The sequence below is a fragment of the Hemiscyllium ocellatum genome, chromosome 5 (genome assembly GCF_020745735.1).
Source record: "Hemiscyllium ocellatum isolate sHemOce1 chromosome 5, sHemOce1.pat.X.cur, whole genome shotgun sequence".
NCBI classification, from domain to species: Eukaryota; Metazoa; Chordata; class Chondrichthyes; order Orectolobiformes; family Hemiscylliidae; genus Hemiscyllium; species Hemiscyllium ocellatum.
In genome coordinates, this window is record NC_083405.1 from 132,371,811 (window position 1) to 132,443,899 (window position 72,089).

Here is a 72,089-nt window from a genome sequence, read left to right on the forward strand (position 1 = left end):
AACATACAGTGAGACGGCAGGACTTAACCGTGATTAAAGAGTTGCTGGAGGTTTCGTATGCCAATCCCGCTGCTGTATAACTCTATGAATAGCATGAATGAGGGACTTACCCTCCTATTGAAGAGGCCATACCACCTCAGTGAGATGCTAACCAGTTCCAGTAGCACCACCCTGTATAGTGGCCATTGCTGGAATGACAGCTGATCCTGAGAAAGAGGAAGCCACACTCAGAGATAAGGCTGGGCCTCATAAGGACCACTGAGAAAATTGGTGGAGGAAGGAGGCCAGGCTTTAGGGGCAGGGGATTGGGAGGGGGATTACCTTGGAGGGGCCTCCAATGGGCCCAACAGCTCCACAAAACAAGCCCTCCCCCATCTCACTGCCTGACAACAGGACATAGTAACATTGGGATAGGGTAGTTCATTCAGCCTGACAAGCCTGCTCTGCTATTTAATTAGATCGCGGCCAAAGTCCTACCACAATGCCATCTCCATATCCTTGATATCACTACTCTCCAGAAATCTATTGGTTTCTGTCTTGATCATGCCCAATGACTGAGCTTCTACAGTCTCGGGAGAGAGAATGCCAGAGAAATTCTAGCAAAATCTAGAACCAAAGGGCAAGATCTCAGAATAAGGGGTCACACAAATAAGGCAGGGTTAAGTGTTAAGATTAGATTACTTACAGTGTGGAAACAGGCCCTTCGGCCCAACAAGTCCACACCGACCCGCCGAAGCGCAACCCACCCATACCCCTACATTTACCCCTTACCTAACACTACGGGCAATTTAGCATGGCCAATTCACCTGACCCGCACATCTTTGGACTGTGGGAGGAAACCGGAGCACCGGTAGGAATTTCTTCTGTCAAAGGGTAGTGAAATTGTGGAATTCTTTAGCATGGGGCTGTTGAGGCTGGGTCATTCATTCAAGGTTGAGATAAACCAGATTTTTAATCAATAACAGAATTAAGGATATGGGGAAAGTTGAGGATTTTCACCTCAGTTGAGGATTATCAGATCAACATGATCTGATTGAATGGCAGAGCTGAACTCGATGGGCTGAATGGCCTATTTCTGTTCCTCTGTCTTATGGTTCTTTGAATGAAAAAAGTTATTCCCATTTTAGTCTTAAGAAAACCTGCCTCTCATTCTGAGATTATGATTCCTGGGCTTAAATTCAACAGTAAGGGGGAATAATTTTCATATATCCACCTTGTCACACTCTGTAATTCTTGTAAGTTTCAATGAGGTCACACCTCATTCTCAAAATGTTACAGAATACAGGCTCAGTCTCCTCATTCTCTACTGATAAGACAGCCCTGCAGTCCCAGGGATTGATCTGGTGAAGGTCCACTCCCTCTATGACAAGTATATCCCACTTTAGATAGCGGGGGCAAAGCTATTCACAATGCTCACTGGTGCAGTCTCACCAAAATGTTTTACAAGGCAACATTGTTATTTCTTTAACCAAATCTTTTTGTGATAAAGACCAAAATGGCAAAAGGCAAGAGTTTTTTTTTAGATTATATAAAAGATGAGAGGCAAGAGTGGACATTGGACCACTGGAAAATGAGGCTGGAGAAGTAGTGATGGGGAACAAAGAAATGGTGGAGGAACCTACAAAGTATTTTGCATCAGTTTTCACATTGAAAGACCCCAGCAGCATTCCCAGGACTTCAAGAGTCGGGGGCAGAGGTGAGTGTAGTGGCCAACATTAAGGAGAAGGTGCTGGGGAAGCTGAAAGGTCTGAAGGTGAATAAATCACCTGCATCTGCCCCTTGGCAGCACATTCCTGGCATCCATGTAAAAGGCTTTCCCCACACTTTTCCCTTAGACTTTTCCCCTCTCACCTTAAACCTATGCTCCCCCTTATATTTGGCATTTCCACCTTGGAAAGTAGACTCTGACTGTCCACCCCACCCATGCCTTTATGGTTGGTCCCAGCTGCAGGAGTGTGTTCAATCCGAGGCACCTCAATGGCGGAGTACTTTGAGAGGAGATTTAATGGACCAATAACAAAGATGAGGAATTTAGTTATGTGATGGTTAAGGAAGCTGGGATTGTTTTCAGAGCAGAGAAAAGGAGATTTGATTGGTTTGTCCAAAATTATGAAGGAATTTGATGGAGTGAATAAAGATCAAATCTTTCCATTGGCTAAACGACCATTTACTGGAGGACCTCAATTTAAATACTTAGTGAAGGAACCAACTGCAAGATTCATGAGGGCTGTATAACTGTGAAACAGGGAAACAGCCTGTTAGAATGATCTGGAAACAGCCTGACAAGGCAATAGCAGTTGTTTCATTAATAACCTTCACAATCAGGTAGATACTTGGAAGAGGAAGTTCTGCAAGGTATTGGCCGGGGAATATGGATAGCTCTTCCAAAACATCAGCATAGAAATGATGGAATGAATAGCTTCCTTCAGTACACCATCATCTGAAGATTCTGTGGCATGAAGTCAAATTTTGATTAATGGAACTGCATCATTTTGCTACATTACAGGCACCAAATACAAGTGCAAGTTGTTTCATGAGGCTTCTCATTGAGGCTGTTCATTCTTAGCACATTGCCTAGGGTCCCCCAGCATTGCTGCTGTGTCCTCACTGTTGCTGTGACCCACAGTGGCTCCCCATCCTGTGATTTGCTCTAATGTAATGCATCCTCGAACATCAAATTCACTTTTTTAGTTCAACATGTGCTGACCTGTTAACTTGATGTCCTAACCTCCTCTCTCTCTCTCTTTCTTGACACAGAAATCGAAACAGGTCTTCTCTCAGTAAGTTTTTTTCTGTCCCACAGGAAATAACTCCTGATGCTTGGGCAAATGTGTCTTTGTCTGTTGTGTACCTCAAGTTGATAACCAGATTAGTCTTTACAATTTCAGTTCTATTTTCAGACAGAGACAGTCCAGGCTTGCAGCTCCACTAGTGGCTGAGAACCGAAAATCACCACATTAATGAGCAGCATAATAAGACCAACAGTCCCAGGTCCAAATATATATATAGCAGTCCCTTATCCTACATACAGGAAACAGTCCTAGATTAAAGAACTGATAGTCTTTATAGTCTTTATATCGAATTCCAATATAGACATCTTAGTTCAGGTCCAAAGTATGTATGACAATATCAGATCCTACATACAGATTATCTGTACCAGATCCTACAGACGAATATCAGTGCCAGATCCTAAACACGGATATCAGTACAAGATCCTATAGACGGATATCAGTGCCAGATCCAACAGACAGATATCAGTGCCAGATCCTAAACACAGATTTTAGTACCAGATCCTATACAGAGACGTGAGTCTCTGATCCTTCATATATGTCAGTCCCAGATCCAATATACAGCTATGTAAAAACAAGGACTGCAGATGCTGGAAACCAGATTCTGGATTAGTGGCGCTGGAAGAGCACAGCAGTTCAGGCAGCATCCAAGGAGCATCGAAATCGACATTTCGGGCAAAAGCCCTTCATCAGAAATACAGCACCTGCCTATCTCCTTTTCCACCTATCCACTCCACCCTCTCCTCCCTGACCTATCACCTTCATCCCCTCCTCCACTCACCTATTGTACTCTATGCTACTTTCTCCCTACCCCCACCCTCCTCTAGCTTATCTCTCCGCGCTTCAGGCTCTCTGCCTTTATTCCTGATGAAGGGCTTTTGCCCAAAACGTCGATTTCGCTGATCCCAATGTACAGCTGTCAATCCAGAATACGGACATCAGTCACTGATCTTTGTATACATGGATCTGCTCAAGAATCTCTTCAAGTATAAAAGTGGAGGCCATAATGTAGTGATAATATCACTGGTCTATTAAACTAAAACCCCACAGTCTTGTTCCGGGTTCAATTCCCACCATGGGTGATGGAGAAATCTGAATTCAATAAAAAATCTGGAATTTGTAAAAATCTTAGCCCAGCGACCATGCAAACACTGTTGGTTGTCCAAAGACACCCATCTGATTCACTAATATCCTTTCGAGAAGGATATTTGCCATCTTTACCTGGTCTGGCCTACATGTGAATCTAGACCCACAGCAATGTGGTTTACTCATAGCTACCATCTGGGCAAACAGGGAAGGGCTATAAATGCAGGTATGGCCAGCAATACCCTCATCCCATGAATAAATAACAAAACAATCCTCAGTGAGATTGCAGAGTTGAGAAGTGTGGTGCTAGAAAAGCACAGCAGGTCAGGCAGCATCTAAGGAGAAGGAGAGTTGGTGTTTTGGGCACAAGCTCTTCATGAGGAACGTGTGGGGTGGGGGGAAGGTGGCTGGGATGTAAATAGGAGGGTGGTGGTGGGGCTGGGGGGCGCAAAGGAGCTGGGAAGGCAATAGATAGATGCAGGTGAGGGGAAATTGTGATAGGTCGATGGGAAGGGTTGGAGTAGACAGATAAGAAGGAAGATGGACAGGTAGGACAGGTCAAGAGGGCGGTGCTGAGTTAGAAGGTTGGATCTAGGATGAGGTTGGGGAAGAGGAGATTTGGAAACTGGTGAAATCAACATTGATTCGGTACAGTTGAGGGGTCCCAAGGTGGAAGATGAGGCGTTCTTCCTCCAGGCACCTGGTGTCTTGCATTTGGCGGTGGAGGATGCCCAGGACTTGCATGTCCTTGGCGGAATGGGACAGGGTGTTGAAATGGTCTGCTATAAGCCAGTGGGGTTATTAGGTGCATGGGTCCCAGAGATGTTCCCTGAAACATTCTGCGAGTTGGTGTCCTGTTCCCCCCAGTGTAGAGGAGACCTCATCAAGAGCAACAGACTCAGTAGAGGAGGTTTCTCTGAATGTGGTCTCCTCTACTTTGGGGAGACAGGATGCCAACTTGCAGAACGTTTCGGGGAACATCTCTGGGACCCACGCACCTAACAACCCCACTCTCCTATGGCAGACCACTGGAGGAAGAACATCTCATCTTTCACCTTGGGACCCTCCAAGGACATGGCATCCATGTCAACTTTACCAGTTTCCAAATCTCCCCTCCCCCCACCTCATCCCAGATCCAACCCTTCAACTCAGCACCGCCCTCTTGAACTGTCCTACCTGTCCATCTTCCTTCCCACCTATCCGCTCCACCCTGCCGTTGGACTAATCAATTAACCCTCGCTTGCATCCATCTATCACCTCCCCAGCCACCTCCCCCCAGCCTCACCCCAAACACCCAGCCTGCATTTATTTCTCAACACATCCACCCCAGCCCTGCCCCACCCCCCTCTCGCCCTCACCACATTCCTGACGAAGGACTTACACCCAAAACTCCGACTCTCCTGCTCCTCAGATGCTGCCTGACGTGCTGTGCTTTTCCAGCACCACAGGTTTTATCTCTGACTCTCCAGCTTTGGAGTGAGGTATCATTCAGGACGCACTGCATGGAAGGGTGTTTGAAGCAAGTGTAAAACTTCGAAAAGTGACAATGATAAATATTTGAGAGAAGAAAAACTGTTAGGATATTGGAGTAAGGGAGGGGGGTTGGGCTGGCATTGCGAGCTGGGACTAGCCTGTGAGCTCTCTCAAAGTGATTACAATTCAGTGTCAATGCAAATGTGTTGTTCACCAATAGACTGCTGATCTGAATCACTGAAAGGAATTTATTTCCTCCTTTATTGCAGAGTTGCTGACACACAGAATAAACCAGATATAAATATCCCGAAGCTGATCCTGAATCTGTACAATGCACCTGAACTTATCAAGGAGCGGATGAATAATTCTTTCACCTACCAATCAGCCATTCTGGGGACTACAAGTAAGAACAGGCAGTTTTTTTCGAAATACAACAGGCTAGTGACAAAGACCGCACCTGAAGAACTGGCTGCATCATGGTCTCCAAATTTGAGGAACAATTCGGGTGGCAGTTCAGAGAAGGTTTACTAGACCATCACCTGGAAGGAGGAGTTTATTTTCTGAGGGAAGTTTGGACAGGTTGGGCCTCTGGAGATTGGAAGAGTAGGAGGCAACTTGATTGAAACATGTTCTAACGGGTCAGTGAGGAACTGGTACTTCCTCTTCAGGGAGAATCTAGAAAGAGGGGTCACTGTGTAAAAATGGCCCATTTAAATCAGAGATAAGGAGAAACTATTTCTCAAAGAGGGCCATGATTGCTTTGGTTCTGTTCGCCGAGCTGGAAGTTCTTGTTGCAAACGTTTCGTCCCCTGGCTAGGCGACATCATCAGTGCTCTGGAGCCTCCTACGAAGCCAGGAGGCTCCAGAGCACTGATGATGTCGCCTAGCCAGGGGACGAAACGTTTGCAACAAGAACTTCCAGCTCGGCGAACAGAACCACAACAACGAGCACCCGAGTTACAAATCTTCGCACAAACCAGGGCCATGATTCTTAGGAACAGGAGTAGGCCATTCAGCCTCTCAAATCTGTTCCACTATTCAATGAGATAATGGCTGACCTGTCGCCTAACTCCAAGCCTTTGGCCCCTGTCCCTTAATATCTTTGCTTTACAAAAAAAAACTAATTCAGATTTGGAATTGTCTTTTCAAAGGCAGTAGAAGCAGAATCTTTGAATATTTTGATGGCAGAAATGGATAGGTTTAGATGAGTGAAGTTTCCATGGGTGAGTTGGGGGGGGGAATGCAGAGTTGAGATTACAATAAGATCAGACATCAGTTTAATGAATGGGTCAGCCAGTCTGAGGACCTGCTCCTGTTCCTAATCTGTATGTTCGTCTGTAAGATCCGATGTAACCTGAAACAGGAATAGTCTCCAGTCAGTCCCAGAAAGACTGGGGAAATGGGTACAGAATGAGCAGTCAGTCAAAGTTAGGTACAATCTTAAAGAGGATGCAGGAACAGAGAAACCTGATATTTGTAGCTCAGGTTGAGGTTCTGGATGTAAGTTTGCTCACTGAGCTGGAAGGTTCATTTTCAGATGTTTCATCACCCTACTAGGTAACATCGTCAGCGAGCCTCCAAATGAAGCACTAGTGTTAGTGACCCACTTTCTCTTTGTATTTAGGTTTCCTTGGGTTGGTGATGTTATTTCCTGTAGTGATAAAATTTCCTGTTTTTTTTCTCAGAGGGCGGTACATGGGGTTCAAGTCAATGTGTTTTTTTAAAGAGTTCCGGTTGGAATGCCAGGCTTCTAGGAATTCTCATGCATGTCTCTGTTTGGTTTGCCCCATGATGGATGTGTTGTCCAAGTCGAAGTGGTGTCCTTCCTTATCTGTGGAGGACTGTGGTGACCTGGGAGTGTAGCATTGAAAGGTTGAGCAGACCTTTTTAAAAAGAAAGGACATGAAATCCTGAGCTTTATTTAAGTAAGAGTACAAAAGCAAAGAAGTTACGTGAAATCTTTATAAAACACTGGTTAGGCCTCAGCAGAAAAAACATGTTCAGTTCTGGCCAATTTAGATTGGGATTTGATTTACTTATTGTCACATGTATTTTGTTACAAAATACAGTGAAAAATGTTGTATAGTTTCGCCATATCTCCAGCACCACCTTAAAACATGGAAAAATAAACCAAAGCTTAGAATATAAAGATAAAAGGACAAAGAAATGGAGAAAAAGTGATCAGCCTTACCGTCCTTCTTGTTAAGTATTATGATGGCACAGTGGTATTTCAGAGGCTCAGTCTCATGCATTGGGGGCATAGGTTCTAATTCCCACCACGGCAGATGGTACACAGTGTTAGCAGCCAGACTGGAGGTCTTTACCTCTGGGTCACTCACTGGGAGAGGTGGGGAAGGATGAACAGAATGGCAGCTTCTGACCAGTTTGTGTCTCCTCCCCTTTCCCCCCAGATCAGTGGTCACTGCTGACTCTGGATCCGGACTCGGCCTACTGGCTCCTGAACGTCTCCGAGGATGAGAAGACAGTGATGTTCGGCTACATGGGCGAGAACTCGTGGCACAACTCGAACATGTTTGAGAACATGCACCAGATCCTGTGCTCTCAGAGTTTCACGGCTGGCTGCCACTCCTGGGATGTGAAGACCGGTGGCATTGCCTGGGGGGTGGGAGTAGCCTACGGGTCTATAGACCGGGGAGGGCTGGAGTCTTATTTCACCAACAGCACTAAGTCGTGGTGTTTATATTTCTACCGCGGGTTTCTGACAGCTTGTCAAAAGAACCAACAGACTTACCTCCTGAAGTACCCAGCCATTAGCAGGATGCGTGTCCGACTGGATTACGAGGCCGGCACAGTGTCTTTTTACCAGGTCAGTGATCGTCAGAGGCACTTGTACACCTTCAAAACCACCTTCTCTGAACCTGTGTTTCCTGCATTCTCTTGTTCGGGCAGTTCCTCCATAAAACTGTGTTAAAGTCAGGTATAAAATGATGGGCCCAGCCAGTAATTTTAAGCCACTTCTCCACATGGGAAAGGCCAGAGATCAGGTGCAGCATTCCACATCCCAACCCATTCTCCTCCTCTCCATTTATTTTCAATAAAATCAGGGTGGGAGCACAAAGGAGGCTGTGAACCAACATCACATCCCAACCCCACCAATCCCCTCCTCCACAGTGACATTAAAATTGCCCCCAGAATGTTGTTGATGTCTGTCTTGATCTCTGACTGATTCCTGGCCCTAGCACCGATTAAACTTCTGCCCCGAGTGGATAGTTGGCAACAGTCACAGGTCTTGTTGGTGCCACAATGACAACTTGTATTTATATAGTGCCTTTAATATAATACAATGCCCCAAAGTTCCTCACAGGTACATTATACAAAACAAATTGACCCCAGCCACTGGTTAGCTGGCTGACAGCTTTGCCCAAGAGATAGGTTTTGAGAAACATCTTAAAAGAGAAACGTACAGGGGGTATGGGAAGAGAATTCCAGTGTACAGACTTTGACAATTAAGGCATGGCTGCCTGTGGTGAAATATTTAAAATCAGTGATGCTTAAGAGTTTAGAATTAGAGGAGCATATTTAGCTGCAATGATTCTGGAGTTGGAATAGTCGTTTAGATGTGACAAGGGTATGAACAAATCTCTGACAGATGTATTCTTCACAAGGGTCAACACTAGATGACTATTTTGATCTCAGAACCACAGGTTTCCTTCATGATAACTAAACCCAACCAGAAATGGGAGAAAATGCCCACCTTGTTTTCATCCTGATTGACCAGTGAGGATAGAGCCAAGGGCAGTTCTTGAGGGGGAGTGGAGGGCTGGGAAATGGTTGTAGGCTGTGGGTAGGGGGTATGGGTTCTCTCGCGAGTGTGTGACTCGAGCTGGTTCAGTTTTCCAATACTGGTCATTCCAAAGGGAGCAGGACAATCTGCAGGATAGTCGGGTAACAACATGCTATCAGAAATATGTACAAACATTCAGCTGTGTTTTGAGATCTGGCACCAGGAGAGAGGTCATAGGACCCCTTGACAAATGGATTTGAAGTTGTTGATTCACCTTAATCACGAAGTTATTTTTTATATAACATATCCTCAGAACATAGTGCTCACTCTGATTCCACCTTGGACCCAAACTGCTAACAGTTCTTATACATCCTTAATATCCTCTTATAAATTCCAGTAACTACCTGCCAGTGGAACATTCCAACAATTCCCAGTCTCCACAATGAGTAAGAACTCTTATCTGCTTCAACACAATTTGGTCTGACTAGGGATCATGGGGACATTCACACTGGGGTCAAAGGTTATCTTTCACTATACGAAGTTGACAAACCTGAAGAACCACTGTTTGTGATCTATCACTGTGTTGTTAATAATCATGGGACAGAATATCTTTTAATATGTGCAAGATAAAGGTAAGAGTTTCATCTTTATTGATTTCTTCATCATTCCAAAGAATTATCCGAATGAGGTAGGTTTTTATTTTAATGAGTTCCATCACTGTCCCTTTAACTATGTGATTGGCAGTTTCCTCTGCCCCAATATGTTGATTGGTAGCTCCTCAGAGTATTCTCTGTAATATGTTCTGAAATGTTCTGTGTCAGACTTCAAATATCTAGATTTTTGTCAGTAAATAAACTCTCAGTAATTAAACATTACAGAGTTCTCTGTGCCTATAGTAAGTATAAAACATAGATCAGTAATAGTCTTGTTTGGGGTTTCATTTTTTCCTTTGATAATGTTTTAATCTAGCCCTTTCTGAACTGACTCCAAAACATTTATACCTTCTCTTAAATAAGTTGACTAGTAATGTACTCAGTACTCCATGTGGTCAGTGCTCTGTATATCGTCCCTGCTTTTATATTCAATTTCCCTTGTACTAAATAACATTTTATTTGCTTTCCGAAATACTTGCAATATCAACCCTTTGTGATTCATGCACTGAGACACCCAGACCCCTCTGCATCTCAGAGATCTGCAATTTCTCACCATTTATTTATTTTAAAGTCTTTATGCAAAACGGTCGATTTCACATTTTCCCAGTTCCTATCCATTTTGACAGATCTTTTTTCAATCACGCAATCTATTTCCTTCGTAGCATCCTGGTGCCCTTAGTTATAGAGATGTACAGCACAGAAACAGACCCTTCAGTCCAACTCATCCATGTTGACCAGATATCCTAAGTTAATCCAGTCCCATTTGCCAGCACTTGGCCCATATCCCTCTAAACCCTTCCTATTCATATACCCATGTAATTGTACTAGCCTCCACCACTTCCTCTGGTAGATCATTCCATACACCCTCTGTGAAAAAAGTTGCTTTTTAGGTTTCTTTTAAATCTTTCCCCTCTCACCTCAAATCTATGCCCTCAAGTTTTGAACTCTCCTATCCCAGGAAAAGATGCTTGCTATTTGCCCTATCCATGTCTCTGATTTCTAAATTTCTGTAAGGTCAACCCCACCCCACCCCCAAACCAAAGCTCTAGCAGCCTGTTCAGCCACTCCTTTAGCTCAAATCCTCCAATCCTGGAAACATCCTTGTAGATCTTCTCTGAACCCTTTCAAGTTTCACAATGCTTTTTCTATAGCAGGGAGACTAGACTTACACGCAATACTCCAAAAGTGGCCTAACCAATACTCTGTACAGCCACGGCACGACCTCCCAACTCCTATACTCAATGCACTGACCAATACAGGCAAGCGTATGCAATTTACTTTCCTTTCTTTGTCATCAGGAACTCTAGAAAACATTTCTTCAGTTCCTTCATCCAAATCATTTATATAAATTGTAAAAAATTGAGACCCCAGCACCGATTCCTGTGGTACACCATCATTCCCCCACCACCCCTTATCCACAGCATGTGACTTCCTCAAAGAACTTCAACAACTGGACATACAGATTTTCCCTGACACTGACTGCCTGATTCCTTGAAGCTTTCTAAGTGCCTGCTATGTCTTCAAGAATAGTTTCTAACATCTTTCCTAAGACAGATGTTAAAATAACTGGCCTGTAATTTCTTGCTTTTTGTAGTTTTCCATTTTGAATAAAAGAATTATCTTTGCTACTTTCCAAGCTAATACAATTTTGCCTGATTTAAGAGTATTTTGGAAAATTAAAACCAAAGATTTAACTATCTCTCTAGTGACTTATTTGCCAAGTGTGATGTATGTGTCCCCATGAGAAGCTACACATACAAACATGTATGCAAAAAGAATTTGTACAATACATTGCACATTTTACAAAAATCAACAAGGTCATGGAGACAGCCAAACAGTGCTGCATCCCCACATTACCCTGACCAACAGAACCTACACCTGGTCTGAGAATGAAGATCGACAGTTAACTGTTCTTGCTGCATCACCCTGTCAATGGTGGCCCAACCAATCAGCACCAACCCCTTGCTGCATAAAAGTTTATCTTAATTTCCCTAAGTCTGTTTCTTGCGTCCTGGTTCTGGCAAAATGAAAAGCTCCAATTTTTAATCTTTTAGCAATTCATATATCTCCAGCAACTTCATGTTTTTGTCCTTCCCACATTTACGTCTGGCCCATCTCATTCCAAATTGCCTCTTTCAATTCCTACATTCTCTGAAATTTGAGTATTTGAAAATCTGACCAATTTACACGGAGCTTCTCAATGCAGGCCTGTAAGACAATTTGGGAACTCTGGTTGTCTCAGTAGCTTCTCCATGTTAACATGCCTACCCCAGTGACTTCGTGGCTCTCTTTACCCAGTTTTAACATTTAATGAATTGCACTTTTGTCCAACGTTCATGATGGCAACATTTAACCAAGAATTACATGAAGGAGTCCTGGATAACCGAAAGGTTGGGTATAACAAATTCTTGCACTGATTAGATTTGTACAGGTAGTTCTGGGATAACATGCGTTTCAGCAGTGAAATTTGATTAGATTAGATTACGTACAGTGTGGAAACAGGCCCTTCGGCCCAACAAGTCCACACCAACCCGCCGAAGCGCAATCCACCCATACCCCTACATTTATGAGTAAAAAGTGAGGTCTGCAGATGCTGGAGATCAGAGCTGAAAATGTGTTGCTGGTTAAAGCACAGCAGGTTAGGCAGCATCCAAGGAACAGGAAATTCAACGTTTCAGGCCAGAGCCTTCATCAGGCTCTGGCCCAAAACGTCGAATTTCCTGTTCCTTGGATGCTGCCTAACCTGCTGTGCTTTAACCAGCAACACATTCTCACCCCTACATTTACCCCTTACCTAACACTACGGGCAATTTAGCATGGCCAATTCACCTGACCCGCACATTTTTGGACTGTGGGAGGAAACCGGAGCACCCGGAGGAAACCCACGCAGACACAGGGAGAATGTGCAAACTCCACACAGTCAGTCACCCGAGTCGGGAATTGAACCCGGGTCTCTGGCGCTGTGAGGCAGCAGTGCTAACCACTGTGCCGCCCACATTTGGCTATAACGTCACTGAAGAATTAGACAACGCTATTTTTGAGAACACTTACCTCAGTTGGCAATAGTGCAGTTCTAGCTGGGATCAATTTGCACACTTCATTCTGTGCATACGCCTGATGTTCGCACCATTCCACACACACACAACGTGGGTGCCAGCCTTTGTGACATTCTGCACACGTGTCCAGGCAAATGTCTTTGTGCTGATCTGCGCATGCACCAATGCCAGCTGCCAACAGACCAGCTTTCTGAAACAGGTACAGCACAGAGAGCAATCTTCTTACATTGCTTTAAAAATACCATGTTAAATTTATTTTAGTTTCATTAATTAATATGATTTCACATTTCATTCAGGCTGTGCTATACATTGCGTTTGACTTCTGTGTGATTTTTGAGCGATCGTGAGTGATAATTTTTGCTGGTCTGTCCCTAACCACACTTTTCCCACAGGCCCCATTACTTCTGTTCAGTGATTTTCTAGAAAGTGAGGTCTCACTGGAACGTCACGGTGGTGTTATAGGAGAATGACCTGTCCATAACATGGAGATCATCAGATCAACTGGAAACCCCACACGGTGGCACAGTGGTTAGCACTGCTGCCTCACAGCGCCAGAGACCCGGGTTCAATTCCCGCTTCAGGCGACTGACTGTGTGGAGTTTGCACGTTCTCCCCGTGTCTGCGTGGGTATCCTCCGGGTGCTCCGGTTTCCTCCCACACTCCAAAAATATGCGGGTCAGGTGAATTGGCCATGCTAAATTGCCCGTAGTGTTAGGTTAGGGGTATGGGTGGGTTGCGCTTCGGCGGGTCGGTGTGCACTTGTTGGGCCGAAGGGCCTGTTTCCACACTGTAAGTAATCTAATCTAAAAATAACTCCAGTGGTTGCTCCAGCAAATCATCCTTAGCCACTTCATGAATCTCCTTCCCTTTGTTACAGGTTTAGCTTCATTCAAAGTGACCTCTAACAACACAGCAGTATCCGGCAGCCTCCAGCATGGCCTAGATAACATCCAAACCCGAGACTTTTCAAACATCATTTACGGGATATGGGCATCGCTGGCTAGGCCAGCATTTACTCCCTACCCTAAATTACCCAGAGGGCAGTCAAGAGTCAACCATGTTTCTGTGGGTCTGGAGTCATATGTACATTTATGACGATCAGCTATGGGTTCATAGTCTTCATTGAAACATAATTCCAGACATTTTTATTGAATTCAAATTTGAACCAGAGTCCCCAGAACATTACCTGGATCTAGATTAACAGTCCAGTGTAAATACCACTCGCCCATCACCTCCCCTGGTTTAATCTCCCAGAGTATTAGTCTCGCTCTTAAACCATGCAATCCCCTTGGTTTAGTCTGTATCTCACACAAGGATATCTCTTCTTCCATATATAAAATCCACTGAACCCTTCAATTAGATGTGTGTAACTCACTCCTGGGTGTCAGTATTTTACAAATACACCACCTGAACCCATCAATTAGATGTGTGTAATTCATCCCTGGGGGAGTTCTGCACATATACCACTTATACCCCTCGATTAAACTACAGACTCCATTATTCCATATATAAACCACCTGATTAGATTAATTACCCAGCTGTTTATACTGATAAGTAAAAGTTTCAAAAGGGTATTTCAAAATATTAGTTTCACTTAGTGAGACTTATTTTTGTGGCATAATATGGAGTTAAAGTTGATGGATTGGTGGATCTATCCTCAGTCAGCTGAGAGTGACTTTGCCTCTCACTCTGTGGAAATCTCCCACCATTCACTGAAGAGACAGTAAATTACTAAGATACCTTACTGTCTCAGAGTCAGATCAAACTGTTGAGTGTATTTACAGTGTGCACCATCACATTGCAATTCAGATGTCCAGTTGTAAAAATAATAAAGTAGGAGATCAGTAGATCAGAGAAAGACAATCAACCAGTTCACCATCAGGTTTTATTGCACAGAATCTCATTGAATTCTTCCATAATCCTGTAGTGAGAGAAGGGCCTTCCACAGGTATAACAGTCACTGGTTCAGTCAAACCTGTATTACCAATGTACAGAACACAGCTCAGTGTCTGGGTTCCTCAGAGGACGGCAGGAGATATAATGGAGAAGCGACATGCTTTTCAAATTTCCTTCTTACTTGTTTCCTGCCCTTCGAACAAAGGGTACTTGGCCTCGATATCAGCCCAGGTCAAGGAACCATTGGCTAAATCTCTGACAACTTGAGGCAGTTCTGAAATCTGTGGAAAAAATTTGAGAACAATTTGACTGAATCACAGAATTATTATTGTGCAGCAGGCCATTCAGTCCAGAGTGCCTGCTCTGACTATCATCTAGTCCTAATATCCTGCATTTTTGTGTGTGTGTGTGTGTGTGTGTGTGTGTGTGTGTGTGTGTGTGTGTGTGTGCGCGCGCGCGCGCGCGCATGGGTGCATGCAATGACACAGGGATACATCTCTCCAATGATAAACAACATTGAAGTTGTTTCATGCATGTTCACGTCACAGCTCCCAACTATTGTGATATGATGTATGTATCTATAAGGGCATGCACCTTAAACAAATCATTCCACACTCTGACAGGGCCTGATGTATGAGGCATGGCACTCTGAGCAGCAGAGGTAGAAGTCAGATCGGTTGCATTTAGCTCAGTGGTCATGGTGTGTTAACCATCTGACTCAAATAAAGAAATCCCATCATTGTTTCACCAATGCTTGTGTGTGACTGGTACATTTAAATCGAACGAAGAATATAACATCAATGACTGCAGGCAGTCATTGCCGCAGTGCACAAAATCACTTCAGTAATCTGGTGTCTTATTACTTCACAGAAACATTTAAACAAAGTTACAGGAAACTGTGAGGAGAATGTTGACTCGGATTTAAAGTTAGGAAACAGAGAATGTGTGATAGACACAGAATGACCAATTGGGAGAAATGGGCTGCAGTGCTCAGGAGATCTCAAGCCCTAACAACCCCATGAAATGTCACTTAAAAGGCACATTTGTCTAAAATGCGAACTGCTAAGAATCAGGGTGGATTAGAATGGAAGGATCTATGTATGCGTATAAGCTGCTGCAATAACACTCAGTCAATTGTGATGGGACAGGATTTCAGGGTGGGTAGGACTCTCACTGTGTCAATGGGAACTGATTCCCATTGATTCAGGCTGCCACCGTAATTGTTTCTATGCATTACCAGAGAATTATTCTGCTCACCATGGTTGACTGATAAATACTACCGGGAGCTTGCCGCTGTCTGGAGGGGCTCAGTGTGAGCGTACACTCGCTGATGGAGGGAGGAGGCACTGTGACACTGAAGTTACTCCCGGAACCTACCTCAGCTCGGATCTGCCGCATCGAGTCACGGTCCCTCAGAGTGGCTGTGTGGGGCACCTTGTTCACCGTGTCAAAGTCGATGGTTATGCCAAAGGCCACACCAATCTCATCTGTCCTAGCATACCGTCTCCCGATGGAGCCGGATGAGTCATCCACTTTGTGAGAAACACCATGTTTGGTGAGTTCTTCAGCTGCAGACAGGATGGGCAGCAGCATTATTAAAGGGTGACAGATAATCAGCAAACACAACAGCAGGCCCTCTCTCACTGAGGTTCCCTTTACCTTCACAGTTGCTTTCCCCTTGATCCAGGAAGCTAAATGTATCTCTACCTGCCAGGATCGTACTGGGGATCGGTTTGAGCTTAGCTAATGCCATACATATCAGGGATAACTCCAACTGGTCCTCTCTTGACTACATGCTGAGCAAACCTTGAGCTTACGTACAGTTTTAAGATGTTAGAAAAATGATCACCTTACAGTTAAAACAATAATAATTCTCCAGATGTGGGTGTTGCCAGCAATTGCCCATCTCAAACTATCCTTTAGGAGGCAGCAGTGGGCCACCATCTTGAACTGCCACAGTCTCTTAAAGAGTTTAGGGACACTGCAAGCAGTTTGGGAAAGATTTCCAGGATTTTGACTCAGCGACAGTAAAGAAATGATTTATATATTTCCAAGTGGAGATGATGTGGGGCTTGGAATGGAACTTGTCAATGGTGGGGTTCCCATGTGTTTGCACGGTTTTCTGGTGGGTCATGAGTCAGTGATAGCTACCAACATCCAGTTTAAAAGGATAAGGTTTATCTGAAAGGACTACACATAACCCAGAACCTAGGACCCACAGGAGGAGTTGGCTGTTGGCCACCTCGGGTCTGCTCGGACTGTGGGCTAACTCCACTCGGTCTGACACCTCACACCCTCATAATGCATCTGGACTCCTATCAGTCAGAAATCTGTTGTCACTCAGCCTTGAACATATTCAATGACCCAGCCTTCGCTGCTCATTGGGGATGAGAATTCCAAACAGTGACAATCCTCAGGGAGAAGGGAAGCTCATCTGCCTTAAATGGAGACCCATTGAAACTGTGCCTCTCATGCTAGATGACCCCCAATAAGGGGAAATATTCAACATCTCCACTGTCAAGCCACCTCACAATCTTATATGCTTCAATGACATGATATTTTATTCTCAACTCCTTTGGTTACAGCTCCAATCTGCTCATTTTCCCTTTAATCCCAGCAACCGAGTGAACCTCCTCCAACCTGTCTCCAATATCCCTCCTTAACTAAGGAGACCAAGACTGTAGATGAAGAATGGGGATTAGTGACTGAATGTTGTGCTCCCATCACTGAGCTGGATTTGCCTAAGTTATTAATTACCCAGTTCGTGTCCAACTGTGATAAACAAGAACTAGGCCCTGGAGAGATATGACATTTGGTCCTATTATCCAAATCATTGATAAAGATTATAAATAACAGCAGCCTAAGCACTGAGCCTTATGGTACCCCATTAGTCACGGCCTGCCAATCCAAGAATGATGATTTATTCCTACTGTTTTCTGTTTGTTAACCAATTCTCAATGCAGTCCAATATATTACCCATAATCCAGACATGCTCAATGTGTACTAATCCTTGTGGAACCTTAATTGAAAACTGTTTAAAAATCTAAATACACCAGACTATTGGTCCCCCATCTACTCTGCTGGTAACATCCTAAAAAAATCAACGGGTTTATCAAATATGATTTTCTTTTCATAATTGTATATCAATTCTGCCAATTTTTTTCTATGTCTCCAGTTGTCACAACATTTATAACATATTCTAATATTTCCTTTACTACTGATAAAGTAACAGGTCTGTAGTTCCCTGTTTACTCTCTCCCTCCTTTCTTAAATATTCAAGTTGCATTTATATTTGCAAGCACAACTCTAGAATCTATAGATTAGTGTCTTTAAACTCTGGGATATAAATCATTAGGCCCTTGGGATTTGTCAACTTGCAGTCCTGTTCATTTCTGCAGCATTATTTTTTACTAACATTAACTTCTTCCAGTTTCTGATTGTCACTAGTCCTCTGAATCATTACTATTTCTGGGAGATTTCTTTCCTTTTGATATACCCAAAGAAGCTTTGTATGCTTCCGAATAATTTGAATTCATTTCCTATTGTCCTTTGCAATTTCTTGGTACTCCTTTGTCGAATTCTAAAATGCTCCCAATCCTCAGGCTTGCTACGTTTTTTGGCAACTTTATAAGCCTTCCCTTTGATTTAATAAAATATATAACTAGCTTTGTTAGTCACGATTGACTCACTTTACCTGTTGGATTTCTGTGCTGTAAAGAAATATATGTCTGCTGTACATACGTAGCAAAGAGTAGAGATTAAAGCAGCTTTCTTAAATTGGAAACAGCAATGAAAATTGCTTCACACGGGTCAGTGTTGGGAAGAGGCTTGTGTAGAGAATGGACTAGATGGGCTGAATGGTCTGATTCTGTGCTGTAAATTCCATACAACATGTCATAAATGAACACTATGAATGGCCATATTGCATGAAAAGGATCAATCCTTGGTTCAGTAATACATAACTCTCACTGCTCCACATCTAATCTCCCACTGGAACCCTGCAGCTTTGGAGACCAGGTCTTGGATCCAGACAATCCCAAGGTGAAAGGCCAAACTGCAGACCTGTGCTGTGATACTATCATGTTCAGTTCACAGGGCTGGGTGGTTGGCACAATCCCTGTCACTGTCAATATGACTAGGAGAAAGTGAGGACTGCAGATGCTGGAAAAGCACAGCCGGTCAGCCAGCATCCAAGGAACAGGAGAGTCAACGCTCCCAACATAAGCTCTTCATCAGGAATGACTGCAGCTTCCTCCATTAAACAGTGTCCACGCTTCACAAATCCTTCATGAGCTGTGAAATGCTACTGGATGTCCAGGAAAGGTGCTATATAAATGCAAGTCTTTGCATTTTACCCTTTCACTACTTCCATTCTCAACAACAAGCTGTTAAAACAGCTAGGATAGGCTAGGCTAGGCGATGGCTTAGTGGTATTATTACTGCTGGACTGTTAATCCAGAGACCCAGGTAATGTTTTGGGGACCACGGCTGATGGTGGAATTTGAAATAAACAAATATCTGAAATTATGAGTCTAACGATGACCATGAATCCATTGTCAATTGTCGGAAAAAAAACCATATAGTTCACTAATGTCCTTCAGATAGGAAACAGCCATCTTTGCCTGATCAGCACGTTGAGCAACATTGCAACATTGGTTAACAATAAGGAATGGGAAATAAGTGCTGGCCTGACCAGCAATTGCCTCACCCCGGGAACAAATTAAAAACAGATCAGTAACTCACCAAGCTTTTTCACAAATGGAGCAAACTCCTGGTTCTGACTGAGGGGCAGAACAGAACATTTATAGGGAGCCACCGTAGCCGGAAAGCTGAAGAACTAGAAAAAGAAACGGAAGGCCCAGTGAAAATCAGTTTCAATCTCTTCATTCTCCAGCTGAAACTTCCCTCAAGTTTGACATCAGCAATAAAACATATCCGTTAGGGAGGCAGGGAGTTCAACATAACCCAAAACGGGGCACAGCCGCCCCGCCGGGGTATATAAATAACACCCCGCCCCGCTGGGGTATATAAATAACACCCCGCCCCGCCGGCTAAGCAAAGACATGCCAGAGAATTCCTAGAGGCCTGGCACTCCAACCACAACGCCATAAACAAACTCATAGATCTAGATGCCATCTATCAACCCCTCAGAAAACCAAGAGGAAATGACATCACCACAAACCCCAGGAACCCCCATCGAGGACAAACATCTCAATAGAAAGCAGGAGACAACAGCTTCGCTTCACCTGGAGGTCGCCACTGATGATGTTACCTAGCCAGGTAACGAAATGTCTGGATATCAAACCTACAGCTCAGTGAGCAAACCTACACCCTAAACCTCAACCTGAGCTACAAACCTTGCAACTTCTCTACCAATTATATCAAACTAATAACTTACTCTCCAATCTTCCTAGTCTTTATTTGTTCTGTTTCCTTCTTACTGTCTTTGCACAGTACACTGCTGATTTGTTCACTTTTCCGGTCTCCTATACTATCTTTTGCAAATCCTCAACAGTTTTAAGCAGAGCACCACACACTGAGCAGAACGACCCCTTTCCTATTGCTGCAGAACCTTATTCCTAACACACCAGTGCCTTGGGATGGTCTGTGAAAGACCAGTCTGGCTTTTGAGTATTCGGAAGCTCTCCCACACAAACAGAACATGAATGTATAAATATAGAAGAGAAACACTGCAAGGGGAGGATGAGCACATCACTAACAGGATCATTTTTGCAAAGGGCCTGCACAGGAATGATCGGCTGAATCTGTGGTGTCCACTTTGCAATAACCAAGCAGCAACACAGTCCGCGATAGCTGTGAACTGGTTAGCTTCCGGATACCAAGTTACAAACCAAGCCCTTTTTTTTATGTTAAAATCCAGGAATTCCCTTCCCAAACAGTATTGTGGGTCCACTTGCAGCACACAGCCTCCAGAGGTTCACAAAGGCAGCTCACCGCCACTCTCAAGGGCAAGTGGATATGGGCAATAAAGCCAGTGATGCCCACATCCTAAGACCAAACAGATAAAGGACATTCATGTCCCAAAGATAATGCAGCGCCACACCTAGGTTCATGTAAAATGACAGAAGCAGCTGGACAGGAGGTTAACCACTGGTGTATTAAACAATATGTCACTTCCACACTCAACAGGAAACAAAATAGGAGCAAGTGAGGACTGCAGATGCTGGAGATCAGAGTCGAGAGTGTGTTGCTGGGAAAACACAGCAGGTCAGGCTGCATCCGAGGAGCAGGAGAAATGATGTTTCGGGCATAAGCCCTTCATCAGGATGCTGCCTGGCCTGCTGTGTTTTTATAGGAAACAAATAGGGATGAGTTAAGGTCTATATTTTAGTTACTGTCACACTCAATGCTTTCTCTTGGCTAGCCTCCTGCAGATTTTGAGAGATTCCCATCCAATTCCACATTATCCTGTTGTGGGTGACCACAACAGCCCCCTGCTCCCCTACATCTGCAACTTCAAATGCTCCAATGCTCCATTCTGCTTTTCTCCCACTCTCTTTGTCCCTTTCTCTGTCCTTCCACATCCTCTCTCTCTCTCTCTCGGTGTGCTTGCCTCCTCCCCCTCTTCCTCTCCGTGCAAAGTCACTGCACTGAAGGCCGCACGGGGACAATGTGCAGACTTACCGTTCTCTGCTCATCCCCTTCTCTGACATGAAAGGTGTGCTCAAACACCGAGTACATAATTCTTCCGATGCCAAAGGACGGTTCAATCACACTGGGAGTGATTTCCTCCACTGAAATACCAAACACAAAAACAGGTTGATTGTGTGAATAAATGGGAAACAAGTGAAACCCACTGAGCAGGGACCCCCTCCCACAGAACCTTTTACATGACATACTGTCTCCCGAAACTTGGGACAGTGCTTTCAGATGCAGCTGTAGGGAGTGTCCCACTTGTGATGCCACACCTGAACAAAGCTCATTGCTCACACTATCAGTTGTCAGTTTTTGCTGTGCTCACAATGGCTTGTTACAATTGGCTACCAAGGCTTCTGCATTTTCAAAGGGATTCAGTTCATGGCTGAAGATATTAAGGGGGGTTTCTCTGTCTGGTGAGTTTTATTTTATGGACCTGTTCACAGATGTTATGACACACCTCTGGAACAGGTAGGACTTGAACCCAGGCCTTCTGGCCCAGAGATAGGGACGTTACCTATCTCTGTGTCACAAGAGCCCCTGTATCACTTTTATGTTCGACATTCTCATATATATATAGCAGCCAGGTGATAATACAATGTTGACACATTTTACACATTTCCCAAGGACAAGTCGATCAGTGGTGGTCAGACTGGGGAGCAGCATCAGCCTGTTGACTGGTATTTCCTTCCTATCTACAGATGGCACCATACAGGTACAGGTAGACAATCCTTTATCCGAAATCCTGAAATCCAAAATGATTTCGTGAAGTTTTTTTCTCCTTAACAAGGTTGTTTGGCGTGCAAACAATTAAACCAACTCCACATCCACTCCATGCATGTCACTCAGATGTGATATGGATGGGCATGGCCCAGCACTGGCCGGCCTCAATTCTGTCTCAGGGCCTGTTACTCCACTGGGAGTCTGCTGTTTATTAAGATTTTTAAAAAATTTTACCATCAAACTGTCACTTATTTTGAAACTCCAAGACTTCTGTATTGCGAAAATCAGCTGGTCCCCAGCACTTTGAATAAAGGATTATGTACCTGTACTGGGGATATGTGCACATCAATCTTTGAAGGTAACAAAGCAGGTTGATGAGACTGTTTAAATCATCATTCAAGATCACGGGTTAAAAACAGTGGTGAGATTACAACAGCAAGAAGCTTGTGCTGCAAACCACTGGTTAAACCCTCTGACCGTGTGCACTTGGAATCTCCAGTACTGGACAGAAAGGTGCCAGGGGCTTTGCTCCATAATCTTAATTAACCCCATAAGGTCAGCTCAGCTGCCAGACAAAGGAAAAGTAGGACAGAGTGTACCACCTTATCACAGCGAATCATGCCAGTGCAAACTGGTATCTGGTGATGCTGTAACTAGGGCTGTTGAGCATGAGAGAAAAGTGGGTACTGCAGATTAGAGTGGTGCTGGAAAAGCACAGCAGGTCATCAAGGACTTCTATTCCTGATGAAGGGTTTTTACCCAAAACGTCGATTTGCCTGCCCCTCGGATGCTGCCTGACCTGCTGTGCTTTTCCAGCAACGCTCTGATCTAGACTTTGAGCATTTGATCCAGCAACCACCAAAGCAGTTACCAAGCAAGACACTGCCACACTAGCGGCACTGCCTTTGGTGAGGGAACTGAGAGAAAGGCAGGGCCATAATTTATATTTACAGCAAGACAACGCAGGGTAAAACTTCCCCTATCAAGCACCAGCATGTTGTTTTTATGACAACCATATTAACATGGTGTTATATCTGGATCTTCTGGACTGCTACTCCAGACACCAGAGTAGCTGACAGGATTGAGAAGGTATTCCATTATTTCATGAGTAAAGCATTACAGAGCTACTAAGAGGAAAATAATAAATGCTATGTTGGCACACACCATTTACAATCAAAGGACTTCACACAATAACCTATAACGAAGGGGAAACAGAGACACTGAGAAAAGGTGTAAAACTGTTTGAGGATTAACTTGGAAATAAAAGTATATTCCACTGACCATGTAAAGTTTTCTGAAACCTCTTCACTCCAACCATGCTCTTGTTCAGAGTAAAGCTTTTCCCTTCTGAAGTAAAAGTGAACTCCCTGGGAAGAGGGATAAAGCAACATTAACCTCACACATCACAAATGCCTTTAACAGTCTTAAACTGGCTACACCCAGATGAGAGATCTGTCACAGTGCTTCTCGGCTTATAGTGAGCAGGGTTGAACATGGGAGCTCCAGCTCCACAGATACAGGAGCTTGGGTCAGTAACTGGAGGTAAATGTGGGCCCCAGTGCATGGTGGAGCTAGCCTGACAGGCTTCTGCTGCTACAATCTCATGTTCACTCAGGCATGAAGGGGCTTTGACAACAGGCGCAAGTAGAGTTGGCTCTGATATAATGTAATAGTTCCGGTCTCGTGTGATCTTGCGTTATAAGAAAATCGTGCAATAGTCACGCCATTTAAACTAATGAGCCTGAATAACGGTCTGAATTCTTCATTCACGTTAAAGCTAATTCATGTTGAAGAAACACGTGTTGTAGCAGAACTGCCTAAGCTGGGATCTGCTGAGAAATGGAATAGCCCCAAATCGCTACTTCAACACTGGAACATTAGACCCTCTCCATCTCCTCATTAGTCAAGCTCAGTGGCAGACCTGGCCGGTTTTGCATTATAACTTGTACAAAGTCACAGCCTAAAGCACTTCAGCATGGAGCTGTAATGAATGAAGTGTGGACTGAGACCAACGATACGTAGCTCCTCCCAATGTCAGGGATAGACAGCATGGGAACGGGGTGGCCATTACTACTTTTCAATACTCACTCATTACACAGAGAATTCAAATGGATGAAAAACTCCTGATTCTAGAGCTGGCAAAAGTGATCATTCCTAAACTAACATACACCTGGCCATGCACTGACAGCAGTGCACTGGTAAAGTCACTGAGCTAACAATCTGAGGGATAATGTCACCAGGCTAATGCTCTGGTGGAATTTAAATTCAATTAATAAATCTGGAATCTAATCTCAGGAATGGTGAACTTGATTGTTGTAAAAACCCACCAGGAACGAGTGGAGAGTGTCATGCTCCTGGGAGTGGTCATCCACAACAAGCTTTCTTGGACCCTTCATGTGGCACTGGTTATAAGGGCCCAACAATGTCTCCTCTTCCTCTGATGAAGGGCTTTTGCCCGAAATGTCGATTTTCCTGCTCCTCAGATGCTGCCTGAGCTGCTGTGCTTTTCCAGCACCACTAATCCAGAACCTGCTTTCAGCATCTGCAGTCATGTTTTTATACCTCTTCTTCCTCAGGCAGCTGAGGAAATTTGGCGTGACGGCGAATACCCTTGCCAACTTTTGTAGGTGCACCACTGAGAGCATTCTGTCTGGATGTATCACCACCTGGAATGGCAACTGTACCATTCAAGGTTGGAAACAGTGACAGAGTGGTGAACACAGCCCGGACAATCACAAAGGCTAACCTCCCATCTATAGAATCCAACTACCAGGCCCGCTGTCAAAGAAAGGCCGCCAGCATTCTCAAAGATCCATCCCACCCTGGCAATGTTTTTCTACAACCTCTACCATCTGGGAGCAGGTACAGAAGCCTGAACACACGTACCAGCCAGTTTCATAACAGTTTCTACCCCACTGTTGCTAGAATACTGAATGGACTCTCAAACTCTTAACATTCGCCTGTACCTGTGCTTTTGTTTTTGCCGCTGTTTACCTATTATTTACTATCTATGTTACTTAACTCTGTGATCTGCCTGTATTGCTCACAAGACAAAGCATTTCACTGTGCCTTGGTACACGGGACAATAAATTCAATTCAAGCTTACTAATGTCCTTATGGGAAGAAAATCTGTTACCCTTAGCTGGTCTAACCCACAAGTGACTCCAGACCACAGCAAGGTGTTGACAACTGTCCTCTGATCCAGCCCTTCAATCTGAGGGCCATGAGGAAAGGCCTTGCCAGTGATGCCCACGTTGCTTGAAACAATAAAGTTAGAGGTAGTTTTGGGAAACCTACCCTTTTTCATTCAGCTCCTTCTCCCTATCCTCAATATAACACTCATCACAGATATTTAAGAACTCCATCACAATCTTGGCTTCCTTCTTGAATTCTTTGCCGATAGCTCCCTTGTTTGGTTCAAACTGAACAATGTTGACGGTTTTGTGTGTCCAAGTTAAGGATAGGTCACAGTGCACATAATTCCCAAAGTCTATCCACTCCAAACAACTACTATCTTTTGTCAAGTCTCAGTTTTGATATTGGCCTTGAGTGCTCACCCTTTTTTAAAAGCATTGAGAATTCTGCACTGATCAAGGTCGATAGCTGAGGTGTGTCTAACTTAGGTACTCAGCACCCCTTAGGACAGACTCGCTTTGCACACTCCCAAGGCAAATAACATCAGGGAAGCTCCCCATGAGCTGGCACTTGGCTTCACGGAGTTTGATGGATTGATGATTTAATACCAATCTAGAGAGAGTTTTCTGTTGCCAGTGTCATTGTAGAGCAGAAAGAGGGGGACGGACGGACGGACGGACGGGGCGGGGGGGGGGACGGACAGAGAAGGGGGTGGAGACAGACAGGGTGAGGGACGGGGGGGGAGACAGAGAGAGAGAGACAGAGAGAGGGGGGGAGGAAACGGGGGGGGGGAGACAGAGAGGGGGAACGGGGGGGGACAGAGAGCGTGGGGGCAACAGAGTGGGGGGGGAACAGAGAGAGGGGGGGACAGAGAGGGGGGGACGGGGGGGACAGAGAGAGGAGGGGGTGGGGGGGGCAGAAGGGAGGACGGGGGGTCAGAGATGGGGGGGTCAGAGAGGGGGGTCAGAGGGGGGGTCAGGGGGGGACAGAGAGGGGGGGGACAGAGGGGGGGACGGGGGGGGACAGAGGGGGGGGCAGAGAGGGGGGGGCAGAGAGGGAGAGAGGGGGACAGAGAAAGAGAGGGAGAGGGGGACAGAGAGAGAGGGAGAGGGGGACAGAGAGAGAGGGAGAGGGGGACAGAGAGAGGGAGAGGGGGACAGAGAGAGAGGGAGAGGGGGACAGAGAGAGAGAGGGAGAGGGGGACAGAGAGAGGGAGAGGGGGACAGAGAAAGAGAGGGAGAGGGGGACAGAGAAAGAGAGGGAGGGGGGACAGAGAGAGAGAGAGAGAGAGGGAACACAGCCGGGGGGGACAGAGAGAGAGAGGGAGAGGGGGACAGAGAAAGAGAGGGAGGGGGGGACAGAGAGAGAGAGAGGGGGGGACAGAGAGAGAGAGAGAGAGAGGGGGACAGAGAGAGAGAGAGGGAGAGGGGGACAGAGAAAGAGAGGGAGAGGGGGACAGAGAGAGAGGGGGACAGAGAGAGAGGGGTCAGAGAGAGAGAGAGAGGGACAGAGAGAGAGGGAGAGGGAGACAGAGAAAGAGAGGGAGAGGGGGACAGAGAGAGAGAGGGGGACAGAGAGAGAGAGAGAGGGGGACAGAGAGAGAGAGAGAGGGGGACAGAGAGAGAGAGAGAGGGGGACAGAGAGAGGGAGAGGGGGACAGAGAAAGAGAGGGAGAGGGGGACAGAGAAAGAGAGAGAGAGGGGGACAGAGAAAGAGAGAGAGAGGGGGACAGAGAAAGAGAGAGAGAGGGGGACAGAGAAAGAGAGAGAGAGGGGGACAGAGAGAGAGAGAGAGAGAGAGAGGGGGGGGACAGAGAGAGAGAGAGAGAGAGGGGGGGGACAGAGAGAGAGAGAGAGAGAGAGAGAGAGAGAGAGAGAGAGAGACAGAGAGAGAGAGAGAGAGAGAGACTCTGCGGTCTCTCTCGTACTAGTGCGGAGAGCTCCAGTCACAGTGATCTAACTTCTCTGAACATAGTGTGCAATGCTTCTTGCTATGCAAAGGATATAGGCTCCTTCAAAGCCTTTTCAGCCACTAGGGGCACTTTGGTGGCTCTGGCATGACAGGCGAGATCATAGCAGGATCGATCAGCACAGCCAACTATCTCGATCCAGCCCTGCAGACACAGTGGGGGGAGACTGAATGAGAGTGAGTGCACACAAGGGAGAAGCAGATAATACCCACTCATTCCTACAGATTGTCACTCAATAAAACCAAAATTACAGCAGTAAATGTTTCTAACTATAATTGCCTGGCAGTCCCAATTAAATTATGGTTTTGACCCATAGCACCAGCTGTCATGGGGATGGGAAGGAGTGTGTCAGAGACTGTATAACCATTCACTCAGACGATGACAGAGCTGAATTTTACCACATTTACTAACTTGTGCACCCCATCCCTTGAGTAATTTACTCAAAAATCAAACTATGGATGTGTCTTCTAAGATTGAACTGCTATCACCATGTGGTTTCTGTGCTCACTGGGGAAGGAGGAAATGTGAGGAAAGTTAACGTGGTTGAAGTTACAGAGGACAGATCCCGTGTGGATCAGGCCTAGCTCAGCAACCTCTTCCCCTGGGGAACACCATGCAGAGGGGTCATGGCTAAGCTAGAGTACTTCTCAAACCACTGAGGGTTAATGTGCGGAAGGCAGTGTCACAGACTGGTCTGCTCACCACCCACCACACCCCCCCCACCCCCCACGGTTCCACCATGTTAGTTTAATATCAAGGTTGGGGAGAGCAGCTGTCCCGACTGACTGAGGCATTTGTGATCCATGCAGCCAGCAAAAAGGGTGAGCCTGCAGGGGAAGACAGCAGCCCAGATAAAAACAAACCAAACTGTTTCACAGAGTGATAGTGATGGGGAATTTCTTTAATACAGACTGCAGTATGGAACCACACACACACACACACACCCCAACCCAGGGATGTTGGAACTGATGAGAGCTACACTTACGTAAGAGGTTTTGGCCTCAGCATCCCAGCAGTCACAGGCGTAGTGCGCCATCTCATTGTCCATGTGCTGCCGGAAACGCAGCTTCCCAGCCGACACACCCACCTTCAGCAGGAAGAGGTAAATCCGCCCAATGAAGTAACCCAGCACTGAGTTATTGATGATGCGCTGCAACAGGAGACAAGGTTAGCAGGGAGCGAGAGACAGAGTGACCAAGTCCAGGGGCTTCCCCGTGCAATAAATCCGGAATACAAATCCCACTTCTCCCCAACACCCGTACAATATTCCCAGATCTTCACCCCGCAGCCCTGACAGTTTCTCAGCAGTTCCATCAGCTCCCTCTGTCCATTCTACCAATCAACTTGTGACTGGAAAAAATCAAATTCCCAATCCATCAATTGACGTTAGTGAAACCAAACCATTCTCCACCTTTCCAAATCTGCTGGATCCAGGGCTGGTGACAATCTCAACCAATAACCTAGTGTTCCTGTTTCAGGACCCAGACCACCACAGAGCAGGTGTAAGTCAGACCTGCTTTCACATTCATGCAGACAAGAGTGGTACCTGTTCAACAGCATCGCCGAGCCGCATAGTCCGTGCTGACTGCCCGCTAGTCTGAGCTTGGCTGGAGTACAGCAGGATCTGTAAATCTGCCACAGCTTCGAACTTAGGGTGGGTCTTCTCATTGGGATCCACAAAATGCTCAATTTCTGCCATCGTGAATTCTCTGAATAGCAAGAAGGAGTTTTAGAGTCGCAACACAGAATTTCTCATCCTTTGCCTCAGTACTATCTGTTCCTCTGCTCATGAAGTGCTGTAGCTCAGTCTTGGACATCACAGCCTCCCTCTCCTCAAAACCATTCATGAGCCGAACGCATTTGCTTCCACAGCACCTTCTAAACCCATGACCACTTCTATCTAGAAGGACAAGGACAGCAGATACATGGGAACACCACCCCTACAACTCCCCTCTGTGCCACTCAATATCCTGACTTGGAAATAAATCGCTGTTCCTTCAGTGTTGCTGAGTTAAAGTATTGGAATTCCCTCTGGAACAGCACTGTGCATGTACCTACACTCGAATGACTACAGTAGTTCAAGAAGGCACCAGCACCTTCAAGGGCAATTAGGGACGGGCAATAAACACTGGTCTAGCCAGTGGCAACCACATTCCATGAACAAAGAAATGAAAAGCAGGGGTACCTGACAAATCACCAGGTTCCCGGGGTTAATTTCACAACTGGAGCTTGGTGGGGTGTTGTAACCATAACAGTTTGGCTCCCCTAAGACACAAACTGACGTGCGCTGTTCAGCCCCACGAGATTATTTTACCATTCAATTAGATAATGGGCTCTTTAGGAAGACCATTCAATAAATGTCTTCTATCATCAAGCAGAGACCATTCCACAGGAAGATCAGAATAAAGGCATGGAGAAGTCATGCTGTGATCGAAAGGATGAACAGCCTATTGCTCCGAAAGTTGTTTTACCACAGGTTTTCACAGGAAAGCACAGACTGACCACAGGTACATGCAGAGTTCATTCAGCCCCATGAACATGCTTCACTGCTCAATGGTTAGTATCTGACCTCCATCATAGGGACTGGGGTAGGCCAATCAGCCCGTTGAGCCTGCTCCCACCATTGTTAGATGATGGCTGAACCGCTACCTCATCTGCTTCTATTACGTTCTAATAACACTATCTGCAGCACTGAGATTCTAACCCAGGTCTCCAGGACATTAGTTTGCATATCTCTAGTCCAGTGACACTGCCTTCCCACATATCTCTTAATGCCATCAGTCACCCAGAATCGGTTGATTTAGATCATGAATGTGCTCAATGATTGAGCTTCCACAGCTGCATCACATTGAGAGCTTCACTTGAAGAAATTCCTCCACAGCCTCAGACTGCCCATTATCCTGAGATCATCTCCCCTGCTTCTAAACACCCACCCAAAAGAAAACATCCTGTCATTCCCAAGAATATTAAGTTTTAACTTAATTATCTCTCATTCTTTGATGCTCTGGAGAATACAGATCCAGGTTCCTCATTCTATCCCTATAGCAAGTACATCCCTCCCTAGTTAAGGAAACCACAACTAGACACACTATTCCAGATGTGGTCTCATTAAGGCTCTATTCAACTGTAAGAGGCATTTTCCTTCTGTACTCTAATCCCCTTGCACTGAAGGTCAACAGAGCATTGCTTCATTGCTTGCTGCACCTGACTCAAACACCTGAGATCCCTTTGGATTGCAACACTTCCCAGGCTCTCATCAGTTACCTTTGCGTTTCTTTCTCTTGAAGGATATAGCTTCACACTTATCCACAACATATTCCATCTGCCGTGTTCCTGCACCTTCACCTAGTCTGTCTAAGTCCCCTTCGATCTCTGCCATGACTTACATTCCCACTTATAAGCAAATATGACAACATTAATGTGTCAGAAATAAACCCCTCCGTTCTATCTCTATCTGCCTTGCCTCTACGTTATTTCATACTATGACCAAGAAAAATAATCGATCAAGTTAAAGAGGTTCCAACATGTTAACTCAATGAATAACAATGGTTTTTTAACGGAATAGATCTCCTCACTTTGTAGAAAGTTCTTTCCAACTCCTTTGCAATGCAGCCTGGCTCTTATGTCTCTTTGACCCGAGCACACAATTCCCTTTTTTAAAAAGGATGTGGGTGGCACTAGCTAGATCAGCATTTATTGCCCATCCTTAATTGGCCAGAGGGCAGTTGAGAGTCAACCCCATTGCTGTGGGTTTGGAGTCACGTGTAGGCCAGACCAGGAAAGGATGGCAGTTTCCTTCCCTAGAGGACACAAGTGAACCACGTTCCATGTTTCCAAAACTCATCATTATACTCTGCCAGAATTTTTTTAATTCAAAATCCACCATCTGTGGTGCTGGATTAACAATACCATTAGGCCATTGCCTCGCTGTATCCAACACAAATCAACGTTAGATTACTGACAGTTGGTGCACAAAGAGATCAGAAGTCAATCTTCACTCAGTTTTGGGCTTTTATTAATCAAGTGGAACCTTACAATGTACAGCTGCTCACTCAATTATTTACGGCCATCTCACGTGTCTGTCGATAAGTAATCATCTAATGAACACCGTCCACCTGAACATACTTCAACTTAATCATGCAATTAGCAATCAATTCCTTTCAAAATTCAAAAAGCCTCAACCTAATCAGCTTTTATATCAGAGCAGGGTTGTCTATCGCAGTCTGCGTAGGCTCAGTACTGGCATACTCTGATGTTTCTAACCTTGTCCTTTCACTGGGATGACAACAACTCTTGAGGAGTACCATAAAGGGAGGAAAGATAAATAAAAACTGTGTCGCTCGGTGACGGCGATAGCTGCCCCAAGCTACCAAACAACCAAGACTAGAATCAAACACTTAACTCAAATCCCAACGAAATAACAGATGTGTGTGAGAGAGTGAAAGTGAGAGAGAGAGCGAGAGAATAAGCAAGAGACAGCACAAGAAGAGAATTAGCTAGCAAAACAAAGACAAGAACTAGAGATGGAACCCTTACCTGACACGGATGAGCCCTGATCGTGGGGAAATCTCATTCCGAAATGAATTTCCTATCTGTGCAGCAGCAAAGGGAAGCTTTCCCTGGTTAAACTCCAGCAGCCGTTTAAAGTTCAGGAAGATTCCCTGGGCTGTTTCTGGTCTGAGGTACCTGAAAATAAAAGCTGGGGCAGTTTAAAATCAGTCTCTACATGACAACTCCACCAAATGAAACCGTGTTGAACCATGCAGACAGATTGGCTGAAATGTTCCTACCTCACCCCTCTCCGGCTTCTGGTTCAATGTTTGGATGTGAATACATTTAATATAACATTTAATCATCTCCAAGAGACTGTAGATGGTTGTACAATTCTTACGCTGTACACAGTGAGCACTATATACAAACATTCCGTTCTAACATTGTATGCAGTGGGTAGAATACAGTCCTAACACTTCAAGTAGTGGGAGTTATATTGGGATATACAGGCCCCACACAGTGTACACTCGATAGGTTAGACCTTATGCTGCACAGTGGGCATTTGGTTGGAATGTACGGTCCTTACAGTTCTATAGGTGTGTAGTTCTTACACTACATATACAGGGTATATAGTCCTTAATGCTACATGTAGAGAAAGAAAGACATGGAGGGTTCTTAGTAAGGTGGAGGAGCAGAGGGATCTTGGGGTCTATGTTCATAGCTCTTTGAAAGTTGCCACTCAGGTGGATAGAGCTTGTAAGAAGGCCTACGGTGTATTAGCGTTCATTAGCAGAGGGATTGAATTCAAGAGTCGTGAGGTGATGTTGCAGCTGTACAGGACCTTGGTAAGGCCACATTTGGAGTACTGTGTGCAGTTCTGGTCGACTCACTTTAGAAAAGATGTGGAAGCTTTGGATAGGGTGCAGAGGAGATTTACCAGGATGTTGCCTGGAATGGAGAATAAGTCGTACGAGGATAGGTTGAGAGTGCTAAGCCTTTTCTCATTAGAACGGCGAAGGATGAGGGGTGACTTGATAGAGGTTTATAAGATGATCAGGGGATTGGATAGAGTAGACAGTCAGAGACTTTTTCCCCGGGTATAACAGAGTGTTACAAGGGGACATAAATTTAAGGTGAAGGGTGGAAGGTATAGGGGGGATGTCAAGGGTAGGTTCTTTACCCAGAATGTGGTGGGGACATGGAATGCGCTGCCTGTGGGAGTGGCAGAGTCAGAATCATTGGTGACCTTTAAGCAGCAATTGGATAGGTACATGGATAGGTGCTTAAGCTAGGACAAATGTTCGGCACAACATCATGGGCCGAAGGGCCTGTTCTGTGCTGTGTTGTTCTATGTTCTATGAGGCTAGGGAACACTGGGAAATAAATAATAATGTCTTGAAAACAGTCCACAGTACAGAACAGGAAGTGCTGGAGGTCTTAAAAAACAAAGGCGAATAAATCTCTGGGACCTGATCGAGTGTATCCCGGACATTGTGGGAAGTTAGAGAAGAAATTGTGGGGTCCCTAGCAGGGATGTTTGTATCATTCACAGGCACAGGTGAGGTGCCAGAGGACTGGAAAGTAGCTAACGTTGTGCTTTTACTTAAGAAAGGCAGTAAGGAGAAGCGTGGGAACTGCAGACCTGAGAGTCTGAAATCAGTGGTGGTGGGTACGTTGTTGGAGAAAATTCTGGGAAATAGGATTTGCACGCATTTGGAGAGGCAAAGAAGTTAGCCTGGCTTTGTGTGTAGGAAATCATGTCTCACAAACTTGAGTTTGAGGATGTAACCAAAAAGATAGATGAGGGCACAGCGGTAGACACTGATCACATGGACTTTGTAAAGCCTTTAACAAAGTACTAATCCGTTCACCATGCAGAAAAGTTAGATCACATGGGATTCAGGGAGAGATTGTCAAGTGGATACAAAATTGGCTTGAAGCTAGGAGATAGAGGGTGGTAATGGAGGATTGTTTTTCAGACTGGAGGCCTGTGTCCAGTGGTGTTCTGCAGGCACTGGTACTGGGTCCACTGCTGTTTGTCATTTATGTAAATGATTTAGATGAGGTTTTAGGAGACATTACAGATTACACCAAAATTGGTAATATAGTCGACAGTGAAGCAGGTTACCTAAGTTTACAAAGGGATCTGAACCAAATGAGTCATTGGGCTGAAAAGTGGCAGATGGAGTTAGTTTGAATAAATGCAAGGTATTGCATTTTGGTAAAATGAACAAAGGACAGGACTTGTACAATTAATGGTAGGACCTTGGAAAGTGCATTGAATAGAGAGACCTTGGAGTTCAGGTGCATAAATCATTGAGATTTGGGCTGCAGGGTGGTTAAGAATGTGTTTAACAAACTTGCCTTTATTGCTCAAATCACCGAGTACATGAGTTGGGGCGTCATGTTGAGGTTGTATAGGTCGTTGGTGAGGCCACTTTTGGAGTACTGCGTACAGTCTGGTCACCCTGCTATATGAAGGATATCATTGAATTGGAGAGAGTTCTGGAAACATTTATAAGGATGTCACTGGGACTAGAGGGTTTGAATTATAAGGAAAAGCTGGATAGGCTAGGACTTACTTTTTCAATGGATGGTAGGAGGTTGAGGAGGTGACCTTAATACAGCTTTCTAAGATCATGAGGAGCATAGATAAGATGAATGGCAAAGGTCTTTACCCTTGTGCATGGTAGTGGTGGTCAAAACTATGGTGGATATTTTTAAGATGACAGGAGAAAGATTTAAAAGGGACCTGAGGGGCAACATTTTCACATGATGAACAGCCAGAGGTAGTGGTAGAGGCAGGTACAGTTACAACATTGAAAATACATTTGGACTGATACAGGAATAGGAAAGGTTCAGACAGATATTGGCCAAATGTAGGCAAGTGGGGCTAGCTAAATTTGGGAAACTTAGTTGGCATGGACAAGTTGAACCAAGGGTCTATTTACATTCTATTTGACTCTATGACTATGACTCTAGAGGATACAGCTGTTAGACTACATATAGAGGATGTACAGTTCTTACGCAATACACTGACTATATAGTCCTTACACTATGTAGTGGTGTGTACTATGTGCAGCAGCTATACAGTCACACTGTACATTGAATATTATATTGACAAATACTGACCTTACACTGTGTTGAGTGGGTATATTTGAATGTACAGTCCTTACAATGCATACAGTAGGTATTGTGGAGTCTTTATAATGAGCATATTGTTGTGTACAGCCCTTACACTGTTATGGGTATTGTACAGGAATATTTAGTCCTTACATTGTACACTGTGGGTAGTATGTTGGAAAATACTGTACACAGTAGTTAATATACAACAGAGGATTCTAAAGGATATGTGGCAACCATTCCATATTAGTACTTATGCTTCTTTCAAGCCTCTTCCTGATCGATATCCCTCAATGTAACCCTCTATTCAACATTCTCCCCAATGTGCTAGTCTAGCCTCCCCTTAAATACATCTATACAATTCACCACTTCTTACCCTGGCATGTTCCCTCCTGGGCCAATGGATGTCTGGAACATCAGATTGAAGGAGACAGGTGGAGACAAATCGTTCCCCGTGACTGGAGACTTGACGTTATATTTCACAAAGAGCTCCGTTAACTCCTGCTGGCTGTAATTATCCAGCTAATGAGAAAAAGAAACAAATTTGATTATTGTTGCTTTACGATGCTTATTTGGGTGGTAGAGTAATCTTGGCCAGAACCTGCAGAAAATAGCGAGAATCTGAAAATCACTGCTACCTGGAAGCTATAGAAGCGGTGACAATGGGAAATCAATGTATTTTTGTTGGGCAAGGGCATTAAGGGATATGAAATCACAGACTGGGCATTATCGAGCTGAAAGGCACTACAGTTCCAAACAGGCTGAGTGCCTCCTCCTGTTCTTATGGCAAGGGAAGACAACCCTGTTTCTCTTCCATCGGTGCTCTGGTGTTCAATAAATCAACAGCACATGGTGAACTGCACCCCAGTGAAAGTGCACCCCTCAAAACAAATATATGGAGGAAAACCAAAGGCAGAATGGGAGAAACAAAGGAAATGCATGAAAGTAACGCTTCAATACCAACTGCAATGATCAAGCTGATCATGGAAACACAGCACTCAGTGCACACTCAGTGTTCTGAGGAAGGGTCACTGGACCCGAAACATTCTGATCTTTCTTCACAGACACTGCTGAGTTTTTCTGGCAACTTCTGTTTTTGTTCCTGATTTACAGTACCTGGAGTTCTTTCCGTTTTTACTCACCTGCATATCAGTAGACTTGGATGAACAGGAATGGACAACTCCCTTTGTGAGAAAACAAGGGGTAGATGGGCTAAAACAGACAAGTGAAACAGATTCTCATACCTGAGTGATGACATTTTCCATCTCGGCTTTCTTCTCTGCTGAGCACTTCTTATCGGACATCAGTTTCTGCAGGTGAGCTACAAAAATGGAAAACGATTGAAGATTGCCAAACTGGTGGAGGTAATCTCACGTAGCTTAGTTTTGATGCATCAAGACCTTCGAGGAGAAAGTGAGGACTGCAGATGCTGGAGATCAGAGCTGAAAATGTGTTGCTGGAAAAGCGCAGCAGGTCAGGCAGCATCCAAGGAGCAGGAAAATCGACGTTTCGGGCATGAGCCCTTCTTCAGGAATGAGGAAGCCCCATTCCTGAAGAACGGCTTATGCCCGAAATGTCGAATTTCCTATCCCTTGGATGCTGCCTGACCTGCTGCGCTTTTCCAGCAACACATTTTCAGCTCTGCATCAAGACCTGACAGGCTAACGCCATTGCACAGAAACCTGCTGCCAATGAGTAATACAAATAATTTCCACGTTTTCTCTCAATGCTACATCAACAGCACAATGCATTCAGAGTCTGTTTATCATACAGCAAGGTATCAGTACACAATGGCTTCTCCTTAGGAGGGAGATGGATGTGGTTGGGGTGAGAAATGGAGAAGAGGATAAGATTGAGCCTTTGGGAGGACGAGTAGAGGCAGACACATCAGGGAGAGGGAAAATCACTGACTGCTGGGGCCAAGGTGATGTTAAGAGACTGATGAATGGAGAAGGCACGGGAAAGACTATACTGCTTTAGCCAGAAATCAGCATTGACAAGGTGGACCAAATGGCCGACTTCTGGTCAGTATCATTCAGGGTCAAAATGAACTGAATCAGCAAAAATGCTACCGATTGTCAGCAGAGTCATCCAGGGCATCAAATAGGCTCTTGCGGTGCAGTGGTAATGACCTTGCCTCTGATCCAGAAGACCCAGGTTCAAGTCCCACTTGCTCCAGATTTGTGTCCTAATGTCCCTGAACAGGCTGGTTAAAAAACCTCACAGGGAACATGCACTTTAACACATGGTAAGTTGGGTCAGTTCCCCAACCATACAGAGCGTTCACTGAATTACCAGCCCTCAGTCCAAATGGAAACTGTTACCTTTCAACAGATGATCAGCACGGAAACATTCCCCATTCTTCACATCCTTCACCATGTAGTCAGCAAACTTATCCACATGTCCAGATGTTCTGTAACACAGATCACCAAAGCTCAGCAATAGAAAGCTCAGGTCACAAAACTGACTGATCTTCCCAGCCTCACAATGAAACTGTCCACTCGACAACAATGGGCTAAAGGCAACCCTCTGCTAACTCTGTCAATGCCAACAAAAGAATCTAATTAAATAAAACAAGTCCAAAATACCTCCCACTCACTATCTGGATGATTCAGATGTTAACTGGTTGAGCGCAGAACTGTCTAAAACTTAGGCAGAGATTGTCAATTGGAGGTAGGGAGCTCTGCGGAAATGGCTAAGGTGCTCAAACAGCACTCGGGAGAAGCACAGAAGCATACAAGAAAACCCAAAGTTTTAACCATCTGAGAACAGTCCCTAAGATCAAACTCCAATTCTCAGAGGTTGATCTCCACAACGGAGATAACATTATCTAAATGCTTTGTCAGCTAGACCATCTGAGAAATTATTCAGGGAGAAAGATTATTTTAAGATAATATCTTCATTGTCTTTGGTTGCTCACAAATTGTTGAACTGAATCCAAAATGTCATGCCATCAACACCCACTGTAGCTTCAGAGAAGGAAGATGATGCCCTTTCTCATCCAGATACCGACAACAAGGACCGATTGTGTGGTTAGCTCAGAGTACATCTACCCAGAGTGGATCAGCAAGCCCTGGACATGGGTCCTCAAAGACAACACGAAGGCTTGTAGTTTTTTTCTCATTCTTTGATGGGATGTTGATGCTGCCAGCCAGGCCAGCATTTGTTACTCCATTGTTGAGTGGAGTGCAGAGGGCAGTTAAAGAGTCAACCACATTGTCCGGTCGAGTCACATGTTAATCCGAGACCAGGTAAGGGCATTAATGAACCAAATGTATTTTTATCACAACTGATGATTGTCTCTCAGTCACCATTTGTGAGATTAGCTCTCAAATTCTCGAGGTTTTTAAAAGAAAATCATTCACAGGATGTGGAAGCTGCTGGCTAAACCGCAGTGTTTATTGCCCATCCCTAATTGCCCTTAAGATGATGATGATGAGCTGCCTCCTTGAACTGCTGCAGTTCATATGTCCATAATGTTGATAGGGAGGTTCAGGATTCTGACCCAGTGACACTGAAGGAACAACAATACATTTCCACATCAGGATGGTGTATCACTTGAAGAGGATCTGGCAGGTAAAGTGGGATATTCAATAATGACAATGCCACTGAACATCATGGAAAAATGTTTAGATTATTTCTTGTTTGAGATGGTCCTTGCCTTAAGGATATTACCCAGGTTGTGCTGCATATGAATACAAGCTGCTCATTTTCATTGGATTAATTGAATTAGAACACCCTCAGCTCCCTAAGTGGGAGTTGAACCTGCGTCCTCAGAAAATTAGACTGGATCTCTGGATTATTCATACCATGACATTAACTGAAGGGGATATGGCAGTGTAGTGATAATGTTAATGTTACAAGTTGTCACCTACAGCTCCTCCGGTCTGAGATGGTTTCTCAAGTTGTTCCATTACCACTCCCTCTTTCTTTGCAGCATCATCCCTTTTGTTCTCCAATCATTAATGACATTGAAGAGCAGAAGGTTGAGAAGAGAATTCAGGTGTTCAAAATCATATGAGGTCTGGACAGAGCAGATGGGGAGATATTGTTCCCATTGGTGTTAGTACAGAAAACCAGATGCCTCAGATTTAAAATGATGGACCAACAAAACAATGGCGACATGAGATAAAACATTTTCACAGACCAAACGGTCCGAGTGTGTGGAATGCACTGCCCGAGTATATGGTTGGAGGCACCTCTGACCACGGTTTTCAAAAAGGAATTGGATTATGATCAGAAGATGAAAAATTTGCAAAGTTGAGAGGAAAAGATAGAGTGTGGGACTATCTGAGGTGCCTTCACGGAGATCCAGCACTGACCCAACAGATTGGATGGTCTCCTTTCTGTGTTGCAGTCATTGCATAATTCTACTTACTTCAGGACTGGTTCAGGAGTCAGCATCGTGCAGTCAATCTCCAGAATCTGCTCCTCCTGAATGAAATGCTGCCGCCAGATCTGCAGGATGTTGTTCTTCAGAGCACAGCCGACAGGACCAAAGTCATACAGGCCACTCACACCTGTTCCAAAGTACAATGAGACCTTACATACATACAGCATGCAAATTCACCCCTCACCCACACTGTTTTCATCCATCATCTGCCTATTTGGGGCTCTCACAGACTGCTTCTATCTCAGCCCCCTCAATGGGTACAATCACTGGACAAATACAGCTGTTTAGTGATCACATTACTGGACCAGAGTCTTGCATTAATAATCCAGAGAACGGAAGTTCAAACTCTACAGCAAAAATTTGGGAATTTTAATTCCATTCTTCAAAACATCTGGAGCTAGAGTCTCAATAAAAGTGGTAAAGTTGTTTCAAGCTCCTGTTAAAAACAAAACTTGTTCAGTTACATCCTTCATAAAAGAAGGAAAATGACCCACAATATGGATGAGTCTCAACTCCCCTTCAAAGGCAACCTGCTCCATTATATCAAGACAATTAGGGATATGGGGAAAAAAAAAGACTAGCCTGCCAAAGATGCCTGCACCCCAGGATATTATTTTTTAGAATCAGCTACCAGTACTCCCAACTTCGATTCCACTGTGTCGTGTTGAAACTGAAATATTAAAAGCTCATTTGTTAAAGCCTGGGTCAGGACCAAGGAGGTCGCTAAAAGGATGAATCAAACTGGTCCATTAACACCCCTCTAAGAAAGGAAGCTGGTACTCCTTCATCAATTTCTTCATACAGCCAAAGCTGCTGGGGATAAGTAACGAGCAGACACAATTCTGATACCAACCAACATTAAAGCAGAACTGTACTCAGCTAAATTGCTGCTTCACTTCTACATATTTCCTTGCCTTCCTCAATCACTTCTGCTCTGTTCATGGGTTGTCAGTGCCTTTGAGAAGGTGGTGGAGCTGCAGCCTTTGGGAAATAGGACACCCACAATGCTCTTAGAGAGGGAGTTCCAGGAGTTGACCCAGCAGTAACAAAGGAATAGAGTTATTGCTCCAAGTCAGGATAATGGGGAGGCGTGGAGGGAAACTTGCAAGTGGTGGTGTTCCTATGTGTCTGCTGCCCTTGAGAGAACTTTATTCCCCAGGCAACTGTGTGGCAGCAAACTGATGATGGAAGAGGGGCATCTCTCATCACCATAGACAGAGGTAGATCTTATACACCAGCTGGTGTCTGACTCTCTACTAATTATATACTTTAATACAAATGACCACATATTCAGGGACTGGTCCTCCTCCTACCTCCATATATCGCAAAAGCCTGATCATAGAAAAACCTCCTCTTTAGGGTATCCTCCATTTTTGTTCGGTCAACTAGGTCATCCTTTGGCTGCAGAGCCAGCTCCTGTGGGGAGAAGGATACACAGGAAAATGATTTCTACGTGAAGCAAAACAATTCCTGAGATTGCAATACGTTTCTCTCGGACTCATGCAGGGTGAAACACTCAGACATGTCCACAGGCTCTAAGACAAAACCAAAGTCAATGGAGTTAATAGGTGACAAAAGGTTCCATCAATGACACAGGATTCAGAGTTTCTCGAAGGAGAATAGAGATGCAGAGATTTTGGAAAGGAACTCCACAGCTTATGATGCATGGGCCTAAAGTTCTAACTGCCACTGTTGAGGGGAATAAAGTGGAAGACGCACAAGGCCAGAACTGGAAGAATGCAGAGATCTGAGAGTTGAAGGCGATTCAGGAGAGAGGACAGGCAAGGCACTGGAGGGTTTGCACATTCTGACCAGAATTCTAAAATTCTAAGCCACCGTTCAACTGGGAGACAATGTCGGTCAGTGAACACGAAGTGATATGATGGGTGAACGAGACATAGAGTGAGGAGTTTTAGATGAGCTGAAGTTACAGGGAGCGCAAGGTCTATAACCGAGTAGGGAAATGACAGAAGCACAGAGGAGCTGAGGTAGTAGTGAGGACACAATGTTGTCAAGGTGGATGTAGGTGGCCTTGCTGATAGAGCAAATATTCAATCAGTAGCTTGATTCAGGATTAGATCTCGTCATCATAGACAGATGTTGCTGGTCAGACGGAGATAGTGGCCAAGGAACAGTGTACAAGTGGAAATGGAATTTATAGTGGAGATGGATGATAGTTGCTATATTTTTCCCAATATTTAATTTTTAGATTAGATTAGATTCCCTACAGTGTGGAAACAGGCCCTTTGGCCCAACAAGTCCACACCGACCCTCCGAAGAGTAACCCACCCAGACCCATTTCCCTCTGACTAATGCACCTTGCATTATGGACAATCAGACATAACCAATTCACCTAAGCTGCACATCTCTGGATTGTGGGAGAAAACCGGAGCACCCGAAGGAAATGCACGGGGAGAATCTGCAAACTCCACACAGAAGTCGCCCGAGGCTGGAATTGAACCCGGGTCCCTGTGAGGCATCAGTGCTAACCACTGAGCTACCATGTGCCTGCAATTCATCCATCTAAAGCGTTGGTCTCCATTTTAATACTTACATTGGAGGCAGTTCAGAGAAACTTTACTAAGCTGACTCCAGAGATAAACATTTTTGCCTTATGAGGAAAAACTGAGCAGGTTGTGTGATTACTCATTGGAGTTCAGAAGAACGAGGAGTAATCTTATTGAAACATAGATTTTGAGGGCACTTCTCAGGATAGATGAGAGGATGTTTCCCCCTTTGAGGAAATCTAGAATTAAACAGCACATCTTGAAGGGTGTCCCACTTAAGATGCAGGTAAGGAACAATTTCTTCTCTCAGAGGGTCATAGATCTTTTGAATTCTCCTCCCCAACAATAATGGAGGCTGGGTCATTGAAAATGCTCAAGGCGGAGTTAAACAGATTTCTGATCCGTGAGGGAGCCGGGGTTATGGGGACAGACAGGAAAGTGGAATTACGGTCACAGTAAGATTACTGAATGGTGTAGCAGGTTCAATGGGCCAAATGGCCACTCCTGCTCTCCTTTCTTATTCAGGATGGGAAGAGACAAAGATAGAATGGAGATGCAGCAGAGGCAAAGAAGAGATCAAGAGTTGGGATGGAGAGACAGGGCTAGATGGCATCAGTATGCAGTGCGTTCAGATGAAGTTACTGAAGTTGCAATTAAATAAGATACGAGAGAGTGAAGGACAGCATGATGGGAAAGATTCATTACAAAATTTCTTCTGGCTGTTGCTGGAAAGGTAAGAACAGAACCAATGCTATAATAAATTTATAGCCAATGAGTCAGAGAGTCATAGAGATGTACAGAACGGAAACAGAGTCTTCGGTCTGACCGTCCATGCCGACCAGATATTCCAACCCAATCTAGTCCCACCTGCCAGCACCCGGCCCATATCCCACCAAACCCTTCCTATTCAGATACTCATCCAAATGCCTCTTAAATGTTGCAATTGTACCAGCCTCCAACACTTCCTCTGGCAGCTCATTCCATACACGTACCACCCTCTGTGTGAAAAAGTTGCCCCTTAGGTCTCTTTTATATCTTTCCCCTCTCACCCAAAACCCTTGCCCTCTAGTTCTGGAGAGATCGTAGCTTGTACCTTAGCCTCCAGGATCCTTTTCCGAGCTTTAAGCTCGGCCACAGCTTTATCGACATCCACCTGTGGAAAATTCTCTGCTTTAAGTTTCCGAACAAGTTCACCCTGGAAAGGAACAACAGAGAGTGAGTGAGAACATGTCAGACCAGTGTCGATTTCAGCAACACAACTGGAGAAATGATGTCACTTTATACAAAGTTAAAAGTCACACGGCACCGGGTTTATTTGAAATACAAGCTTTCAGAGCATTGTTCCTTCGTCAGGTGAAGACAGGGCAGCGCTCCAAAACCTTGTGATTTCAAATAGACCTGTTGGATTATAACCTGGTGTCATGTGACTTCTTCTGACCTTATCCACTCCAGTCTAGTCCAACACCGTCACCTCCACATTATCACTTTATACAGCCAGCTGAGACTGAAAATTGCAAGTACCTCAGGTACAGCTCCAGTGTTCTTTTCAATCTATCTGTTCAAATTCATTCATTGCCCATCCCTAATTCCCCTGAATGAGGGCCTCCTTGAATTGCTGTAGTTAGGGAGTTCTGGGATTTTGACCCAGCAACAGCGAGGGAATGAAATGGACCAAGGAGATCAGTAAGGGAACAATGATCATTTTATTGTATGACTTGGTTCTGAGAAAAGACAAGGTACAGACTAGACTTAGAACAATATACCAGGGGAGACCTGAGGTCAAGGGGATATACGTGGAGGTGGCACAGATAAATGGCAAAGATTTGCAGGAGGAGTGAGGGATCAAAACACAAGAGTGGTATTGAACGAATACATCGCATCTGCCTTTACCAAGCAAGAAAATGCTGCCCAGGGCATAAGAGACAGAGGAGATGGTTTAAACACTTGAAAGATTTAAAATAAAAATAGAGGAGGTATTGGATAGGATGCCTGCACTTAAAAGTTTATAAGATACCAGGACCAGATAAGACGCAACCAAGAGAAGTGACACTAAGTAACCCAGAGACACTGCCATAACTGTGCATTCATCTTTCGAATCAGGGTGTGCCAAAGGACTGGAGAACTGCAAATGTTACCCACCTTGTTTTAAAGAAAATGTAAAGATAAACCCAGCAAATATAGGGCAGTCATTTTAAATTCTGTTAGAGGAAAAGGCTTAGAAACAATAACTGGGACAAAAACCAACAGTCATTTGGACAAATCTGGATTGATCGAGAAATTCCAGCATAAAGTTAACCAACCCAATTTATTGGCATTTGAACAGAGAGGGTTGATGAGGTCAATCCTGAGGATGTGCTATAGAAAGGTTTACAGAAGACACTGGATACAATACCCCACAACAGATTTTACAGAAAGTCTGAGCTCCTGGAATAAAAAGGACAATAACAAAATGAATAAGAAATTGATTGAGTAACAGAAACCAGAGTACAATGAATGGATGTTTTTCCAGGCTGAAAGAAGATTTATAATGGAGCTATCCAGGAGCCAATGTTGGGACCCTTGTTATTTATGATAAACATGTAATGACTCAGACCCTTGTGCCTCGACACAATTTCCAAACACATGGTGATACAAAGTTTGGAAGCACTGGGAGTTGTGATGAGGATCTAGAGTGCACTGAGTGTGCAATGGAGGCAGTCAATTGAAACTTCCTATGAGAATTAAATTATTATCTTAGGAAAAATTTCTTAACAAGTCTTTGGGGAGAAGGCAGGTCAGTAGCAGTAGGTTAACTGCCCCTTCAGAAGAGCAGCACCTGTATAATGGGCTGAATGGCCTGTGTCACTGCTGAGCCCAATCTATGATGTGAATCAGATGACATGATGAATTACTCTCTCCAGCAATGTGAAGCCCTGTAACAGTAAAACAAGGGGGCGATGGCAGAGTGGGATTATTGCCAGACTATTAATCCAGAGATCCAGGCAATATTCTGGAGGCCAGAGGTATAGGCAATACTCTGGAGACCAGAAATCAATCCCATCACAGCAGATGATGGAATGTGAATATAAAAAAAACATGGAGTTAAGGATCTAACGATGATCACGATACCGGTTATCAAATGTCAGAAAAACTCATCTAATTCACTAATGTCCTTCAGGGAAGAAAGCTACCATTCTTACCCAGTCTGGCCTCATGTGACTCCAGACCCACAGCAATGTGGTTGGCTCTTAACTGCCCACGGGGTAATTACGGATGGGCAATAAATGCTGGCCGAGCCAATGATAACTCCATCCTATATGTGAATTTTCAAAAAGCTGTATTTTTACTGCATCCTGAAAACCTGCCTGTTTTTATCCATAAAAAGACAGCTGTATTTCTGCAGCACCTTTTACAGTCTCAGGCTATTGCAAAGGTTTTGACAGCTAAATTCAATACTTTCATTTCTGATATGTCACAACGCAGAAACTTTAACAGTCAATTTGCACATAGCAAGCTCCCACAGATAGCAGAATGAGAAAGATCAATAAAATAAAGCGCTTTAGCAATGGCTGTTAAGGATTAAATCCTGGCCAGGAACCAAGGAGAACTCTCCTGCACTTCTGTGCTGTGCAATCTGTTACATACACCCAAAAGATTAGATAGAGTCTTGGTTTAAACTACAGCTCCACACATACATTCAGCCATCATATACACAAGAAATGGGCAAGTCATTCTCAAGGTCTAAAGTACACAGGGCACAGATAGGAAACGAGAACAATTGGACAGAAGAGTGGGACAAGGAGCTTCAAGGTCACATGCACAATGTAGACATCACATGAATTTCCTTCAAGTTTCTCTTTATACCTGATACAGTGCAGGTACGTACCAGTGACCTTCAGGCAAGGCTGCTGTTCAGAGTGTTTAATATCCAAATGGTGAACATAGATGATTATCCTTCAGCACACCATAATGGCATACCATATCAGTACATTGTAAATACTTAACAGAAAGGACTTGATACTACAGTATATCCCAACTGGGAGCACAGAGACATGATGTTACAGTGCATCCTAACTGAGAGCACAGAGACATTATGTTACAGTGCATCCTAACTGGGAGCACAGAGATATGATGTTACAGCGCATCCCAACTGGAAGCACAGAGATATGATGTAACAGTGCATTCTGAATAGGAGCAGAGAGACAAGTTATTACAATGCATCTTAACTGGGAGCACAGAGACATGATGTTCCAGTGCATCCTAACTGGGAGCACAGAGACATGATGTTACAGTGCATGCTAACTGGGAGCACAGAGACATGATGTTACAGTGCATCCTAACTGGGAGCACAGAGACATGATGTTACAGTGCATCCTAACTGGGAGCACAGAGACATGATGTTACAGTGCATGCTAACTGGGAGCACAGAGACATGATGTTACAGTGCATCCTAACTGGGAGCACAGAGACATGATGTTACAGTCCATCCTAACTGGGAGCACAGAGACATGATGTTACAGTGCATCCTAACCGGGAGCACAGAGACATGATGTTACAGTCCATCCTAACTGGGAGCACAGAGACATGATGTTACAGTGCATCCTAACCGGGAGCACAGAGACATGATGTTACAGTGCATCCTAACTGGGAGCACAGAGACATGATGTTACAGTCCATTCTAACTGGGAGCACAGAGACATGATGTTACAGTGCAGTCTAACTGGGAGCACAGAGACATGATGTTACAGTGCATCCTAACTGGGAGCACAGAGACATGATGTTACAGTCCATTCTAACTGGGAGCACAGAGACATGATGTTACAGTGCATCCTAACTGGGAGCACAGAGACATGATGTTACAGTGCATCCTAACTGGGAGCACAGAGACATGATGTTACAGTCCATCCTAACTGGGAGCACAGAGACATGATGTTACAGTGCATCCTAACTGGGAGCACAGAGACATGATGTTACAGTGCATGCTAACTGGGAGCACAGAGACATGATGTTACAGTGCATGCTAACTGGGAGCACAGAGACATGATGTTACAGTGCATGCTAACTGGGAGCACAGAGACATGATGTTACAGTGCATCCTAACTGGGAGCACAGAGACATGATGTTACAGTGCATGCTAACTGGGAGCACAGAGACATGATGTTACAGTGCATTCTAACTGGGAGCACAGAGACATGATGTTACAGTGCATTCTAACTGAGAGCACAAAGACATGATGTTACAGTGCATTCTAACTGGGAGCACAGAGACATGATGTTACAGTCCATTCTAACTGGGAGCACAGAGACATGATGTTACAGTGCAGTCTAACTGGGAGCACAGAGACATGATGTTACAGTGCATCCTAACTGGGAGCACAGAGACATGATGTTACAGTCCATTCTAACTGGGAGCACAGAGACATGATGTTACAGTGCAGTCTAACTGGGAGCACAGAGACATGATGTTACAGTGCATCCTAACTGGGAGCACAGAGACATGATGTTACAGTCCATTCTAACTGGGAGCACAGAGACATGATGTTACAGTGCAGTCTAACTGGGAGCACAGAGACATGATGTTACAGTGCATCCTAACTGGGAGCACAGAGACATGATGTTACAGTGCATCCTAACTGGGAGCACAGAGACATGATGTTACAGTCCATCCTAACTGGGAGCACAGAGACATGATGTTACAGTGCATCCTAACTGGGAGCACAGAGACATGATGTTACAGTGCATGCTAACTGGGAGCACAGAGACATGATGTTACAGTGCATGCTAACTGGGAGCACAGAGACATGATGTTACAGTGCATCCTAACTGGGAGCACAGAGACATGATGTTACAGTGCATCCTAACTGGGAGCACAGAGACATGATGTTACAGTGCATGCTAACTGGGAGCACAGAGACATGATGTTACAGTGCATTCTAACTGGGAGCACAGAGACATGATGTTACAGTGCATGCTAACTGGGAGCACAGAGACATGATGTTACAGTGCATGCTAACTGGGAGCACAGAGACATGATGTTACAGTGCATCCTAACTGGGAGCACAGAGACATGATGTTACAGTGCATCCTAACTGGGAGCACAGAGACATGATGTTACAGTGCATGCTAACTGGGAGCACAGAGACATGATGTTACAGTGCATTCTGACTGGGAGCACAAAGACATGATGTTACAGTGCATCCTAACTGGGAGCACAGAGACATGATGTTACAGTGCATTCTGACTGACAGCACAGAGACATGATGTTACAGTGCATTCTAACTGAGAGCACAAAGACATGATGTTACAGTGCATCCTAACTGGGAGCACAGAGACATGATGTTACAGTGCATGCTAACCGGAAGCACAGAGACATGATGTTACAGTGCATCCTAACTGGGAGCACAGAGACATGATGTTACAGTGCATCCTAACTGGGAGCACAGAGACATGATGTTACAGTGCATTCTGACTGACAGCACAGAGACATGATGTTACAGTGCATTCTAACTGAGAGCACAAAGACATGATGTTACAGTGCATCCTAACTGGGAGCACAGAGACATGATGTTACAGTGCATGCTAACCGGAAGCACAGAGACATGATGTTACAGTGCATCCTAACTGGGAGCACAGAGACATGATGTTACAGTGCATGCTAACTGGGAGCAGAGAGACATGATGTTACAGTGCATTCTGAATAGGAGCAGAGAGACATGATGTTACAGTGCATGCTAACCGGAAGCACAGAGACATGATGTTACAGTGCATCCTAACTGGGAGCACAGAGACATGATGTTACAGTGCATTCTGACTGACAGCACAGAGACATGATGTTACAGTGCATTCTGACTGGGAGCACAGAGACATGATGTTACAGTGCATTCTGACTGACAGCACAGAGACATGATGTTACAGTGCATCCTAACTGGGAGCACAGAGACATGATGTTACAGTGCATTCTGACTGACAGCACAGAGACATGATGTTACAGTGCATTCTGACTGACAGCACAGAGACATGATGTTACAGTGCATCCTAACTGGGAGCACAGAGACATGATGTTACAGTGCATTCTGACTGACAGCACAGAGACATGATGTTACAGTGCATTCTGACTGACAGCACAGAGACATGATGTTACAGTGCATTCTGACTGACAGCACAGAGACATGATGTTACAGTGCATCCTAACTGGGAGCACAGAGACATGATGTTACAGTGCATCCTAACTGGGAGCACAGAGACATGATGTTACAGTGCATCCTAACTGGGAGCACAGAGACATGATGTTACAGTGCATCCTAACTGGGAGCACAGAGACATGATGTTACAGTGCATTCTGACTGACAGCACAGAGACATGATGTTACAGTGCATGCTAACTGGGAGCACAGAGACATGATGTTACAGTGCATTCTGACTGACAGCACAGAGACATGATGTTACAGTGCATGCTAACTGGGAGCACAGAGACATGATGTTACAGTGCATCCTAACTGGGAGCACAGAGACATGATGTTACAGTGCATCCTAACTGGGAGCACAGAGACATGATGTTACAGTGCATCCTAACTGGGAGCACAGAGACATGATGTTACAGTGCATCCTAACTGGGAGCACAGAGACATGATGTTACAGTGCATTCTGACTGACAGCACAGAGACATGATGTTACAGTGCATGCTAACTGGGAGCACAGAGACATGATGTTACAGTGCATTCTGACTGACAGCACAGAGACATGATGTTACAGTGCATCCTAACTGGGAGCACAGAGACATGATGTTACAGTGCCTTTGTGTTGCAGCTTTCTGCACTTTCTCTCCATTAGAACAATATTCTGTTCTTTTGTTCTCACTTCAAAAACAAACTTCACATTTTCCCACATTATAGTTCATTTGCCAACTTTTGCCCACTCACATAATCTATCAGTTTACTCTAAACTGTTAATATCCATCTCGCAACTTGATTTTGCACCTATTTTTATGCTTTCTGTAAATTTAGTTGCAGTAGATTTGCTTCCATTGTCCAAGTCATTCATGTGTGTTGTAAACAGTTGTGATCCAGCACGGACCCCAGTGGAGTCATAGTGGTTACACATTGCCAACCTGAAAAAGAACTTCCATCTCTGCTTAGACAACCACATGATGAAGGAGCAGCGCTCCGAAAGCTAGTGCTTCCAAATAAACCTGTTGGACTATAACCTGGTGTTGTATTTTTTAACACCCCAGTCTAACACCAGCAACTCTATATCATGACTTCCCTCATGAGAGTGTCTAGGGCTAAAGGGTATCATCTCAGAATAAAGGGACACCACTTTAAGACCGAGATGAGGAGGAATTTCTTCACTGAGACTTCAACGTTTTTGGAACTTGCCACAGAGGGCTATGGAGGCAGAGTCCTTGTGTATATTTAAGACTGAGACATATAGATTCTTGCTCAGTCAGGGAATCAAGGGTTAGGGAGAAAGGGCCGGAAAGTGAACATGAGGAGTACTGGAGCAGCCATGATCCGACTGAATTGTAAAGCAGGCTCACAGGGGCCAAATGGCCTACCCCTGTTCCTCTCTCTTATGGTCTAACCTCATACATTGCAATTTGGCAAGTTTGTAAAATTTATTCAGAGAATGAGGGTGACATTGGCCAGATCAGCATTTATTCCCTATCTCTAATTGAAGATGATGGTGGCAAGCAGCCCTCTGATACCACTGCAGTCACTGTGGTATATGGACACCTATGGTGTTATTAAGAAGAGAGTCACAGGATTTTGACCCAGTAACAATGAAAGAATGCCAAAGTAGCTCCAAGTCAGGATGGTGAGTGGCTTGGAGGAGAACTTGCAGAGGGTGGTGCTCCCAAAAACCTCTCACCCTTTGGAGGGTTGGAAGGTGCTGTCCAAGGATCCCTAACGAATTTCTGCAGAGCATCTTATAACTGGGAGAGCAGCCAACATTAGACTGCATTACCAAAAAAAAAACTGGTCATTGCCACATTATAATTTCTGGGAACTTGCAGTGCACACAGTGCTTTCCTCCATTACAACCGTGATTACATCTCAATAGTACTACACTGGCTGTAATATGCTTCAAGGGGTTGTGGGAAACACTGCATAAGTGTTGCTTGCTGTTCCTTTTGTTTAAACTTAAAAATCTCTCCAAAAGATGTTGCAGCTTGAAAGGAGAAGAACAGAAAGCACATGACTGAAAATGTAGAACCAGGCAGCAATTGAGGGGGAAATCGCTGAACAGGGAACGCAGTAAGAAACCAAAATCAGATAATCACTGGGCAGGGTTCTGCAGCAGTTCACTGCTGAAGGAGGGGAACGTGGCAGGGGGAGGGAAGAATCTGCAAACTGAAACTGCAGCAAGCAGGGTCTGCTGGGATTCCACACTGCTGTGAAAAACACACGTGGCTGGTCACATAAGCAACTACATTCACTCTCTTCTGAGCAGTTATGAAGGAGCACAGGGTGGTGCAACTGCCATCTCGACAGAAATAAAAACATCCTTCACTTCAAATGTGGGAGTGAAGACCAGCACTTGGTCAGACATCATCACTCAGCTCATCACGAAGTGTTACACTTTCACAGTCAGCTTAATCCATTGGTTCCAAACATTCTCTCAAACACAGCAACATGGTTTGGCTGAAAGCTATATGGAAATCATTAGTACCAACAGCATTAGATTTTTTTTCCCCAAACCTTTGTACATTAAAAATAACAGAACTTGCTGAACCAGAGCCAACATTTATAAGGAACGCAAAACAATTTCACCTCAAACAAATAGCAGAGATGCTTTATATTGAGAGGTCAAGCTTAGAGTGCTTGTGGTGTGGTGGCAGTGTTCCTACCTCTGACCCAAATTCTTGGATTAAGGTCCCACCTGTTCCAGTGCACCAACATCTCTGAACAGGCTGATTAGCAAATATTAGGACAATTTTACAATGGATGGGTCCACAGGCACTGCAAGCAGTACACTCCTGCTCAGAATCAGTTGATTAAGGGTTTGAGCCCCACTCCAGATATTTAATGTCCCAGGGAAGTATTGTCAGAATTGTCATCTTTCGGATTGAGTTTAGAAACTGAGAGCATCCTATCTGTCTAGACAAGTGAACTCACTGCACAAAACGTTTGTCCCTCACACAGTCTCACTGCATCTCTTGCACAGAATCTTCCATTTCTGTTCCCTAATTCTTCCACCATCAGCTAATAGAGTCAACTGTGGAACTCTAAAGCACCGAAAAAGGCCCTTTAGGCATTGGTTTTTGCTGTTAGTAACCACCTAACTATTCTAATCCCATTTTCCAGCACTTGGTCTTTAAGCCTTGTATGCCTTGGCATCACAAGTGTACATCTAAATGCTATGAGGATTTCTGCCTCTACCAACGTCATATGCAGAGTTCCAGATTCCCACCAGGCTCTGCCTGAAACATCTTGCATTACAACCTCTCTACATATTCCGTCCCTGATCTTAAATCAATGCCACCTAATCAGTGAACTCTTCACCAAGGGAAAAAAGTCTCTTCCTGCCTGCCTGGTCTATACCCTTCGAGTTTACACATCTCAATTGTGAACCCTCTCAACTTCCTCTGCTCCAAGGAAAACAACCCCAGACTGTCCAAGCTCTCTTCATAACTGAAGCTCTCCAGCCCCAGGCAACATTCTGGTAAATCATCTCTGCACCCTCTCCAGTGTTATCACTTCCCTCCCAGAATGTGGATTCCAGAACTGCACACAAGACCAGATACAGGCAGAGATTTCCCTGATTTACCTAACCCGCGTTCCCCACATCTGATGAAATATCAGACCCCTCCACAGTGAGGCTTATTCTGTCCCTGTCCCAGGCAGCAGTGTCCCAGTCCCAGTCCCAGCCCCAGACCCAGACCCCATCCCCCACACCCAAGCCCTCTCTCAGAAGCATCCCCATTCCCATTCACCATTCCCCAGTCCCCATTCCCAGCCTCCAGTCCCCATTCACCATTCCCCAGCCCCCATTCCCAGCCTCATGCCCCTATTCCCCAGCCCCCAGTCACCATTCCCCAGCCCCCAGCCTCATGCCCCTATTCCCCAGGCCCCATTCACCATTCCCCATTCCCATTCCCCATTCCCATTCCCATTCCCCATCCCCCAGCCCCCATTCCCATTCCCCATCCCCCAGCCCCCATTCCCATTCCCCATCCCCCAGCCCCCATTCCCATTCACCATTCCCATTCCCATTCCCCAGCCCCCAGCCCCATGCCCCTATTCCCCAGGCCGGGCCCCTCCTACCTGCTCCCGCACCGCCAGCCTGAGCGGCGCCAGAACCTGCTCCCCACGGCCCGCGTCTCCCTCCATCACGCGGGACACGCGCTGCCACAGCGGCTTCTGCTTCTGGAGACCCGGCGCTGACACGCACACCGACCGAGTGCAGCACCACGCCCCGGGGGACAGCGACAGCGACCCGGCCGCGGCAGCAACGATTGACCCGCTCCGGGCGGCCAAGCGGCAGAGCATGAGAGGAGGCAGAAGGGAGCGGGAGAGACAGCGCTACCGCTGGAGGGAGGCTGAACTACAGCTGGTGGCTGATGTAATCTAAGGTGGGCGACCGGGAGAGACAGCGCTACCGCTGGAGGGAGGCTGAACTGCAACTGGTGGCTAATCTAATCTAAGGAAGGGGACCGGGAGAGACAGCGCTACCGCTGGAAAGAGACTGAACTGCAACTGGTGGCTGATCTAATCTAAGGAAGGGGACCGGGAGAGACAGCGCTACCGCTGGAGGGAGGCTGAACTGCAACTGGTGGCTGATCTAATCTAAGGGGACCGGGAGAGACAGCGCTACCGCTGGAAAGAGACTGAACTACAGATGGTGGCTAATGTAATCTAAGGTGGGCGACCGGGAGAGACAGCGCTACCGCTGGAGGGAGGCTGAACTGCAACTGGTGGCTGATCTAATTTAAGGAAGGGGACCGGGAGAGACAGCGCTACCGCTGGAGGGAGGCTGAACTGCAACTGGTGGCTGATCTAATCTAAGGTGGGGGAAATCGAGAGATACAGCGCTACTGCTGGAAAGAGACTGAACTGCAGCTGGTGGCTGATCTAATCTAAGGTGGGGGACCGGGAGAGACAGCGCTAGCGCTGGAGGGAGGCTGAACTGCAACTGGTGGCTGATGTAATCTAAGGTGGGGGACCGGGAGAGACAGCGCTAGCGCTGGAGGGAGGCTGAACTGCAACTGGTGGCTGATGTAATCTAAGGTGGGGGATCGGGAGATACAGCGCTACCGCTGGAAAGAGACTGAACTGAAGCTGGTGGCTGATGTAATCTAAGGTGGGGGAACCGGGAGAGACAGCGCTACCGCTGGAGGGAGACTAAACTGCAGCTGGTGGCTGATGTAATTTGAGAACGGGAAAGAGGGAGACAGCGCCACCGCTGGAGGGAGGCTAAAGTGCAGTTGGTGGTTGATGTCATCCGATTTGGAGATGCTGGTGTTGGACCGGGTGTGTGCAAAGTTAAAAATCACCCAACACCAGGTTGTGGTCCAACAGGTTTAATTGGAAGCAGTAGCTTTCGAAGCTTTGCTCCTTCATCAGGTGGTGGCGAAGGATGAAAGAGCAGCGCTCCGAAATCTATTGCTTCCAATTAAACCTGTTGGACTATAACCTGGTGTTGTGTGATTTTTAACGATGTAATCCGAGAAGGGGAAGGGGGAGACAGCGCTACCACTGGAGGGAGGCTGAACTACAGCTGGTGGCTGATGTAATCTAAGGTGGGCGACCGGGAGAGACAGCGCTACCACTGGAGGGAGGCTGAACTGCAGCTGGTGGCTGATGTAATCACTGTCTCACACACTCATAAATCTATTTTGTTCAAAATACACACAATCTGTACGCAGTTAGTCAATGTGACATTTTATAATTTCCCACTTTGGAAACAGAACCATTCTAACTCAAGTTTGGGATATAGAGAGACTCTAATTTCACACTTTTAATGCATTGTCTGAGTTGAGATGTTTTATTTATACTTACAGAAACCCTAAGTTATTCTCAGAGCTGTGACTTGAAAAAAATCCTGGGATTTACATATTAATCAATCATTCCCATTCTAAGTGCTTAAAAGACTTAACAGCAGTCCACAAAAAGCTCAGCCATGATCTTATTGAGTGGCAGGGCAGGCTCAAAGGGCCAAATAGCCTACACTTGCTCTTAGTTCTTATGTAATCTAAGTTTGTTCAACACATCATATCAGTTGTATAACACTTTGATCTTTTACTTTAAATTTTGTGTTCTATGATCCTCCCCACTAGCTAACTGATGAAAGAGCAGCATTCCGAAAGCTTGTAATTTCAAATAAATGAACCTTTTGGATTATAACCTGATGTTGTGTGTCGTTTTTGTTAAATGTGGAGAGGCAAAGGTGGAGACAGCGCTGTGACTGGAGGGATGCTGAACTGCAGTTTGTGGTTAATATAATCTGGATTGTAATGGTGCTGGAAGAGCCCTCGAATGCTGCCTGACCTGTTGTGCTTTTCCAGCACCATTATAATCTGGACTCTGGTTTGCAGCATCTGCAGCCCTTATTTTTACCTAATTAATATAATCTGGGGCGGCTGGGGGGGGGGAGGTGAGTGCTAAAACTGCAATCGAATCATTCAATAATTTAACTGAATAACCGATTGCTGACTGTAGCAGTGTTGTACTGGAAGCCATGGAGAACAAAGAGAATTCCCTCCTTACATGCCATTAATCTCCTGTGATTCTGAATGTAATGGTAGTAGGGAGAGTATAATGAGGAGTGTTGCCGCTAGCACAGAGAGAGAGAGACAGAGAGGTGATGCCTGCCTGGAGGCAGGGTTAGTGACATCTGCTTTGGACTGGAGAGGTTCTTGGATTGGGCCGGGGTGGATCTAGTGGACATGGTCCAGTTAGGTACTAACATCACACGCAGAACTAGGAATGAGGCTCTGCTGACAGAGTATGAGACGTTTGATACTGAATTAAAATGTAGAATCTCAAATGCAATAACCTCTGGAAAATGCCATTGAGTGAATAAAATTCGAGAAATGAGTGCACAGCTCAAAGACTGGTGTGGCTCATGGTTTGTAAGTTACTGGTGCCTGTACTAAGGAAAGTAGGATCCAAACCATTGGATGGTCTACACATGAACCATGCTGGGCCTGGTGTTCTCGCAAGCCACATGATCACAGAAGGGCTTTAAACTAAACAGTGATGCTGAGGAATCAAGCTTAGTTAGATGTAGCATTTCAAGAAGTAGATTTGAGGCAGGAGAGCAAAATAATGATGTGGTAAATGAAGGTCAGGGAGTGGCAGGTAGGGATAGAGAGGAAGATCCTGAGTGCCCCAATAGTCAATACTGTATGTTACAAAGACAACAAAATGACCAAACTAAATGTATATGGCCTTCATAACAAATTGATTGTGCATAGTGGAGGAAGTAAGTACAATCAGATATCCATTACAGATTAGAAATGACAAGGACTGCGTTCTGAATATTAAGAGGTTTAAGGAAGGATAAAAATGAATTAGAGGAAGTTTACAAGATTGATGCCTGGAATCATGGGTTGTCTTTTGAGGAAAGGTTGGAGTTTAGAAGAGTGAAAGGTGTCTTTATTGAGGTGTATAAGATCCAGAATGGTGTTGACAAGTTGTATGTGGAAGGACAATTCGTCTCTTGAGTCCAGAACTAGTTAATACTGCTTGAAAATTAGAGCTTGCCCTTTTGGAAAGAGATGAGGATATTTTTTGTTATCTCAGAGGTTTGTGCGACATTGGAATTCTCTGCTTCAGGAGGTGGATCACTGAATGTTTTTAAGGCTGAGGTAGATGGATTCTTGTTAGGTAGGGGAATCAAAGATTATTGAGGGTAGATGGAAATATGGAATTCCAATGCAAACAAATCTGCCATGATCTTATCGAATAGCAGAGCAGGATGAAGGGGCTGAATGGCCTATTCCTACTGCTTGGAAAAAGTGAGGGCTGCAGATACTGGAAAATCAGAGTCAATAAAACTTGGAGCTGGAAAAAGCACATCAGAGGAGCTGGAGAGTCGACGTTTCAGGTAGGACCCTTCATTAGATCATTTTCCTCCGATGCTGCTTGACCTGCTGTGCTTTCTCCAGCTCCATATTTTATTGACTCTTCCTACTGCTATTTTATCTACTTGTATGTATGTACAGCGGGCTGGTATGTCTATTGGTTGTCCTCAGAGGAGCAAGAAGCATATAGAACAATTTTGCAAAGAGACTGTTAATAGGAATTTCCCCGTTACAATTTTTCTTGATGTATATGTTCTTAATCTCACACCAGGTGAGTGCATTGCGATCATTTCTCTAAGCAGGATGGGAAATAAGTAGTCTGAGCACTCTATGTAGAAATGAATGAATGAATGTAGCACATTTCAAGACACAGCATCCAGAACCGTCATTGTCATTTCTTTTGGAGACTTTCCTCTACGTTATCTGGCTAAGACAATAAGATCATTGGTTAAACCACTGTTGGAATATTGCGTGCAATTCTGGTCTCCTTCCTATTGGAAAGATGTTGTGAATTTTGAAAGGGTTCAGAAAAGATTTGCAAGGATGTTGCCAGGGTTGGAGGATTTGAGATACGGGGAGAGGCTGAACAGGCTGGGGCTGTTTTCCCTGGAGCGTCGGAGGCTGAAGAGTGACCTTATAGAGGTTTACAAAATTATGAGGGGCATGGTTAGGTTAAATAGACAAAGTCTTTTCCCTGGGGAGTCCAGACCTAGAGGGCATAGGTTTAGGGTGAGAGGGGAAAGATATAAAAGAGACCTAAGGGACAACTTTTTCATGCAGAGGGTGATATGTGTATGGAATGAGCTGCCAGAGGAAGTGGTGGAGGCTGGTACAATTGCAACATTTAAAAGGCATCTGGATGGGTATATGAATAGGAAAGCTTTGGAGGGATATGGGCCGGGCGCTGGCAGGTGGGACTACATTGAGTTGGGATATCTGGTCGGCCTGGATGGGTTGGACCGAAGGGTCTGTTTCCATGCTGTACATCTCTCTGACTCTATTGCATCACCCTCCAGACTTGTGCCTTGTAGATGATGGACAGACTTTGGGGAGTCAGGAGGTGAGTTACTCACTGCAGTATTCCCAACCTCTGACCTGCTCTTGTAGCCACTGTGTTTATTGATGAGATTCTGGATGGGTATATGGATAGGAAGGGTTTGGAGGGATATGGGCCGGGCGCTGGCTGGTGGGACTAGATTGGGTTGGGATATCTGGTCGGCATGGACAAGTTCGACCGAAGGGTCTGTTTCCATGCTGTCCATCTCTATGACTCTATGATATAGGAGTAGAAGTAGACCATTAAGCCCAAAACAACCTACTTCTACCTCCTTCCCAGAATCCATAAATGAGACTGCTCTGGGTCAGCAAATGTGGGGTGATAGTAGTGAGTTTTGAGAAGATTTGTAGCTCAGGTTGAGGTTCTGGATGTAGGTTTGCTCGCTGAGCCGGAAGGTTCATTTTCAAACATTTCATCACCATACTAGGTAACGTCTTCAGTGAGCCTCCGGCTTTAACACTGAAGATGCTATCTAGTGTGGTGACGAAACTTCTGAAAATGAAATTTCCAGCTCAGCGAGCAAACCTACATACATGGGGTGATAGTTAGATGGGTCTTGGAGAGTTAGGCTAGGGGTAAGCTTCTCCCACTGGAGAGAGGTTTTCATTTTTAGCTGATTAATAAGCCTTCAGATTTGGAACACCCCCATCTTCCATTTTGCCTGAAGGATAACAATGCCAGTTTTTCCTCATCTCTCTACATTCTCATTTCTTCTCTTTTATCCGTGATACCATCCTTGGGAATTTAAAACACATACAGTGCTCCCAAATTGAGATCAAAAAGTGTGGTGCTGGAAAAGCACAGCCGAGGAGCAGGAGAGTCGACGTTTTGAGCATAAGCTCTTCACATGGGATGTGCTGATGAAGGGCTTTCCAGATGAAAGACTTATGCTTGAGACATCAACTCTCCTGCTCCTCGGATGCTGCCTGACTGGCTGTGCTTTTCCAGCATCACACCTTTTGACACTGATTCTCCAGCATCTGCAGTCCTCACCTTCTCCTGAATTGAGATGTCCAGAATGGGCTGCAGTACTTCAGCTAAGACCTAACCAGTGTTTTATGAATATTGAACACAAACACCATGTCTTTGTTCATTATCTCCACTCTTCCTGTTCGCTGGAGCAGCCCAAGGTTCTGCCTGTGGAAATAATCTCTGTTTAGAGTCAAGAGAGAAAACTCAACAACTGCCTTGTGCTAGGAAATGGAATGTCTAAGATAAGGAATGAAATTGTGCTAAAAAAAATGGATTTTTCTGTCAAGTTGGAGGGAATGTCTTAGGAGCAAAGGTTAAACAGGTTGGGATTCTACTTATAGGAGATTAGAAGAATGAGAGGTGATCTCATTGAAACATAGTGGATTTTTAAGGGGCTTGACAGGGTGAATGCTGGGAAGATGTTTCCCCTTGTAGGAGAGTCTAGAACCACAGGGCATATTACCAGAATAAATGGGCATCAATTTAAGACTGAGATGAGGAGGAATTTCTCCTAGGATTGTGAGTCTTTGGAACTCCTTACCACAGAGAGCTGTGGGGGTAGAATCCTTGTGTCTATTTAAGACTGAGAGAGGTAGATTCTTAATCAGTCAGGGAATTAAAGGTTACGGGGGTAAATGCATGAATGCAGACATGAGGAATGCCAGGAGAAAGTGAGGACTGCAGATGCTGGAGATCAGAGCTGAAAACGTGTTGCTGGAAAAGCGCAGCAGGTCAGGCAGCATCCAAGGAGCAGGAGAATCGACGTTTCGGGCATAAGCCCTTCTTCAGGAATGAGGAAAATGTGCCAAGCAGGCTAAGATAAATTGTAGGGAGGAGGGACTTGGGGGAGGGGCGATGGAGATGCGATAGGTGGAAGGAGGATTGCCAGGTCAGCAGTGATCCAATTGAATGGCCCAAGGCTCTGAATGGTCTACTCATGTACCAATTTCTTTTGATCTCATGGTCAGATGGCTTTATTCTGTCCAGCTATCAAATCTGCTTTTACCCCATTGTTCCACTTCACAATCAAAACAGGAGGCAACTTTAACAGTTGGAGAATTAACAGTTTATTTACTGAAGGAACCCTTGATGCCTGAAGACGGCACACCTTTAGCATATCTGAAGATCTTTGGTGAAGCAGTCAGTGAAAGTATCTGTTACAGAGGAATCGACACCTTCATAATGAATTACAAGGATCGAGTCACAAATCCAAAAGAAACAATCCCCAACAAACTTCAACACCATCGGAATAGCGGACAAATAATTGATTTCAAATCCCTGCATTTTCTTATGGACATTGACAATTCCCTGTCCCATCAAAATCTATTAGCAGCACACAGACAAATAGCAGGTTCTAACAATTCTCCTAACTCCTCCCTCCACAAAGACTAATAACCTTTGACCCCTGCCAGCTCCCGTAAGCCTTGCAGTATTCATGAGCCCCAAACTGGGATTTAAGTCTCTGGGCTTCATGGGGTTGGGGAGGGGGTGTATGAGAGAAAACACAGCCAGGTTTTGATTTGTTGATCTGGCATGTTTATGAGATGTGACTGTTACTGTGAGAAGCAGCAAGTCACTGGCACAAAGCTGACCCCACCCCCATTTTTCTTTGCAGGGTCAACTTGGTGGCAGCCATATTGAAGGCACCGTTTGGAAGTCAAGATGAAGCCAAGGTATCAGTGGAAAGCGTAAAATCTCTAACAATTGGTATAGGGGCTTCTGGATAATATTCATCCTTCATCAGTACTTGTGGCACCTTACTATGCATAAATTAGCTGCAATGTTTGGCAAAACAGACATTGCACCTAATTCTTCACCCTTTAGGTCATATTCAAGGGATATGACACAGGCTATCGAGGTGAAAACCTCCTGGTCTTTCATGAAGGTGAAGTCCATCATATTGTTCATGGCTTAAAGGAACCAAGTGTTCTCACTGTCACTAATGCACTTGAGAGAGTTGATGGGCACTTTGGTTTAGCTGGTGGGTTAGACCTCTCCAAGCCAAGCTGGCAAACTCACAAGATGTGGGCAGCGACTTTAGCAATACAGTTACCGCATTGCTGCACGCTGCATCTGATCCCAGCTTTTAAAAAGGATAGAATCTACCGTCTGCCAGAAGAATAGAGGAGCTGAATATTATTTGAATGAAGAAAGACAGCAGGACGTTACAGGACAGAGGCATCTGGGAGTCTTCATTTGTGAATCACAAAAAGCTAGCATCCAAGTTGAGCAGATAATAGGGAAGGCAAATGGAAAGGGAATGGAGTGTACGGGTAGGGAGATTTTGCTAAAAATACACAAGACACTAATTAGCCTGCGGTTGGACTATTGTGAACAGTTTTGGGGCCCTTATCTAATAAAAGATATCCTGTCATTGGAAGCAATCCAGAGAAGGTTCACTAAGTTGTTATGGAAGGACTGTGTTATGAGGAGAGGTTGAGTAGGTTCGGCTTGTACTCTTTGGAATATAGAAGAATGAGACGTTATTGAAACAAGTGAGATCCTTAGGGAACTTTGTAGGGTAGGTGCAGAAAGGTTGTTTCATCTTGTGGGAGGGCATAATCTCAGACTAAGGGGTTGACATTTAAGAATGAGATGAGGAGGAATTTCCTTCTCTCAGAGTATATTGAATCTGTCAAATTCTTTACCGCAGAGGGCTATGAGGTAAAATCACTATAGTTCCATAGGGGTGTTTTCTCATTAGAGAGAGGGTGACCGGTGGTGAGTTTAACCTGAGGGTCACTACAGAAGGTGGGATCTTCACAATGACCTCAGCCAGTTCAGGGATTGAACTCATTCTGTTGGCATCACTGCACATTGCAAACCAGACACCCAGACAACTGGAAAATGGACCACGACAGGAAAACATTGAGCATATGAATCTAAAGCAAAGCAATGGATAAGATTAGAGAGTAAAAAGATTAAACTAACGGTTCTACATCTGACTGTACCTAGCATTCGAAATGAAGCAGATGAACTGAGAGTGCAAACAGAAATGACTAAGTGTGATACAGAAGCCATTAAAGATTCATGGCTGCAGGATGATATGAAGTGGGACCTAAACTTTGAAGGGTACAGGTCATTGATAAATTATGGGAAAGTTTAAAAAAGAGAAAAGTGGCGAGGTGGCTCTGCTGGTTAATGATGGCATTAACATAACAGAAAGGGATGACCCAAATTCAGGAAATGGAAATAGTTTGGGTGGAAATGAAAAAGGCAAGAAGTTATTTTGGTGAGTGTGATGAACAGGCCTCTAACAGTAACCACAGAGTAGGATTTAAGGGTTTTTTTGTAATTTGTAGTATAAAGGTAGAAATAATGAGAACTGGTCAGAAAGGTGTCATAATAATCAGAGAAGTTTTCGATTTGCATTTCATCTGGATAAGTCAGATAAGCAAGAGTAGCCTAGATGAAGTAGCCATGATGTGGAGGTGGCAGTGTTGGACTGGAGTAGACAAAGTCTGAGGTCTGAAGGTTATAGTCCAACAGGTTCATTTAAAAGCGCTGCCCCAAAAGCTTGTGATTTTAAATAAACCTTTTGGACTGTAACCTAGTGTCATGTGTCTTCTGACTTAGATTAAGTACTTCATAACATGTTTCTTGGAGCAGCATGTTCTGGAGTTTATCAGAGAGCAGACTATACCAGACCTCATGTTCTGTATTGAGATAGGATTAATTAGTGATCTCAGAATGAAGGTTCCTGTAGGTAGCAGTGATCATAATATGATTGAATTTTACATGAAGTTTGAGAGAGAGAGAAGTGGGTCTAAAACTTCATTATTAAAAAACTGCACAGTATTGTTCTCCTTATCTAAGGAAAGACATAATTGTGTTGAAGGCAGTTCAGAGAAAGTTTACTGCATTAACACTTGGAATGGGTCGTATTCTGAGGAAAGGCAAGGCTGGTATCAGCTGAGTGTGAGGTGACTTGATTGAAAGATATAAAATCCTGAAGGATATTGACAGGGTAGGTGTTTGGGGGGAAGCGTGTACAACTAGGTCACCATTTAAAGATCATTTTTTACAGAGCTGAGATAAGGTATTTTTCTCTCTGAGAGTCTTTGGAACTCTCTTCCTAAAAAGTTGATGCAAGCAGAAGCCATGTACATTCTTAACACAGAGGTAGGTAGATTCTTGTTAGGTAAAGGGGTGAAAGGTGACGGAGCAAAATGTGGGTGGAGCTTAGGAAGCAGGCTCAAAAGGCTGAATGGCCAACTCTTGCTGTTGATTTGAATGTTCTTCTGTCCACGTGACTGCACAACAATGTGCCTGACCCCTAACAGCCATCTGGGCAATTCGAGATGTGCAATAAATGCTGTTCTGTAGCTGGCCACAGCCAGTATATTGTGAGGAAGGGTTCCCTGGACTAGGAGGCATTGCAAGATAGTGAAAAAATAAAAGTGCTGTTCTGGCCAGTAACACCCACATCCCGTGAATGGATATACAAAAAGGTGTGTCACATTTGTACTGAAAGGGTTTTTTAATAGCATACTTGCATAACTTTACGTGTTAGTAATATTGGATGTACACATAATAGTGGCGAACTGTAAATAGCATATGTAAGTGTGATTCATAAGGTTTCAATGTATTATAGGTCAAATTTCTAGGCTTCAACATGACCACCATGTTTTACAATACATTGTTGAATCTATTTATAAGCCTTGTTGAAAACAACCTCCATTTGCTGCGGAATAATTTGAACTGCATTCATGATCTTCGCTCTAAGTTCATCCAAAAGTGAGTAAACCGTGGCTTTAACCTAGCCCCATAAACAAATATGGGGTCAAGTCAGGCAAATAACTTCCCAAAGGCTCTGTCCGTATATCTCTGCCATCCTTACCCCGTCCGGTCTAAATGTGATCCCAGAGCCAAAGCAGCGTTTTTGAGTCTTAACTCTACCTCCCTCTTAAATGTGCGAGTAAAGAATGAGGTCTGCAGATGCTGGAGATCACAGCTGAAAATGTGTTGCTGATTAAAGCACAGCAGGTTAGGCAGCATCTCAGGAATAGGGAATTCGACGTTGAAGGGCTTATGCTTGAAACGTCGAATTCCCTATTCCTGAGATGCTGCCTAACCTGCTGTGCTTTAACCAGCAACACATTTTCAGCTCCCTCTTAAATGGCCCAGGCCTGTATAAAATAACAACAAAATGGAGTATCAGCTGCAGAGGGTGAAGAAGGCGGTTCATCATCATGGCCTACTCAATGAGGCAAGGTCAACAAATACTCACTTCCCAAGAACGGATTTCTTTTTTAAGAAAAACAATATTCTTAACATTAAGGAAAGGAAACATTAATAAGATTGATGGAAAGAAAATGCTTTCACTTGTGATTGTGACCGCTGGCTGATGTGCCTCACTGAATGTTTCCAACAGTCTCTACCCGTTAATGTGAGTGAAATTGCGAATCATTAAATCCTGTAGTGAGTTCAGGGGAAAGCTTGTTGCTTTTGATAGCGGCAACGAGGTGAATGACATGGACGCATTTCAGGGGAAACTAGATAACTTCAGTGAAAGGGGATGGAAATGATGAGGTGGGACAGGTCTCATGAAGAGATTAAATAGCCCAAGCTGGATGGGCTGATTGGCCCGAGTCAGTGCTGTAAAACCCTCTCTAACATCGTGTTTAACACAGTTTTATGGAGGAAATGTAGAAACAAGAGAATGCGGGAAATACAGGCTCCCTAAAAATGGTCCGAAATGTGTATAAGTGTTGGGGAGTGTCCCCCACCTGGTAAAACGACACATAGCCTGACTCATAGTCTAGCTCAACCTGGAATTTGTTGTGCAATGGCTCCTTGATGATATCAGTGTGTAGCCCGTTGTGACTGGCTGCGAGGGTGCCATGATTCAGGTGAATGCACCAAGCTTTGTTGGAGTTGGTCAGATCTGAGTTCTCGCCCTCCCTCGCTATACTCCCGTAGGCGATCCCTATGCCCCAGGCAATGCCCTCAGCCTGCACTGCCCAGGAGTGATAACCCGAGGTGAAGCTCTGGCAGCACAGGATCTGACGGTGGGTCCTGAACCGCTCCGGATTGGACGGGTAAGGCTGTAGGTCGTATCCGAACGTCAGGGAGCGGGCGTCCTCAGAGACGGTCAAGAACCAGTAGGCGGTTTTGGTATCCAGGGTGAGCCGTGCCCATTCACCTAGACAGAGAGAGAAGCAGGGAACTGTTATGATGCTAATCTGTCACCGACAGTGCCAGGTCCTTACCAGAGTGAGGTCTGTAGCACAGCAACATGGAGGTCTGAGCCCAATGTGGTTAAAGCTAGTGTCCGAGAGGGAGGACCCCCAACATCTACACTGGTTTACAAAGAGGAGGAAGCCCGAAATCTCACAGAGAGTGAGCCAAAGTGGAGGAAACTGAGCCTTTATTTTAGAATAAAGTAGAGGAAACAGGCCATTTGGCCCAAGAGAATACACACTAACCCTCTGAAGAGTAACCCACCCGGACCCATTCCTCTACCCTATATTTACCCCTGACTAATGCACCTAGCCAACATATCCTGGAACACTATGGGCAACTTAGCACGGCCAATTCACCTAACCTGCACATCTTTGGATCGTGGGAGGAAACCAGAGCACCTGGAGGGAACCTGCACAGACACGGGGAGAATATGCAAACTCCACACAGACAGTCGCCTAAGGCAGGAATTGAACCCAGGTCCCTGGTGTTGTGAGGCAGCAGTGTTAACCACTGAGCCACCACATCGCCCTTGCAGGGAGTGCACTTAAGAAAGTCTGTTGAACATTTACCTTCATTCCTTTATTTTTCCACTTAATATGAGGAAGGACTGTAATGTTAACTTTTAATTTTATTTCTTTATTTTTCTATTCATCACTAACAGCAGTAATGCTTTCCTTTTAGGTTTATTTCTTTGTGTAATTACTTGTACCTGCGTTTTGCACCTTCATACCTTTGTACCTAAGATGGTGCCATGTATGGCAACGTTGTACACTTTTCACTCCTGTATTCAAGTATATGTGACAATAAAGCTTCAATCAAACCAAATCAAATTTATATACAGCCCTCAATATAATCACACGTCTCCAACATGCCTCAAAGGAGCAAATGTAATTTGATACCAAGCCTTACAAAGAGATATCTAAGACAGGTGACCAAATGATTGGGAAATTCCACAGGTAAAGGTGGGGGGGGAGAGAGAGAGAGAACGCACAAGGGAGGGAGAGTTGACCTTTCAGGCCGTCCTATTTTCCATCAGAGCATATTGAACTGTTTCTCCTTGCAGCTGCTGCCTGACCTAGAAATGATGTTGAGGATTATGAGATCGGCCATGATCTCACTGAATGGTGCAGCAGACTCAATGGGCTGAATGGCCAATTTCTGCTCTGTTGTCTTATTGGGTTTATCCAGCTCTCCGTAAGGATGTCTACACTGGAATCCTCTTGAGTCCAGAACCTTTGACTTCACGGAGAACGTGACCAAGTGAGCCGCATCCAGTGAAGGTGGAACCAGAGCAGGTGTGTGGGAAGAAACTCAACACCAAATCGCACACACTCTGGCTCAGCCTCGGGAGATGAGGTAGGCCGCAGGTGAATGAAACTTGTGGTGTTTGCTCCCAATATGTAACTGGAAAGAGCATTCTGCTCACCCTCCCAGTCTGACAAGTCAAAGATTTACCAGATTGAGTCCTGGGATGGCAGTCTGATGCTTGAAGAGAGATTGGATCAGTTAGGACTACATTCGCTGGAGTGACAAGAATGGGGCAGGATTTCATAAAAACCAATAAAATTCTAACAGGACTAGACACAATAAATGCAGGAAAGATATTCCCACTGAGTGGGGAATCCAGAACCAGGGGATCATGGTTCAAACATAGCAATGGGCCATTTAGGACTGAGATGAGCAGAAATGTCTTTCCCCATAGAGTGGGGACCCTGTGGGATACACTACCACAGAAAGTGGTTTTTGCCAAATCAGTGATTTTTTTCAAGAAGGAGTTAGATACAGTTCTTGGGGCTAAAGGATCAAAGGGCATGGGAGAAAGCAGCAACAGGGAACTGAGTTGGATGATCAACCATGATCTTATTGAATGACGGAGCAGGCTTGAAGGGCCGAATGGTCTACTCCTGCTCCTACTTTCTAACTTTCTATGACATTGGAGGCATTCATTCGAAGAAGGTTACCTCAGAGTACAATGGGACCTTGATCAGATGGGCCAATGGGCCGAGGAGTGGCAGATGAAGTTTAATTTAGATAAATGTGAGGAGCTGCACTTTGGAAAGGCAAATCAGGGCAGGACTTATACACTTAATGGTAAGGTCCTGAGGAGCATTGCTGAACAAGGAGTCCTTGGAGTTCATGGTTCTTTGAAAGTGCAGTCACATGTAAGTAGGATAAAGAAGGTAATTTGGCACGCTTGTCTTTACTGGCCAGTGCATTGAGTATAGGAACCTGGAGGTCATGTTGTGGATGTACAGGACATTGGTTAGGTCATTTTTGGAATACTGAGTACAACTCTGGTTTCCTTCCTATCGGAAAGACGTTGTGAAACTTGAAAGGGTTCAGAAAAGATTTACAAGGATATTGCCAGAGTTGGAGGATTTGAGCTATAGGGAGAGGCTGAACAGGCCGGGGCTGTTCGCATCCAAATCATTTATATAAATGACAAAAAGTAGAGGATCCAGCACCGATCCTTGTGGTACCCCACTGGTCACAGGCCTCCAGTCTGAAAAAGGTTCCCTGTGGTAAACTAATGGAGAAAGTGAAGTCACATGGTATACAGGGTGTTCTAGATAGGTGGATAAAGAACTGGCTGAGCAACAGGCGACAGAGAGTAGTAGTTGAAGGGAGTTTCTCAAAATGGAGAAAGGTGACCAGTGGTGTTTCACAGGGATCACTGTTGTTTGTAATATACATAAATGATCTGGAAGAGGGCATTGGTGGTCTGATCAATAAGTTTGCATATGATACGAAGATTGGTGGAGTAGCAGAAAACATTGGGGACTGTCAAAGAATACAGGAGAATATAGATAGACTGGAGAGTTGGATGGAGAAGTGGCAGATGGAGTTCAATCCAGGCAAATGTGAGGTGATGCATTTTAGGAAGTCTAATTCTAGAGTGAACTACACTGTAAATGGAAGAGCCTTGGTAAAAGTTGATGAGCAGAGAGATCTAGGAGTGCAGGTCCATTGTACCCTGAAGGTTGCTGCACAGGTGGATAGAGTGGTCAAGAAGGCATATGGTATGCTTGCCGTCATTGGACGGGGTATTGAGTATAAGAGCTTGGCAGGTCGTTAAAATTGTACAAGACATTGGTTCGGTCACATTTAGAATACTGTGTATAGTTCTGGTCGCCACATTACCAAAAGGATGTGGAAGCTTTGAAGAGGGTGAAAAGAAGGTTTACAAGGATATTGCCTGGCATGGAAGGTGCTAGCTATGAAGAGAGGTTAAGTAGGTTAGGATTGTTTTCTTAGAAAAAAGGAGATTGATGGGGCACCCGATTGTGATCTACAAAAATCATGAAGGATGGATAGAGACAAGCTTTATCCCACGGTGAGATTTTTATAATGAGAAATCACGCGTTCAAGGTGAGAGGAGAGATGTTTAAGGAGGATACATGCAGTAAGTACTTTACACAGAGGGTGGTAGGTGCCTGGAACGCGTTGCCTACAGAGGTAGTAGAGGCAGGCATGGTAGATTCATTTAAGGTGTGTCTGGACAGATGCTTGAGTAGGCGGGCAGTAAAGTGATACAGATATTTAGGAATTGACCGACAGGTTTAGACAGTGGATTTAGATTGGCACAGGCTTGGAGGGCCTGCAGCAGTTCAAGATGGCAGCTCACCCCCACCTTCTCAAGGGACAACTAGGGACAGGCAATAAATGCTGGGCCCAGCCAGTGACATCCAGGTCCCACGAGCATAAAAAAAGATTACAAACAGATCCTAAACCAGTAGAGCCCTGAAGCTATTGTTGGCTGTTTCAAAGAGTTAGTTAGTCCCAGCAAACATTAGAATAGAAGAATGAGTAGACCATTCGGCCCATTGAAAGAGCTCTGTCTTTTAATATGACCATGGCCAAAATTCGGCTTCAGTTCCGCTTTCTCACTTGGGAACTGTGAGTTGTCGGCTCTGGTTCAGTTGGTTGCACTGTCACCTCCCAGTTTAGAAGGTTGAGGTGGGTTCAAATTCCCCTCTGACACTTGAACACAGAACTATAGGTCAAAGGTGCAACACCAAGTTGACGATGCTGCTGCTCTGCTTAGATGCTGAACTGAGGCCCCTCTCATGTGGATGTCGAAGACCCTGTGGCACTATTTCAGAGAAATGTTCTCCCTGGTGTCCTGGATAACATTTATCCCTCAATCAGCATCTCAGGAAATGGGTTATTTACTTGTTAACACATTGCTACCTGTGGGATCTTGCTGTGTACCAAGTGCCTGTTACATGTCCTCGACTGTTCTGGGGGAGAGGTTGGTTTGGCTGGGCCTGTATTCACTAGGGTTTAGAATGATGAGCGGCACGGTGGCACAGTGGTTAGCACTGCTGCCTCACAGCGCCTGAGACCCGGGTTCAATTCCCGACTCAGACGACTGTCTGTGTGGAGTTTGCACGTTCTCCCCGTGTCTGCGTGGGTTTCGTCCGGGTGCTCCGGTTTCCTCCCACAGTCCAAAGATGTGCGGGGTCAGGTGAATTGGCCATGCTAAATTGCCCGTAGTGTTAGGTAAGGGGTAAATGTAGGGGTATGGGTGGGTTGCGCTTCGGCAGGTCGGTGTGGACTTGTTGGGCCGAAGGGCCTGTTTCCACACTGTAAGTAATCTAATCTGATTGAAATGTACACAGTTCTAACAGGGCTGGACAGACTTGCTGCAGGAAGGATATTACCCCTGGGTGGGACAGTCTAGAATCGGGGGACACAGTCTCAGGATACAGGGTGGACAATTTAGGACTGAGATGAGGAAAGATTTCTTCACTCAGAGTGTGGCTGACTACGGAGGCCTAGTCACTGAGTATATTCCGGAAAGTGATTGATTCATTTGTAGACTTGAAAGGAAAGAGAGTCCATGAAGAGAAGGCAGGAGTACAGCACTGAGGCAGAGGATCAGCCATGATTGCACAGAATGGCGAAGTAGGGCTGAATGGCCTACTCCTGCTCTGAAATCTACGTTACATTACAACAGTGATCACGGGCAGGACCTCACACTGCACTACAGTGACCTTCCCTGCCCCAAACTGACTGACTGACTGACTGAGTGGGAGTAAAAGCTTAGAGATGTAGGGGGTGGTGTTAACAGGCCGGGGATGGGGGACGGGTCAGACCTCTCCCACAGGATGTCTCGGCCATGAGAGATTGTCCGGTAGCAGCAATGGGTGCTGCTGGGAATCTGGGCATCTACGCAAAGGTGAACAAGGGAGGCCGGAGTGAGACATATCCCCAGCTTTTAGAGATTAAAGAGATCAAGACCTCCCTCAAAAGAACAGCCACCCTCAAGAGGCAGTGGAAACCAAATATTTTTAAGCTGAGGTAGATGGATTCAAGAGAGGCTATTCAATAAGATCTGATTACTCCTTTTTTCAGTCTTTCAACCCTCCTCCCTTTGCTTATCAAGAATTTACTACCTTTGCCTTGAGGTAGGACTCTGTTTCCTCTACTTTTCGGACATGTATTCTCCTCATCTCTGTCCTAAACGGGCGAAGCCTTATTCTGAAAGGGTGACCCTCATCCTAAAGGGAGGTTAGGTGGGGAGATGGAAAACAGTGGCTCAGGGGTTAGCACTGCTGCCTCACAGCGCCAGGATTCCCAGGCTTGATTCCACTCTTGGGTGACAGGCTGTGTGAGGTTTGCACATTCTCCCCGTGTCTGCGTGGGTTTACTCTGGGTGCGCCGGTTTCCTCCCACAATCCAAAGATGTGTAGGCCAGATGAATTGGCCATGCTAAATTGCCCAATGTATTCATGGATAAATGAGGTGCTGCATTTTCTGAAAGCAGATTTTAACAGGACTTATACACTTAATAGTAAGGTCCTAGGGAGTGTTGCTGAACAAAGAGACCTTGGAGTGCAGGTTCATAGCTCCTTGAAAGTGGAGTCGCAGGTAGATAGGATAGTGAAGAAGGCATTTGGTATGCTTTCTTTTATTGGTCAGAGTATTGAGTACAGGAGTTGGGAGGTCATGTTGCAGCTGTACAGGACATTGTTTAGGTCACTGTTGGAATATCGTGTGCAATTCTGGTCTCCTTCCTATCGGAAAGATGTTGTGAAACTTGAAAGGGTTCAGAAAAGATCTACAAGAATGTTGCCAGAGTTGGAGGGTTTGAGCTATAAGGAGAGGCTGAACAGGCTGGGGCTGTTTTCCCTGGAGCGTCGAAAGCTGAGGGGTGACCTTATAGAGGTTTATAAAAACATGAGGGGCATGAATAGGATAAATAGGCAAAGTCTTTTCCCTGAGATGGGGGAGTCTAGAACTAGAAGGCATAGGTTGAAGGTGAGGGGGAAAGATATAAAAATGACCTAAGGGGCGATTATTTTATGCAGAGGGTGGCACATGTATGGAATGAGCTGCCAGAGGATGTGGTGGAGGCTGGTACAATTGCACCATTTAAAAGGCATCTGGATGGGTTTATGAATAGGAAGGGTTTGGAGGGATATGGGCCGGGTGCTGGCAGGTGGGACTAGATTGAGTTGGGATATCTGGTCAGCCTGGACGGGTTGGACCGAAGGGTCTGTTTCCGTCCTGTACATCCCTATGACTCTCTGACTCTATTGCATCACCCTCCAGACATGTGCCTTGTAGATGGTGGACAGGCTTTGGGGAGTCAGGAAGGGAGTTACTCACTGCAGGATTCCCAACCTCTGACCTGCTCTTGTGTTTATTGGTGAGCTTCTGGTCAATGGTAACCCCAGGATGTTGATAGTGAGGGATTCAGTGAAAATAACACTATTGAATGTCGAGGGACAGGCTGTCTATGTTGACGAATCTGTATCTATCTCTGTCTGACTGGCTGTATCCATTTATATTTCAGCCTTTGCTAGCGTCTACCTCCTTTCTTCCACTGTTCAAGGACTCTGCCCAGACATGAACAAGTTGTAGGATGTTCATATTTATCCAGGCTTCAATTTCTTACCTATCATGTTCAGTATGATTGAGTAATATGCCATCGATTTATCGATCAGCACCTTGACTTGCTCAGATATAGCACGGATGTTCAGCATATCCCTCTGATTGCTGAGTGGTTTCTGGTCCTGAAGCTCTCTTGCCCTGGGATGGAAGAGGAAACATTGTCTTTGCTTCAGACAAGAACAATGTGCTCTTACACAGCGACTTTCATACCGCTTTGAGGTGTGTCGCAAAAATACGGTCAGCATCAATTTGGTAGCGCTCTGTTTTTGGAAATAC

The 72,089-nt window shown here is 45.0% G+C and overlaps 2 protein-coding genes across 2 annotated transcripts in view; both read right to left on the minus strand.

The window, feature by feature from the left end:
- Positions 1 to 14,668: 14,668 nt before the first annotated feature.
- Positions 14,669 to 53,177, minus strand: gars1 (glycyl-tRNA synthetase 1). Its single transcript, XM_060825653.1, has 17 exons — positions 52,938 to 53,177; positions 42,790 to 42,891; positions 40,503 to 40,605; positions 39,175 to 39,316; positions 37,121 to 37,209; positions 36,041 to 36,117; positions 35,173 to 35,318; positions 31,719 to 31,868; positions 28,729 to 28,891; positions 28,168 to 28,332; positions 27,214 to 27,326; positions 25,376 to 25,516; positions 23,360 to 23,445; positions 21,344 to 21,453; positions 19,442 to 19,535; positions 16,076 to 16,266; positions 14,669 to 14,979 (listed from the first exon to the last, which is right to left on the minus strand). Exons 1-17 carry the CDS (start codon positions 53,160 to 53,162, stop codon positions 14,863 to 14,865), a joined length of 2,214 nt encoding a protein of 737 aa, XP_060681636.1. The 5' UTR covers positions 53,163 to 53,177; the 3' UTR covers positions 14,669 to 14,862.
- A 10,198-nt stretch (positions 53,178 to 63,375) lies between these two features.
- LOC132816248 (E3 ubiquitin-protein ligase TRIM7-like) overlaps positions 63,376 to 72,089 on the minus strand; it is a 20,345-nt gene continuing 11,631 nt past the window's right edge. Inside the window, exons 4-6 of the mRNA XM_060825743.1 lie at positions 71,818 to 71,951; positions 64,457 to 64,872; positions 63,376 to 63,486 (exon numbers count right to left, since the gene is read on the minus strand). Of these exons, the coding sequence (XP_060681726.1) occupies positions 63,376 to 63,486; positions 64,457 to 64,872; positions 71,818 to 71,951 (661 nt within the window). The remainder of the gene's footprint in view (positions 63,487 to 64,456; positions 64,873 to 71,817; positions 71,952 to 72,089) is intronic.

Coding starts and splice junctions, on each gene's coding strand:
- gars1 (XM_060825653.1), bottom strand. CDS start 53,162: ATGCTCTGCCGCTTGGCCGCCCGGAGCGGGTCAATCGTTGCTGCCGCG. Junction 36,118..37,120: donor TGCTGATCATCTGTTGAAAG/GTAACAGTTTCC, acceptor CCATTTTTGTAG/CTCACCTGCAGAAACTGATG. Junction 23,446..25,375: donor AAGGAGCTGAATGAAAAAGG/GTAGGTTTCCCA, acceptor CCCTCTTCCCAG/GGAGTTCACTTTTACTTCAG.